Source organism: Hyaena hyaena, unplaced genomic scaffold (assembly GCF_003009895.1).
Source record: "Hyaena hyaena isolate Hyena2069 unplaced genomic scaffold, ASM300989v1 scaffold_976, whole genome shotgun sequence".
Lineage (NCBI taxonomy): Eukaryota > Metazoa > Chordata > Mammalia > Carnivora > Hyaenidae > Hyaena > Hyaena hyaena.
The window spans coordinates 393898-465986 of NW_024081610.1; the positions used below are offsets into that span (position 1 = coordinate 393898).

Genomic DNA, 72089 nt, shown 5'->3' on the forward strand with positions numbered 1-72089 from the left:
ATACCATAATTTATCTAAACATTCCCCCATTGATGGGTATTTATGGAGTTTTTGGTCTTCTCCTATAATAAATATTGTGTATGAACATCTGAATTTTTAAATACTCTGACTTTTGCTGACATGTGTGAATGTCTCTCCTGGACAAATTCCTATAAGTGGTGTCGCTGAATCCAAGACTATTTGAGGCAGCAATTTAATAGCTCTTGGCAAATCCACTCCTGTAGATTTTGAGAGTGCTGATTTCTTCATATCTTCACTGACAGTGTGTGTTAGGGAACTTTAAAACTTGTGCCAAGCTGATGGGTGTAAATATACATTGTTACTGTAATGAATATAGCTGCAAGTGTGGATAAATTTGTGTACACTTTACACGTTGGCCAGCTATGCACATTTCTTTTTCTGTAAATTGTCTGTTTGCATAATTGTCCTTTTGGCTTTAGGGTTTTTTTTCTTACTGATTTATAAGGAATCTTCTAATATACAGAAAATTAATTCTTCTTATGTTAAGCAAAATCTCTTCCCCAGATTCTTTTTATTCTCCCAGCTTTAATGCTAAATATTTTACGTATACTATTTTATCACATAAACTCTACAGAGTTATCATAATTTCCAATTTGAAGTGAAGAAACTGAAGCTTAGAGAGCAAGTTACTCACCCAAAGTTACAGAATTTGTAGATGGTAGAGGTTGAAAAAGCTATCACATCACAAAAGTCAATCTCAAGTGCTGACATATAATAATGGCGTTGTTGCTGGTGATAAAATCAATCCACTAGTATTCTTCCTACATGGAAAAAATGAGCAATGTAGAAATAAAGTACAATAATACACTTTCCTGAAACAAAGCCACATCTTGTCAAATATATAAAATTCACTAAGTGGCAACCGTCAGTACAATAATTACTTCAAGTAAGAATAACTTTGATATTGTAACAATGGATGAATATTTAATGATAAAGAAATTGTATATACAATTCTTTAAAGATGTAAAGTATTTCACATCAATTACATATAAATTGCAAAGTAAAAGAAACAGTAACTTTACAGAGGGTAGATGGGGGAACCACCAATCTTAGGACAAACCAACAAACCTACATGTCTCCTGATAATATGCGCTGACAAGGATGCAACATTACTTCTCTGTTTTCCTGCCAAAGTGCATAATCTCAGTCTCAACAAGGGGCAATATTACTCACATCAAAGTTGAGGGACATTTAATAAAAAGATTAGTTTGTACTTTTAAAAAAATGTTAAAAAAGATATAGGAGTTGAGACAGTGGAGTAGCAGGGGACGCTGGATTTGTCCCTTGCCTGGAACACACCTAGATCAACATCAAATCATTTTTGAACAGCTATGAAATCAACCCATCTGAGAATGAACAGAACAATCTGCATAATTTGAGGGATAGAATGCCACAGGTAAGTGGTGTGAAGAGGTGAAATGGAGGAGAGGAGAGCTGGTGCTGCAGAGGGGAGGGAGCTGTTTTCACAGAGGGGAGAAAGACAGAGTGGGAGAGTAAACTGAGCATCAGCTGTACACAAGAAAGTACTCCCCCTGAAAGCAGCTAGAGAGATAGAATGAAAACATGCACAGGGGACACCCCAAAACCATTGATACGGGAAAAGGAGAATACCGCCAGTTTCTTATAAACAAGAGCACAGTGTGAAGTTTAAGAGGTCATTCCCTCGTGGTGCTCCTGTGAAGAAGAAGGGTGAATCCCAGGGAGTGGGCAGCACAGTCTCAGAATCCCCTGGGTCCCTTGAGGAAAAGCCATTCCCCTGTTGGGAGGGCATTTAGATGTGATAGGGCTTCTCCTTGGACAAAAGACGCAGAAGACACCATTATACTGCCATTATTCCAGCTAAGGGCAGCAAACCTGGGTGTCAGTTGTGTTTGTGATTCACCATTAACTCAGAGTCGCTACCACTGCATGGTGGTGTGACTCTTTTCTGGGACAAGCCAGCCCTGGCCACAGCACAGTGAGAACTTCCCAGAAAAAATCACCGCAGGTCCCAACCACAGGGTCTCTTAAGTGAGGTTTTGAAATACAGCCACAGCTGAGATAAAAATTCTGGAGAAAGGCACTGCCAGGTAGACAGACAGCTTAGACATAGGGAAGGCAGGGAGCTGAAAGAATTGGGGAACATAGGAAATGTTACTAATCAATTATCTGGGAGGTTGCAAACTTTCTGCTTTGGAGACTAGAGAGTGAGATGAAGCCATTTATTTCACCATTAGCTCACCAACGCTGATGGACTTCAGTGAGCTAAGCAGCGCCACCAAGTGGAGGATGGAGCTGTTACACCAAGCCCTGCCCACCTGCACCCTCCAGGCACATCTCCACTATGGCAAATCAGCCTGAGAATCAGAACAGCAGGCCCCAGGGGCGCCTGGGTGGGTCAGTTGATTAAGCGTCCGACTTTGGCTCGGGTCATGATCTTGCAGTTCAGGGGTGCAATCCCCGTGTCGGGCTCTGTGCTGACAGCTAGCTCAGAGCCTGGAGCCTGTCTTCAGATTCTCTGTCTTCCTCTCTCTCTGACACTCCCCCGCTCATGCTGTCTCTGTCTCTCTCTCAAAAATAAAACATTTAAAAAATAATAATAATACAATAATAGTAGGGGACTTTAACACCCCACTTACAGCAGTGGACAGATCACGTAAGCAGAAAATCAATAAGAAAATAATGGCTTTGAGTGACACATTGGACTGGATAGATTAACAGATATATTCAGAACATTTCATCCTAAAGCAGAAGAATACACATTCATATCAAGTACACATGGAACATTCTCTACAATAGATCATATACTGGTTCACAAATAACCTCTCAGCAACTACAAAAACATCATGATCATACCATGCATATTTTTAGATCATACTGCTATGAAACTTGAAGTCAACCACAAGAAAAAAAAAATTGGAAATCCTTAAATACACAGAGGTTAAAGAACATCCTACTAAAGAATGAAAAGTTAGCCAGGAAATTAAAGAAGAAATTTAAAAAAATACATGGATGAAAATGAAAATGAAAACACAACAATCGAAAAATTTTGGGATACAGCAGAGGCAGTGTTAAGAGGGAAGTATATTGTAATTCGGGCCTATCTCAAGGAGCAAGAAAGGTCCTAACTAAACAGTCTAACCTTGCACCTAAAGGAACAAGAAAAGGAACAGCAGATACAGCCTAAAGCCAGGAGAAGAAGGGGTATAATAAAGAGTAGAGCAGAAATAAAGGATATAGAAACAAAAGAATAGTAGAACAAATCAATGAAACTAAAAGCCGGTTCTATGAAAGAATTACAAAATTGATAATCCCCTAGCCAGACTTATCAAAAAGAAAAGAGAAGGGTGCTTGAGTGGCTTAGTCAATTAAGCATCCAATGTTGTCCCAGGTCAAGATCTCACAGTTTGTGAGTTTGAGCCTGATTTGGATCCTTTGTCTTGCTCTCTCGTCCCCAGTCCCCCTCTCCCTCTCCCTCAAAAATAAATAAACATTTAAATAAATAAAAAAAACAAAGGAGAAAGGACACCAATAGAATTATGAATTAAAGAGGAGAGATCACAATCAACAGCACAGAAATTCAAACAATTATAAGAGAATACTATGAAAAATTATATGCCAAAAAATTAGGTCATCTGGAAGAATTGGACAAATTCCTAGAAACTCACCAACTACCAAAACTGAAACAGGAAGAAAAAGAAAATTTGAAAAACTCATAACCAGCAAAGAAACTGAATCAGTAATCAAAACTCTCCCAACGAACAAGGGTCTTGGGAGAGTTGGCTTCCCAGGGGAATTCTACCAGACATTTAAAGAAGAGTTAATACCCATTCTTCTCAAACTTCCAAAAAAATAGAAGGACAACTTCCAAACTCATTCTATGAAGCTAAAATTACCTTGACTCCAAGACCAGACAAAGACCCCACTAAAATGAGGAATTATAGGCCAATATCCCTGATGAACATGGATGTAAAAATTCACAACCAGATATTAGCAAATCAAATTCAAAAGTACATTAAAAGAATTATTCACCATGATCAAGTGGGATTTATTTCTGTGCTACAGGGCTGGTTCAATATTTGCAAATCAGCGTGATACACCATATTAATAAAAATAAGTATAAAAATCATATGATCCTTTCAATAGATGCAGAGAAAGCATTTGACAATATACAGCATCCATTCTTGATAAAAACCCTCAACAAAGTAGGTACAGATAGAACATACAACATACTTCAACATCATAAAGGACATACAGAAGATCCACACCTAATATCCTCAATGTGGAAAAACTGAGAACCTTACCTCTATGTCAGGAACAAAGCAAGAATGTACACTCTCAGCATTACTATTTAACATAGTACTGGAAATTTTAGCTTCAGCAATCAGACAATACAAAGAAATAAAAGGTATCCAAATTGGCAGGAAAGAAGTCAAGCTTTTACTATTTGCAGACAACATGACACTCTATGTAGAAAACCTGAAAGACTCCACCAAAAAAAAAAAAAAAAAAATGCTAGAACTAATACATAAATTGAGCAAAGTCAAAGTATGTAAAATCAATATGCAGGCATCTGTTGTGTTTCTATACACCAATAACAAAACAGCAGAAAGAGAAATCATGGGATCAATTTCATTTGCAATTGTGCTAAAAACAATAAGATTCCCGTAATATACATAACTAAAGAATAAAATATCTATACTCTAAAAACTATAGAAACTTATGGAAGAAATTGAAGATGATACAAAAAAGTGGAAAAGCATTCCATGGTCATGGATTGGAAGAACAAACATGGTTAGAATGTCTATACTACCCAAAGCAATCTACACATTTAATGCAACCTCTCTCAAAATACCATCAGCATCGTTTCACTCAGCTAGAAAAAAACAATCTTAAAATTTGTATGGAACCACAAAAGACCCGAAAGCAATTCTGAAAAAGAAAAACAAAATTGGAGGCATTACAATTTTGCATTTCAAGCTATATGGTGTTGGCACAAAAACCGACACATGGATCAGTGGAACAGAATAGAAAGCCCAGAAATGGATCCACATCTGTATGGTCAATTAATCTTCAACAAAGCAGGAAAGAATATCCAATGGGAAAAAGAGTCTCTTCAACAAATGGTGTTGGGAAAACTGGACAGTGATATGCAGAAGAATAAAACTGGATCACTTTCTTACAGCATACACAAAAGTAAGTTAAAAATGGATGAAAGAATTTAATGCGACTCAGGGAACCATGAGAATCCTAGAGGAGAAATGGGCAGCAACCTCTTTGACATCAGCTGGAGCAACTTCTTACTAGACTTTAGGGAAGGGAAACAAAAGCAAATGTGAACTATTGGGCCTTCCTCTAGATAAAAAAAACTTCTGTACAGCAAAGGAAACAATCAACAAAACTAAAAGGCAGCATACAGAATGGGAGATGATATTTGCAAATGACGTATCTGATAAAGGGTTAGTATCCAAAATCTATAAGAAACCTTCTCAAACTCAACACCCAAAACAAATAACCCAGTTAAGAAATGGGCAGAGACATGAATAGACACTTTTCCAAAGAAGACATCCAGGTGGCTAACAGACACATGAAGTGATATTCAACATCATTTAACATCAGGTAATTACAAATCAGAACTGCAATGAGATACCACCTCACATCTGCCAGAATGGCTAAAATGAACGAAACAAGAAACAACAGGTATTGGCAAGGATAAAGAGAAAGGGGAACCCTCTTGAACTGTTGGTGAGAATGCAAACTGATGCAGCCACTCTGGAGAACAGAATGGAGGTTCCTCAAGGAATTAAAAATAGAACTACCCTACCATCTAACAATTGCACTATTAGGTACTTATCCCAAGGATACAAAAATAAAGATTCAAAGGAACACATGTACCTCAGTGTTCATAGTGTTATCAACAAAAGCCAAAGTATGGAGAGAGCCAAACAATCATCAACTGATGAATGGATAAAGAACATGTGGTATACATATACAGTGGAATCAAAATAATAAAAATAATAAAGGCAAAATAAAAAATGAAAAATCATAAAATCTTGCCATTTGCAATGACATGGATGGAGGTAGAATGTATTTTGCTAAGCAAAATAAGTCAATTAGAGAAGGGGGCAGATACCATATGATTTCATTCATGTGTGAAATTTAAGAAACAAAAGAAATGAATATATGGGAAGGGGGGAGAGAAGAGAGGGAAACAAACCAGAAAAGGCATTTAATGATAGAAAACAAACAATGGGGTGTTGGAAACAGGTGGGTGGGAGATGGGCTAGTTGGATGATGGATGCTAAGGATGGCACTTGTTTTGATGAGCCTGGGTGTTGTATGTACGTGATAAGTTACTGAATTCTACTCCTGAAACCAATATTGCACTATATGTCAACTAATCATAATTTAAATTAAAAAAGGAAAAAAATTAAGAGCCCGCTCCACATACAGCAGACTAATGAAACACAACAACTACTTTTAATGCATAATCCTGGATGGGATTGAAGAAAATAGTTATAATACACATTTTTGCAACAGTGTGTGAAAATTTTATATGGAATATAGTTTAGATACTTTCATTGCAACAATATTAAGTTTTCTGATTTTAATAATTGTACTATGGTTATGTAAAAGAATACCATCATTCTTAAGACACACAATATTTAAGGTAAAGTGATGTAATATGTGCAATATGTTCTTAAATAGTTACAAAAGTATCTATATAGTTAATTTTCTATACATATGTACATACTTGGGTATATTCCCTGTGGCTAACCACCCACTTGATTACATGAGAAATATCTACATTTGTTTATTTAATAATATTATATTTACTGGTTAAAATATATTTACTATGATTATCTCCATAAATATTTTTCTGTTTTCAGTTTCACATAAATATGATAGCCTGCCACCCCCAGATTGGTAATCATCTTTCATGTTAGTATGTTTCTATCTATATTCACATAAAGAATATTTTTTTATATTACTGCATGCATTTTGCTTCAATAGCTTTCTAGAAGATGGGGCTCACTTCATATCTGTATATTTTTTGCCTGGACAATTAAGTGTTTACTATGCATTAGAATCATTTAGGAACTTGTTAAAGTGAAGATTTTGATTGAAAAGATCTGGGTTGGAGCCTAGTGTTTCTCATTTATTCAGAGTGTGCAGGTTATGCCCTTTGTAAAGACCACTCTCTTGAGACATTCATCCCCCTAACAATGAGTTTCATGAGGAAGTATGAGCATAACATAGGCACAACAAGATTTACTTCAGAAAAGATGAACTAGGGAGTAATTTCCATTTGAATATTTTTGATGAGGAAAAAGATTGGATTAGAATGGAAGAGTAAAGTGAAATTGCTGAATAGAATTGTAGCAAAGTTTGAAGAAGCAATTTGACTGCAAAATATAGCAACTGCAGTGATAAAATGTGTGCAGACATTTCTCAGGGAATTTGACCCAGATTGATGCACTCCGGCAGCCAGAATCTTAATTTCTTGCTTAGGAGAGGTTTTTGCAGGATTCCATACCATGAAGAAATGCACACAACGTCCAGCAATTCCTGAGGTTCACCTGCATAGAGCAAGTTCAGGAAGATCTTTTTGTATAAAAATTGCCCTGGTTTTATTTGGTTCTCCTGGTATTTATCAGCTGCACTTACAAGTCTATAGTTATTACTGTTTAAATGCATATGAAACTTTGGTTTGCTTACCTTTCTCTTTATCTCATATTTTTAAAAAGTGAACCCTGAGTTATCTGTGGTTTCTTAACTTGGAAATAACAATAGTGGAATCAGTGCTCTAGCATATAGTGTGAAGAAGATAAAAGGCTGAAGACACAAAAAAAAGACATTTGATCTACTTCATAAATCTGTCTAAAGAAGTTTGTTTTGCATTATGAATGTTTCTGTCAGTCACTTGTGTTAGTTCTATTGAGTTAGAATCTTGTCTCCTTTGTAATATGACTGATGACAGGCTACTCTTAAAACAGAAAAGAATTGAATTCTATTCTGCTTTTCAGGTTTTCTTTTCAAAAATCCTTTGGATATTTATAGGTATGTTATTTACAGCGTAAGTTCATATATTAGTTATTTATGTGCTTCAGATCTCTATCAGACACAAGCAGTATACCACAAAAGCATCTAGATTATATCATGATACATATCATTTGTTAGCTTAGAATGTTTCATCCTTTTTGTTTTGACAAGGTACAGATATTTTATCGTGAATTCTTTTTAATAGTGAAAAGACTTCTAACATGATTCTAGTGAAATTAGAGGTAAATATATGTCTCCCGATACATCTCATAAAATAATGAATAAAATTGCCACTAGGTTCTAAAAGCAGTGTACCGTAACATCCTTATTAAAATGAGGGATTTTTAAGTACTTTTGGGACTATCAAATTGATTGCTGATTTTAGGAGAGTATGTTTTTAAGTCACATAAAATTTAGAAATTAAAAATAGTATGTTTCATAGTATTAAATTTTACCTCACTGATTTATCCCAAAATGTGCAGTTTAATTAAATTAATAGGTGCATGATTACACTTCAGAGAATTTAAACTAATGTTCTACTTAATAAAAAACCTTAATATAATATCTTCTCATCTCAGCTTTTTGTGACATGTATATAATGAGAAGAATAGAAGTTGTTGGGTGTGCTGCTAAGGATATCAAAATGAACCAGAACATAATAATTATAAATTAATGTTAAAGTTAAGAGAGAAAAACAGGCATATTTGACTGTACATTAGGCAAGAAAAGTAAAATAACTTTTTTCTTGACTACCAGTCTATAGGGTTCTTCATACTGCAGTGAGCTTTCTAGAACTCTGGGGAAGTCCCAATTCTGACCCCATCCTGTGCTTTCCCATGCATCCTGTGGTGTGACCTAGGAAAAACAAACATTCATTCATCTTCTCAGAGATTTTTTTCTGATTCATGATAACCCATAAATCAGTTTTTTGTCAGAATATCATGTTGAGTAAAAATTTCCCATGCAAGTTGATAACATAGCCGATACAATTTCAGGGAAGAAAGGGAGAGAGGTATAGAAATGGAAGCAACAAAAAGTAGCAGTGAGATGAGGGAAAAATAGGTAAACTGGAAAGAGATTTAGCTATTACAAATAAATACTTGTTTGGGAAAATAATTTGTTGACCTTTGAGAATAAGTGAATTAAAAGAGAAAAATCATAATGTCATTAGCAAATGAGGGATCTCTTTTGATTCCTTCTGCCGCTACTTACACAATTTTTTTCTTCTCTACAGAAAATCTTTTTTAAAACATTGCAGCATCTTGTGTTCTAGGATTTGAAAACTTTGGTTAAAATTTTGTACATGATATTCAAATATCAAAATATGTAGCATCTTTATTTTCTACAGTTAGTTTGTCCCCTCTACTCCCTTTCCTCCCCCAACACTCTCTTTCACTCTTGACTTTCTTCCTTCCTTCCTTCCTTCCGTCCTTCCCTTTATCCCTCCTTCCTTCCCTCCCTTTCTCTCTCTCTTTCTTTCTTTCAAAATAAAACCTTGCTGAAAGCAGGTTGGTGGAGGAGACTGGAAGGCAGTAAACTTACCATTATTTTAAAGAGTGTCCTTTTGATTAATCGCTTTCTGTTAGAGCTTTTTGGTAAAAATTTGCTGTTACAGACTCCCTTCTCTCTACCATTTTTCTAGCCAAAAGAAATCTTGACAAAGAGAAAATTTTTGTCTATATTCATGTTAATAACTCTTTCAACTATTTCTAAACTACAAACCAAGGTATATTCCTTTGAGAGACTGGATTCTAAGATTCACAAATAGATTTGTAGATTCAGCAATCCTCTAGAAATATTTTCAGAATCTACTAGGATTTCTTTCTAACCCATCTAAGTATTTCTCCAGTCAGTCAGCCACATTCTGAAGATAGTGGGGATGAACAAATACTTGGTTTAAACTCTTTTCATCTCTAATTTCCCTCGTACTTCTTACTGGGTTAGGATTTTAATATTGTCATTGGAAGTAGAGTGTGATGTGTAAAAAGGGATTCCTTGAAACATGGCACTAATTAAACTCTGGTCTTCTGGGTGGTTACAATAAAGTTCTGGTGGAGATGCCCATTTGTGATTATGCTTTTCTTTTGGTAGCCTAAAAGCATGAGATGCGTCTGGCCATAATGTTTATAATCCATGAGAGATTTATAGAGTAGTGTGAGATGAAGTGTGTTTGTATACTCTAATCTCTCCTCCTTAAACAGTAAAATAAAATTATTTAAAAATACCATGGTCTGGGGCACTTGGGTGGCTCAGTTAAGTGTTTGACTCTTGATTTCAGCTCAGGTCATGATCTCACAGTTCCTGGGATCCACTGTGCTGGAGCCTGCTTGTGATTCTTTCCCTCCCTCTCTGCCCTCCCTGGATTGTGCACTTGCACATCGAGCATGCTCTCTTTCACAAAACAAATAAGCAAACATTTAAAGAAATACCATGACTTGTTTGTATACTAAGAAAGAAAATACATTTAATTAAATGCTAAAATTTTAAGAAAATGGCTCACTAAGGCCAATCCTAAATTTTACATATTAAATTTTTGTAAAAAAAAAAGGGGGGGGATGGAGGGAGTTAAGTATTTCAACAGCTTTTTTAACACAAAGTATATTTCCACTTAGAAAAATGGGTTAATAGGATAAATGCTCAATGACTTTATCAAACAGTCAACATGCCCTACAAACAGTACTATCTTTATCATTGGATCGACATGTTTATTTTTGTTTTTATATAACATAAACAGTAAATTTGCCTTTTCTTAAGATTTTAATATACAATTTTCTAAACTAGAAAAATGAATACAACTACAAAATTAAATTTTATTTTTTATCGTTACTTCAATATATTGAGAAACTCTTTTCTCCTTTTTGATGTTTAAGGTGAATTTTGCAAACTACAAATTGATGTATTTACTTAATAATTAAGATATTATTTTTTAAATATTGAGAGAGAGAGAGAGCATGTGTGCATGTGGGGGCGCAGAGAGAGAGAGCCTTAAGCAGGCTCCGACTGAGCAAACCAACTGCCCCTCAAGATACTGTTTTTGAAATTTATCAGTATTTTTATCATTTCATTATTTTAACACCTTTTTTGTTCTGTTTGTCAATTTATATTCATTAAAGTCAATTGTTGAAAGTCCACAATTCAATGATTTTAGTAAATTAACACCCAAAGTACCACGTCCCAGGACACACTTCCATCTGAGGTAAATCCAAGTGGTTGGTTACTCTTAACATTTCAGTCACCCTGAGAGCCGCCTCTTGCCTGTTTATAGTTTATTACTCCCATTATCAGCCACAGAAAATTGCTCCTTGGTATCTGTTTCTGTAAGTTTCTCTTTTCTAATCACTTCATACAAAAGGAAATGTATAGTATATATTCTTTTGTATATACTCAGCTCTTTCACTTAGAATAATATTTTTGAGATTCACCCAGGTTGTAGCATTTATCAGTGCTTTTTAAAAATAAATTATTGAATATTATTGCATTTTGCGGGTGTACTCCCTCTTATTTTTTTCTCTAAATCATCACTTACAGGTTTTTAGATTATTTCCACTTTGGGCTCTTATAAGCAATTAATATATCTGTGAACATTTGCATGAATGTTTTTGTGAACTTTGAAACATTTTTCTTGGATAGGTTCTTAGAAGTATAATTTCTGGGTTTATGATCCTTTCTGAGTTAAGTTTTGTATATGGTGTGCATAAAAGTCTTTTCTCTTTCTCTTCCACCTCCTTTTTTTTTTCCCTTGCAAGTGTACATCCAATTGTCCCAGCACCATTTATAAAATTATCCCTTTTTAAATTGTGTTGGCATCTTTGTTGAAAATAAATGACCTTAAGGTAAGGGTCTGTTTATGAACTCCCAATATGATCCATTGATCTATTAATGCTCTGATTATATACACTGTTTGCATTATTTTAAAGTAGTTAAAATCAAATACTATAATAATCCAGTGTGGTTTTTTTTTTTTTCCAGATGTGTTTTAACTTCTCTAGGTCCTTTGTTTTTCCACATAAATTTTGGAATAAACTTTTCAATTCCTACAAATTAGGATGTTGAGATTTTGATAGAGATTGCATTGAATTTATAGATCAATTTGGTGGTAATTGCTATTGTGACAATACTAAGCCTTCCAATCAGTGAACATAAAATGTCTCTCCCTTTATTTGATCTTAAATTGTCTTCTTAATGTTTTATAATTTTCAATATATATGTCTTAAACTTCTTTTGTTAAATTCACTCCAAAGTAGTTTGTTATTTTTCTGATGCTATTATGAATAGAATGTTTTCTAATTTTATTTGAGATTGTTTGTTGCTAGTATATAGAGGTAAAAAGATTTGGAATATTGAACTTGTATCCTGTGACTTTGTTGAACTCATTTATTAGTTCTAGAGTTATTTTTTCCTCCTTAGGATTTTCTATGTACAGGATCATATCCCCTACAAATGAAAACATTTTACTTTTTCTTTCTGATCTGGATGCCTTCAGTATATTTCTTTCAAAAAAATTTTTTTCCCACCAACTAAGATCTTTAGTACAATGTCTGATAGAAATTGACAACATGGATATTCTTGGTTTGTTACAGAGACTAGTGGGAAAGTAATCCAGTATCTTCTTGCCAACTTTGCCTATTATGGGATTTCAGCCATTTCTTATGCAAGTTCAGCCATTTATCTTATTGATGTTCCCTGAATTGGTCCATTAAATATACATTTTCAAATTTGTTGGCATCATGTTTTTCATGTTTTCACAATGCAAACACTGAATACAGAAATAATTAGCTTGGTGTTGAAAATAAGCAAGTTTAATATAAGATATAATGAATTAACATTCTAAGGGAAAGTATGATATGAGAGAGAAAAAGGATTAATAGAAAAAGTAACAAGCTTAGGACAATAGCATATTAACAAAAGCCAGAGAGATCATAAAAGAAAGCCGAGATAAAAAATAAAATTTAATCCTGAAGGTTGAACATTCAATGATCAGAACAGGACGGGACCTTGGATTTGGTACATTAAGAAAAAGAAAAGTGTTCAGAGAACATATATGCCTTATAATTCCATAGAGATAAAAGTTATTAGGGGCTTGAATAAGAAAGACTATGTGTCTGTGTATAAATTATAAATCAAGTCAAATATAATATTTTTGGGCAAGGGCATAAATTGATAAGAAGTTGTTAAAGTTAAAATGTAATTCTGTTTTAATACATGTTATATCTTATGCATATAAAATATATAACATGTTTCTCATAAGATATATATTACGTCTTTGAGTGTCTAAATGCCTACCATTTGATATTTTCTAAAAGCCAGCATCCAGAAGTATGGCCTAGGACCAACAGCAGCACCCCACCACATGAGCTCTTATTAAAAATGCAGAACCTCAGGTTAGTCTGGGTGGCTGAGTGAGTTAAGTGTCTGACTCTTGATTTGGGCTCAGGTCATGACTTCATGGTTGTGAGATCAGGCCCCACATTTTTAAGAAATGCAGAACCTCAGGGGCACCTGGGTGGTTCAGTTGGTTAAGTGTCTGACTTCGGCTTCGGTCATGATCTCGCAATTTGTGGGTTCAAGCCTCTCATAGAGCTCTGTGCTGACAGCTCGGAGCCTGGAGCCTGCTTCAGATTCTGTGTCTCCCTCTCTCTGTCCCTCCCCTGCTCATACTCTATCTCTCAAAAATAAAGAAACATTAAAAAAGTAAGAAAGAAATGCAGAACCTTAGGCCTAACCATGATAGCAGAATCTGCATTTTAAAAGATCCCTATGTGATCTGTGTTTGCATTAGAGTTTGAGAAGTCCTGATTTAAAATACTCTTTCACCTAGCAACTACAGTATCTTCTTGAGAGGAAGTATTTGCCAGACACTATGCTAGCAATTAAGGGTATTAAATTATCCTTTATGGAAGAGTCTCACAGTCTACTAGGAAAGTCAGGCAGGCACATATAGTGATAGCTGAATTAACAGAGTGCTAAGGAAACACAAAGGGGACATTAGTTGGCTTCTTTGTGACTGTCAGAAAAGATAGATCAACATTTTAACTGAGCCTTCAGAGATGGGGGAGATTCATTTCTTCATCAACAGAGGGTACGTGGGAACTCACAGTCATAGCCGTTGTCTACACAGCATCTGACAAGGTCTTTACCCCTGAGTATTGGGATCCTCGCTGCTTCACACCCCACAAGGACCACACTTTTGCTAAAACGATTTAACTTGATTCTATTAGGATTCAACTCATGATACTTCTGCAGTTGCCACAGAAAGCCTCAGACTTTCTCATACCTCCTGGATGGTCTCCTGCTTGTCATCTAATCCTGAACAAGCCTTTTTCTTTTTCAATCCCCTTCTCACCATCCCCCTTTTGAATGAATGGTCTGTCAGTAGCAAGACCTTGTCAACCTCCTTTTTGACCATTTCCCTTACCATTTTACTCTACACAGAACCTGGATCTCCACTAATGATACTTTCAAAGGGCATTTGTTTTCCTTATACCCCTATATCCACTGGGTTTAAAGGTGGAGTACTTTTTCTTTGTTTCCTCATTGATAGTTTGGTACCTCTCACCTTCTATTTTCTGTCCACAATCTTGATTTTTTTTGCTTTTTTCCCCCCTGTCTTTTGTTTCATCACTGCAATTCTTCTCAGTGTTAAAATTTAGAAATATTTGAGCATTTGTTTCATCTCTCACTGACTTTAAACAATTATTTTATTGTTTCCTCCAAATCTATTTATGTTTCATTATTTGGTGTTTAGAATACATGTGGAGAGGATTCTGCCCTCTCTGGCCTCTCAGTTTCTTTAATCCCCAGTCATTCCTTTGGCTAAACCCTAGAACATGTCAATTCCTAAACCTATAACCATTCCATGATCTCATTTTTATACATCACATTATTGATTATTCCCTCTTCCTTCTAGTTCATTCTTCTAGCATTTTACACCCAACAAATGTTTACCTAACTGTGACCTCTCATCCATGTTGTCTACTAGTCTCATTACTGGAGACTTTACATCAGTCCTGTGCCTTTTCTTCCCTCTCTTTGTACACTCACTCCCTTGGTGATTTCATTACATCTCATGCATTTAAATATTATTTATATGCTGAGGCTCCTGGGTGGGTCACTCAGTTAAGCATCAGACTGTTGGTTTCAGTTCAGGTCAGGATCTCACAATTGTGAGACAGAGCCCCGTGTCAAGCTCCACTCTGAATGTGGAGCCTACTTAAGAATCTCTCTTGGCCCCTACCCGACTCATTCTCTTTCTCAATCAGTCAGTCAATGTTATTTTTATGGTGATGATACCCAAATTCATATCTCCAGCTTACATTTTTCTTTTGAACTCCTAATGTGATTGATGGGAGCGGTTCTTTTTCTTTTTAAAAATTTTTTATGTTTTTTATTTTATTTCTGAGAAAGAAAGAGAGAGACAGCATGAGCAGGAGAGGGTCAGAGAGAGAGGGAGATACAGAATCTGAAACAGGCTCCAGGCTCTGAGCTAGTTGTCAGCACAGAGCCTGAAGCAGGGCTCGAACCCACAAACTGTGAGATCATGACCTGAGCCAAAGTTGGTCGCTCAGCCGAACTGAACCACCCAGGTGCCCCAATGGAGGTGTTTTGTTTTGTTTTGTTTTGTTTTGTTTTTTGCTTTCTATTTGTTGGTTTGTCTACTTCAGTTTTGTGAACAGTTTCTGGAATATGGTAGGCCTTCAATAAATAAATGAATATATTCTTTGCCCCCCAAATTAAAGAAGTAAGAATACATGGTTTAGTGAGATAAATTTGATAGTAGTTTGTGGTTGAAATGAAAAGTGCTTGTGTGCATGTAGGGATGAAGATATTGGTTGAAGCTGATTTTAAGGAGTTTGTATTTTATCATTATCATATACATATTCTAGACCATATCTATATTTTTAACACTAATAAGGGTTCAATAAATAAAAATATTAAGTCTGTAATAAAAGATACTTTGTTATTATAGTATCTTAGTGTTTTATAGAATCACAGAGTCATACATCATCCTTAGCAGAGAATTCATAGCCTGAACATTCATAGCATAATCTGTTATCTCGTATGTCACATCTATTTCTGTATTTTTGTGAATTTAGTAACCAATAACCTGGAAAACTATCACTGTAAAAAGTGTTACAGTACACAACAAATATAGGAAAAGACATAATATATGCATGGACAGATGTATATAAAACGAATATCATCTTTTGATTATCATGAAAATTTTAAATTATTGGCATGAAAAAATTCACACTTATGTGTGCTTCAGTGAAGCACTTCATAAGATTTTAGAAATTATATGATACTTTAAATTATGCAATTTTATTTCAGTGTAAAAATGTTCCTACGGCTCTAATGAATGACCCATTTTGTTAAAAAATAGAGAAGAATGTGAAAAAATTGGACAGACTTCATTGTCAGAACCTCATGTTTTCTGGTTTAGAACATTATTAAGCTTAATATCATCCTGAACTGTCATTTCCCTTACTAACAGTGTATGTGCAGAATAATGATTGGCAATAGGTGGGGATTAATTAATAGGATTTCTTGGATGTGGGCTACAGGTGGAGAGCTGTGCTTCATCAAAGCGGCCATATCTGTCTTTACATGTCCCACCACTTGGTGTACAGTGTTGGTAGAGAAAGCAGCAGAATGATGTTAATCAAATTTCAGTTTTTATCCCGTTCCTCTTAAAAAATGTGTCCAGTTGTCATTAACTACATAGTATCCTTGGAAAAGGTAGTTTATGGTTACATCTGTGAATAAGGAGTTCTTTAGTAGACAAATTTATTTGTGTTTATTACACATGTGTATGTGTTTATTACACGTGTGTACGTGTTCTACTACCCAGACTACTTGAAAACTGCTCCCATACGTTTTTTGTTTTATGTGATTTCAGTTAATGTACTCCATGGGATTAATTATAATTCTTTGGTCTCTGTATAGTTAAAAAAGTACCAATCTTTGAAAATAGAGGTAGAATAAATCCTCATAGTAATACCACCAGTATTATAAAGGGATATTCTCAATTTTTATGCAAAAATATTGACAATTTAGATGAAATGAATAGATATAAATTATTAAAGTTAATCTTCTATCAAGAGCTGGATCTGACTCTACCAGCCCTTAAATCAGGATTGACCATGTGATTTTTTGGGCCAATGGGGCTTTAGGAAAATAGTGGATACAGATGCTTGAAATATATTGGACATTGAGGTTGTTTTGTTATTGTTATTGAAAGTGGAAACCTTAGCCACCAGTTGAATAATATAGGGGCCTGCATGGGGATGAGAGGGCAGCAGAGGGACACCAGCACATGTGGGAACACAGTTCACCAAACACCATCCGTGTGAGTGAGGACTTCATGGATCATCCAGCCTCACCGCCGAGCAGCTGATAACAGAAACGTGAGAAGATGCAATAGAACCTACCCACCCATGATCATCTAGATTATAAAACCGGGGCGCCTGGGTGGCTTAGTCGGTTAAGCGTCCGACTTTCGCTTAGGTCATGATCTCGCGGTTCGTGGGTTCGAGCCCCGCGTTGGGCTCTGTGCTGACTGCCAGCTCAGAGCCTGGAGCCTGTTTCAGTCTGTGACTCCCTCTCTCTCTGACCCTCCCCTGCTCACGCTGTCTCTCTCTCTCTCCTAGAAATAAATAAAACATTAAAAAATTACATTTATAAAACCACTCAGTTAAATGCAGAATTACAAGATAATTTATATGTTATCTTAAGCCACTAAGCTTTGGGGTTATTTGGTATGAAGAAATAGCTAACTGACAAAGTAATGTATTTTTCTTATTTGATACTCTCTTTACTATAAAATAAGCAGAATTAGCAAAAATAACAAAATCTGTCCTTTGCTTATAAATTATGATTTATGTCAGAGCCTGATCAAGTTAATATAATACATACAATGTTGTATCCCCATTTTAGCTGGAAGATGAGAGAGATGAAATAAAGGTGGAAGGAGATCCTAGATTTAGGGGTAAGGATCAAAAGATGAAGCATGTCGAACCACATATTGACTAATTCAGCAAGAAATAAAATGACATCATAGATCTTCATGTACACAATGACTCATTTGGAAGTATGTTTCAGAAAGAGTTTAGGATGAATGTTCATGTGTAGAGAGAGATTAGTGGAGGAGAGAGGAAGGGAGAGAGTACACACAGGGATGTGGCAAAGGGGAAATAACGGCAGGAGGAGGCGTGATAAGGCTCTCACACTGAGGTGAGCAATAACCAAGAGTCTGCATTGTAACCTGTCAATAGAATTAGAAGCCTATGACTAGTTCAAAAAAGGATTGTGTATGAATCTGAAGCTGTGGTATAAAATCTGGTGTTAACAGTGCTGAGCGAAATGAAGTAAACTTTTTTTCTGAAAGAAACAAGATGAAAGCTTAAATCTTCTAGAAAAAGAAAATCTTTATTTTTTTTTTAATTTTTTTTTTAATGTTTTATTTATTTCTAGGAGAGAGAGAGAAACAGCGTGAGCAGGGGAGGGTCAGAGAGAGAGGGAGTCACAGACTGAAACAGGCTCCAGGCTCTGAGCTGGCAGTCAGCACAGAGCCCGACGCGGGGCTCGAACCCACGAACCGCGAGATCATGACCTAAGCGAAAGTCGGACGCTTAACCGACTAAGCCACCCAGGCGCCCCTAGAAAAAGAAAATCTTTAGTACATATTAAAAGACCTAACTGTCCACTATATTTTAGTTTATATTATTTATATAATGTTAAAACTCCATTAAAATCATGCTTTGAAATAGTTTTAAAAGTATTTCTATCTTCTCAATCTATTTTTTTCTTTACTTCTTGGATCTCCTGTCACTCCTCTGCCTCTCCTACACTTTTTCTCCACCTCCTTAATTTTATTTGGCATAATTTTTGGTTCTAATGTGAATTTATTCACTGTAACCTCTGTTTGCAGTAAGCTATGGGATATTGTGTATGTGGTGGCAAAAAAATAGACAGTGTTTATGCCTACATCCTAGCACCTATGAATTTGGTAAACTTAGGCATGTGACTGCAGTTTTCTGTAGCTGTTTTCTTATTCACATAAGCAGAGTAATAATGGAGCTCACCTTGCTATGTTATATTAATATTAAGTAAGTTAATATATTTAAAGCGTTACATTTAAAGTTTTTAAGATAGTAATCACTCCATAAATACTACTGGTTAATTGTTTCTATCACTATACTTATTAGAAAATGCTGGTGTAACTGATAGAATTTTCATCAGTGTCTGCCAAACAGATATATTCAGAACCATAAAAACATTATTATTTTATATTATTTCATTTTGTAAGCATCATACCAAAAAGATGATTAAAAAAACTAAAATTCACTTAAAATTCTACCATTCTTCTGACTCATCATATACCTACTGTTTTTCTGAATTTCTTTTCATTTTTTCCATATCCGTGCAATTACATATTGTGCTTAATTCCAACTTACTCTAAATTGACTCTATATTTCCAATTAAGTTTTCATGATTATGATTTTAATATCTGAATAGGGTTTATCTGATAGTCATAATTTACTTGACTCCATTTAATTTTTTTCATAATTTTTTATGTGTAAATGAAGATATTTATACTGAACTTTTTCTATTACTATATACTCAGAATTCCTTTTACTAAATTTAGATTTACAATAAGAATTGTCCCACAAAAATTACAAAATGAACAGCAACAAATTTAGATGAACAACTTATATTTGAAATAATAAATTCAAATGGAAATATATGCCAATAATATAATTTTATCATAATTTGTTTTATAAAAGACCTACTACTTAGACTGAAAATGGATGCATCATTAAAATGAAACAATTAAATTTTGAGTATTTGAAATTGGTTAAATATTTTTAAGACAGAGAATGGTAATTCATCACCTAGAATATAATAGAATTATTTCTAATCTAATGCAGTGGTGAACACTAGTACTCACTAACATCTAATTTTCCTCTCCTTCTGGATCTTTAGGGAAGACTATATTTTTCTGATCCTTGATGGTAACCCAGCGATAGATTCTTAATTCTGTCCAATGGGCTGTGAGAAATGATGAGCTTTGCTTCTGGGATAAAGCTTTTACTTAGAGGATTCTTTCTTCTTTGCTGCAATGAACAAGGTGAACTCATGATCCAGATAAAAAATACTAACAAAAGTCAGCATAGCTTCCACTAGCCTGGGTCTCTGTGTGATTGTGAAAGGCAGAGCCACTCAAGACGTGCACTGGAATCAGAAGAGTAAATGCAAAATAAACATTTTTTGCATATTCCTCTGTTATCTGAAATTTTTTGAAACTTTTATAGATTCTGGTCACTCATTAGTTGACCAATACAATACTTAATAAGGCCTCACTTGCTTGCCAATTTAATCAAATAATTCTCTCTCAAAAATTTCCCTATTTTCCTTCAAATATAAATTACCTAATTTGATCCTCTTTGAATTTGTAACCTGTAGTAATATTTCACTTTCTCTTTTCTGATTCTTTTCAAATAGATGATATTTTCTCAGTTCTTTCAGTTTCTTTTTAAACATTTTTAAAAATTTTTTAAGTTTATTCATTTTTGAGAGAGAGAGAATTCCAAGTAGGCTCTGCACTGCCAGCAAGGAGGCTGATGGAGGCTTGAACTCGCAAACCCTGAGATCATGATCTGAGCCAAAACCAAGAGTCAGATGTTTAAGTGACTAAGCCACCCAGGTGCCCCTAGTTTTATTTTGTTTTTTAACATTTTCAGACTAGAAAATGTCAAATATAATAAAAATTTCACAGCTTTATAAAACAAAATCGCGTAAGAGTTCCAATAGTATTAGAGTATTTTGATTTCAGTGCATAATTAGAGAGTATTATGATTTCAGATCGACAGTTAATAATCCCCCTTTTTAAACATTTCTGAATATATATGTTATTTTTAATGTTTATTTATTTTTAAGAGAAAGAGAGAGACAGAGTGCGCGCAGGGGAAGAGTCAAGAGAGAGGGAGACACAGAATCAGAAGTAGGCTCCAGGCTCTGAGCTGTCAACACAGGGCCCAAAGTGAGGCTTGAACTCACCAATGGTGAGATCATGACCTGAGCTGAAGTTAGCCGCTTACCTGCCTGAGCCACCTAGGTGCCCCATCTGAATATTTATATTAATGATATAATAAAAAGGATTGCTTGTATCTATGAGAAAGTGTGATGAAATATTCCATTAGTTTATCCATAAAGTATTTCCCTTTTAGTAAAAATATTTCCTTGCAGCTAAGTAATGGGTTAAAATTGTAACACGCTATGAAGTCTAAAATGAAGGGATTGTTGGAATATGGATTATGAAAATACTTCAGAGCAAGAATATATTCCAACAACTTGATAAAACTTGCAAGTCAATTACCTGCAAAAATAAAAAAAAAACAATTATGTTTGATAATTTAGAAATATAAATGTCAGGAAATATGCAATTGGTTTCAATTTCATCCCTCATAACCATATAGACTCAATTATAGTTTTCCATTATACAAGACTAATTAGTTTCACAAAAACTGGCATCTTTGCAATGCAATGTATTGTAATTGGGATTTCATGTTTCAATTTGTAAATGTGTACCCTTTGATTTACTACCATATGCTTTATTATTTTAGATACATCTTTTGAACAGCTATTTCTGAAATAATCATTTTACTCTTTCCTTTGAACTACATTTGTGTTTAATCAGAAAACAAAGGCTTTCTTTTTTACAAGAACATTTAAAAACTAAAAAAAAGAAAATAATGGAAATCAATCTAAGATCTAGAACAATTAAAAAACTTTCCATCCTGTATGTTTTTGGTCATCTTTGCTGTTTTCTGTCCCTGAAACCTTCCTACTAAGTTATAATTTTCTCCATTTTGAAGAAAGATTATTAGGTAGTAAAACATATAAAACAAGAGAAATGAATGAAATGAAACACACAGCAAAGCAGAATAAGTGAGGAGGAAGATAATATGTTGATGATGTTTCATTAGGCAATATCTTACCTCCCAAATTGCTACATTGCTAAATTGGATATTATTAATGTGAATAAAATGTGTCTAATGGGATGTTAAAGCATACAGGTACTTTCTTGAATTCACACACATTTAAATCTTGATAGAGGATGAGGAGACAAGAAAACAGCTAGTAAATATAAGCAATAACTGGTAAGGCCACAATAAAACTGTAAGGAACAAGTAATCAGTGGAGGGAGAAAAAATAGTGATATGAACTGGGTTAGTCCATGTATTCCCTTTTCCTACAGCTGATAATAAAATCAAACCTTTCATAAATAATTTTAATTATGGATTAAGGTGTCAATATAAATATCCTCTTTATGTCTGATATGTGAACCCAACTGTTTAATGCTCATATAGACATAGAGACTTATGTATGAGAAGAGTTGATATATACACATGGTAAATGGATGATATTTGAATTAAGATAGGTTTACCTTTTTAAACATAGTATAAATCTGAAAATACTCAGTTGTACACTGTAATTAAATCTCTGGGAGTATTCCTTTCTGAATAAATAAAGTAATCAATTCAACTACTTAGATGTAAGCATTGTTAGAATAAATGCCGCCAGAACTTAACTTTTTGCTAATTAAACTAAACTTAGTGTTTGAGTTTTCTTTTCATTTGAACCTCAGAAATTTAAGTTTAGGGGCAAGTATCACATTCTCACAGAGTGAAGATTAAATATCAAAACTAGTAATCTTAACAGTAAGGAAGTAAAGCTCTGAGATTTAAAAGATTGATAGCGAATACTTGAATATTTATAGTTTCTTTGGTTTTTAAAATATTTTAATGTTTATTTATTTTTGAGAGAGAGAGCACAAGTCGTGGAGAGGCAGAGAGAGAGAGTGAGACTGAGAGAGAGAGAGAGAGAGAGAGAGAGAGAAGGAATCTGAAGCAGGCTCCAGGCCCTGGGCTATCAGCATAGAGCCTGACACGAGACTCGAACCCACAAACCGTGAAATTATGACCTGAGTGGAAGTCCGGCACTTAACAGACTGATCCACCCAGGCACCCCAAATATTTATAGTTTTTAATACGTTGGAAGATATATCTTGGATTTTAAATAGTACTCTGCTAAATTCACACTGCAACAGTGGTTTATTTATTTTGAAATTTGTAAATTATAACAGAAATTGGCAAGAAAATAGGCCATTGTTGAGGTCTCCTAGTGCATTGTTTTGTGGAAATTTAATATGACTAAAAGAGATAAAAGTAGATTGAGCTTCTTAACTTTAAAAATGTATAAAATAGGGGCGCCTGGGTGTCTCGGTCGGTTAAATATCTGACTTCGGCTTAGGTCATGACCTCATGGTCGCAAGTTTGAGCCCTGTGTCGGGCTCTGTGGTGACAGCTCAGAGCCTGGACCTTGCTTCAGATTCTGTGTCTCCTACTGTCTGCCCCTCCACTGCTCGCACTCTGTGTGTGTGTTTCTCTCTCTCAAAAATAAGTAAACATTAAGAAAAATGTATAAAATAAAGACATCCCTTTATTTTATAATAAAGGTTTTTAAAGTTCAGCATATATTTATTATTGATTGTCTTTTTAATAAGACTATTTGTTAAACCTGAATACTTCTTTTCACATAGCTGGCTATGTAAAATAATGTTTACTGTTCAAAAGATATATTCTATTTTTTCTATAAAATTTGAAAGAAAATATGAACTTCTCTTTGCTTCTGGCTACTATTTTCAGAACTGCAAAGAAGGTCTTCAAAAGAATGGGGGAAAACTCTGGTCATGTATTTTGATCTGATGAAGATCAGTTCAGTCTGATCACTCAGCCAAATGTGGAAGGAAATCACACCAGATATCTTATTTGATTGACTTGACCATATGATTCTTTAGAAAGGCTTAATCTAGAGATCCCACAAGTAAAAAAGAAAAAAAAAACAAAACAGTATATCTCCATAATAAAATTTTCTTAATCATATATCTGAGTCGACTTGATTCATTTTAGAACTTAAGAGAATTCTTTCAGTTTCCAGTCTTCAGTTGTGAAATTTTCTTCCATTGTTAACCTTCATTAGAAAGTATCCTTCACTTGATTATCTTTCAAAGCAATGAATTAATGAATGTATTTCTAAAGACAGGCAATAAATTTATTCCTATCATAACAGTTAGAAATATATTTTTCCAGTATACTTTTCTTAATTTGGTGAGTAGATCATCATTTCTGTTCTCGATAGTCTTGAACCATGTGTTTTATAAATTATATTATATAAAATAACCTTGGGAAATTAATCTTTCCTTGTTATTATCATGTAGCACTTTGATCAAAAAGGACTTTGATTTCCCCTTTCTTGAGAATTACTGGAAAATGAAATTCCCCCCTAGAACTCTAGCACATTTATAAACATAACCTGCAGTGGAATTTATGGCCAGCAGTCCTTCTGTTTAGGATATCTGTGTACATAAAATTGCAATTGGGTTGCTTTCTTGTGTGTAAAATAAACTGACTGGGAAAGACTACTGTTTTGACATTTTAATTTTAGCACAGTATATTTTTACGAAAAATCAAAACCTCCCTTTTGTTTCCATGATGTAGTGTCACATCTGTCAACTCCTAGGATAAAAGTCACGCAATTGGTAGACCAGTGGAATCCGTGAACTCCCAAGTCCTTCCCAGATCAACAATCTGTGATAATTTATAATTTAAGTTAGTGGAAAATGTCCATAACTTTCCAGCACGCTGTCCTTGTTTTATTTTTTGGAATGCCCTTTTCAGTGCCATGGAAGTTTCTCCAGAACCCGTCCTCCAAAACCAAGCTCAGTTCCCTTCTCCCAGAAAACTTCCTTGTCCTTCAGTGAAAATTAGTTTCTCCAGTCCTTGTACTTTCCTATTCTGTAATTAGAGTTGGCTCTTAGGAAATGTTTACATAGTTGAGTTGTGGAGAGGAGAAACAAGAAATAGATCAAAACCAAAACTTTAATTAAAGTCCTTGTTACTAGAAGGACTTGGAAGTTCCAGTCATAGAAGAGTACAGAAAGAAGGCTTCCACATCCATTAAATTTACTCTTTGCCACAAATCTTGATCACCAAATCTTTCATTAACAGCTGGTCTTCAAAACCTCTGTGTTGGTAGTGAGCTCTGCTTGATGTTATACCATTCATTTCATACTTGTGTGTGTGTGTATGTGTGTGTGTATATTTATTTATTTATTTATTTTTGGTGGTGGTAAAAATACATACATTGTCATTTTAATTTAATACTTCAAGTTTCAGCCCCAGTTAGATAATATTTTAGTCCTCAAAAAGAGAAATAGCAGTTTTCACTGCAGAGAATTCAATGGGTCCCGTTCTGCCTTAAGCCATCAGCTTTGTCAAGAAAACAAATGACCTAGAAATGTAAATTGGAATAAAAATCAGTTCACAACATCGTCTTTTATCTGTTTATTTCTTTTGGCTACTAGATAGCCTTGGACATTTGAACATGCTATAATTCCTTGAGCTTATTTGTCTAAAATCCATCTCATAAAAAGGCCCTGCCTGTAGGAAACTTGCCTATGTACTCTATGATAGGGTAGACAAAAGATGTACGAGGAGAGACCAGAAATACAGTTTTGATTTGGCTGTATTACCGTAAGGAAAGGAAAAATAACTATTAACATAAGGCAACAAAAATAATGTGCATGTATCATGAAACAAGCATGATACCACAGTTACATCTGTCTTAAACAATCACTGTGTTGTAGGATAGTAAGTATCAATACAGTCTGGATATAAGGCTTCCAAATGTTGAGCAGAGAAATGCCAACCTGATTTATCCTTAGGAAGTCTAATGATACCAGTAAGTAAGTAATGGAAATATCCATTTCTTATTACAGAAAAAGCAATATATATTGCATTCACAGGCTTACATTATTTTATAGATTTGTCAAGATTCAAAGAGAAATGGTTTTGTTCAGGGAAGAGAATTAAATGTTTGAAAATAAAACCTCTCTAAATTATTCTTCCACGCATGCTGAAACAAACAAGAAATGTCTGACTCTCATTCACATCACATAAAAAATAAACTTACTACAAAACTTAAACCTATAAAAACCTATAACAAAATATAGAAACAAATCTTGTGACGCTGGATTATCAAGACTCCTCAAGTACAATTCCAAAAGCACAATTCATAAAGAAAAACTTCATAAACTGAACTATAGCAAAATTAAAAACTTTTGTTCTTGAAAAGACACTGTAAAAACAAGTAAAGACAAGGGAGAAAAAATAGTTGCGAAACACGTATCTAGTCAAGGACGTGTTTTCAGAATAGAACACTAAACAAAGACTCTCCAGAAGCTCTCACAATGCAGTCATAAACAGAACACCAAATCAAAACTGGGCAAAAAAATTTGACACATGATAACAAAGAATTTTTAATTTGCATCTTCTTTATGCCTAGTGATGTGGAACACCTTTTCACGTGCTTATTATTCATCTGTATATCCTCTTCGGTGAAACATCTGTTCACATCTTTTGCTCATTTTCTAATTGAATTGATTGGTTTTTAAATGTGTTTTGAGAGTTCTTGATAGACCCCAGATGCTAGTTCTTTGTAGGATATGTGGTTTATAAACTTTTTCTACCAGTTTGCAGCTTGTCTTTTCATCTTCTTCAGAGTTCTTTGTCAAGCTAACATTTTAACGTTTTTAAGTCCATTTTATTATTATTATTTTTCCATTAATGGACTGTGGTTTTTTTTTTTGCCTGGTCCTAGATCTTAAAGATTTTCTTTTGTCAGAGACAGGGGCTATTGACATTTGGCTGGAGTAGGGTAGGTATTGACAAAAAGATTGTTTTGTTTTTTTGGTTTGAGGGAACAGGATTTTCCTGGGACCTTTCTTTCCATACCTGCTAACTGTTCCACATTGGGTGTTATGCAAATGCTCTGTCTGGCACATATGAGAGGCAATAAGAAAAGCGAAGGAATTCAGTGCCACCAAGTCTTTCCTTAAGTCCGGTAAACCTTAGGCAGCCTACCTCCTTCTTCCCATCTTTGAGGGACTTTCTATGGTATTCACTGAGTCCTATATGAGTCCTTATATGACATCTTTCTGAAGCAGTCTTTGGTCATTCTATTGGTAAGTCTGGATCTAAAACTTCCCCCTTAATCTCAATAGACTTATAATAGTAGTGTAATTTGTATTCTCTTTAAAGCATCATGTGTTGAAGATCTGTGAGTATGTAATATATGGGTTTCAGTATTTCAAGGGTGGATTGATGCCAGATACACCATAACATAGCTCAGGCTGTCAAATTGTATTTTTCACATAACGTCACAAGAGAAATGGGTATTTGATTTCTGAAACTACTGGTTGAAGGAAATCATGATTACCTCCGCTCACTCCTTGATTAATATATCTCAGCCAGGTTTCCTTTCAAACTCTCCCTTTAGTCTCCTTATTAGTTTTATTGTTATTCCAAACTCCCTTCAGTTTGTCTCTGACCTAATGTACAGACATACTCAAATAATAATCTAATACACCTTAATTGCACTTGGCAGGATAGGACACCTTTTACAATGCTCTGTAGAGAAGACATGCCAGGCGCCTCACAATTCAAGGTTCTCAGAGAGCACCCAAACATGCCTTACTAGGACAGCATTAAACACAATAAAGCACCATTTACTGATTATATACAATGATGCAATTAATAGAGCAATGACTAAACACACTTGGAGTATTTCTTGAATGTTAAAAAAGGTAACAAGTGATAGATCATTTTAAAATAAGTATCAAAGGCTAGGACTTTTGGCTATGACCAAGTGATGAATACTCACTCAGTAAATACTCTCTGTAAAAGCAGCTATCAGCCTATACCAAGTGGACGGGAACCATTATTTCAGCACGCTGGAATTTGACCAAAGGCATAGAAAAGCCTGAGAAGTATTTATCTTTAAAAATAGGCTGAACATCAGACAAAGTATAAATAGGGATCCAGTGACAAAGAAGAACTGTGGTTTACAGAGTATGGCAAAACAGGGCAAATTTGTGGCTTAAAGGCAATATCTAAATAACTATATATGTATTGAGCTACCCAAGAATAACAGCTGAAAAGCACAATCCACTTATGCTAACATTGATGGCAAAGGTTTTTCTTCCTCTCAAATTAAGGGGAACCCAGTTGTCTGTGTGTTCATGTGCATTAGGCACAGGGTTAGAAACATGATAGAAATGCAAATGTAGGAAACAAAAAAGGCTCAGAAGAAAGAAGGGTTCATTTTCTCCCTAAGCTTCAAGAACAGGAAGAAACACTTCTTGGACATTATACTGGCAAAAATCCCAAAGTGAAGAAAATGAATGTCTTTGGTAGGAGGTATGAGCTATTTCAAGTAAATGGCTATAAGGGCAAGAGGGAGAGGTATACAAGTATTTGGCATACCCTTCTGTGTAGCATGAGAGGAGGGGAGGTGCAGTGAATTCTAGAGATAGTCTGGCACTAGACCAAGATGGCCTTTTACACCTTGTCACAGAGTTGGAGTTTTCCTTGTAAGGATAGAGATCCATTATTGAAGAGTTGCTTACTGGTCAGTATTGTATCAGGTGTGTGCATTAGAAATGCCAATCTGAGCCCTGGCTGGCTGGGTTAGAATTAGGGCGACCCCTTGAGGACGATGTTGGCATCAAATGATTGATGTAGGAGGAAAGTATAGATTCTTAAAGCAACTCTTCTTAAAAGCTCTTTGGTTTTGGAGCACCTGGGCGGCTCAGTCGGTTGGTTTTGGCTCAGGTCATGATCTCACAGCTCGTGAGTTCAAGCCCCATGCTGGGCTCTGTGCTGACAGTGCAGAGCCTGCTTGGGATTCTCTCTTCCCTCTCTTTCTGTCCCTACCCTACTCATGCACTCTTGCTCTCTTTCTCTCTCAAAAATAAATAAACTGTAAAAAAAATTTTTTTTTAAAGCTGTTTAGTCTTGAGCCCCATTACACTATTAAAAATAATTGTAAAGAACTTTTGCTTTTTTCCCCTTAAAATTTGCCATAGTGGAAATTAATACAGATTTTAAATTATTAATTTTAATTATTGATTACAAAACCATTTATGGAAATGTCATATTTTTATGAAAACATAAAGCATTATGAAATAATATTTCCAAATTAAAAACTAATGCAAAGAGTGGCATTATTTGATAATTTTGTAAATCTCTTTAATGTCTGACTTAAGTCAGCTGGCTCCTCATATCTGTTTCTGTATTTAGAACAATCTTGTTTTAGTTGGTAGATGTGAAAAAAATCTGGTCTTACACAGATATGAGTTGGAAAAGGAAGGAATGCTTTAATGACTCTTTAAAATAACTTTGGATAGTCATCTTTAATACTCCACTAAAACTTAGGGGTAGTTTACTAAATTTTAGCTCCAATGTGAAATTGAAAACTGTGTCAGTAAATTTACACATGTTGTTACATTAAAATCCACTGGTCATTTTGTGCTTTTAATGGATCTTCTCCCCACACAGGATTTTATTTTTGGAAAATACTGATGTGCATGACATTTTTATCAACTTTCAAATATTGATACATTTTATTATGTGATATTTTTGGCAATTTTACTTATTATCTCTGATCTCATATGAATATCCTTTAAGTATGTAGAAGCAATTGAGCTAATATTAGGAAATTTTAGTTTTTCAAAATTCTAATTTTCACTTGAAAGAATGCTCAAATGTTATCAGTGGCAGTATATATTCTCAGTTGTTTTACTTGAAGACACAAGCTCACAGAGTTTATTTTTAAGAAAATGATTGACAAGTACCCAAGTCTGAATAACTATAGTTTTCTGTCATTCGTCAAAGAAACATGATGTTGTATGAAAAGCGACCTACAAACTCACACAGTGGTTTTCTTCCAGATTACCATTGTACTGCAGTGTACAACAGAAATGATTCATGTGTACTTCCCATTTCTCTCATACACACTATTGAAAAAAAGAAGTACCCATTGTTAAGATTTAATTAAATTTGAATGTTTCATCAAGGACATTCGTAAGTAAAACTGGCTTTTTCTTTTTTCTGTGAATGCAGGAAAGTGAAGAATAAGATGACTTCCTATGTACTTTGGTGCAACCAACTTCACTGCTCATAAGCAGCCAGCATTTTCTCTACCACTGCTTTTGCACCATTAGTTACAAATACCAGTATGGTAGGAAAAGCAAATAACATCATTGAATTCATAAGAAAATTATTTTGAACTCCATAATCCCTGGAAACGTATCAGAGATTCCTAGCAGACTATAGACCATACTTTGAAAACCACTGACTTAAACAAAAAGCAGAAAAGAATCAGGGAAGGAGAGAGGTAAGAGATTTGGAAATATAATGTTTATAAGAATTGTCTTTTTAAAAACTCTCTCTCGAGATGCCTACACAGGTGTATTAAATAACACAGTGTAGCCTTTTATTGTATGTGGTTTTGTCTTCTTTTCAAATGACTTCTATCATGTGCCTAACTGATCTACCTAAAGGCTTGTGAAACCATCGCTATGTTTTTCTGTACTCACCCAGAATCTCCTGCAGTATTGACCATGTCATAATTAAACACATAATCAATAAGACTCAATTAGTTCATAGCTCTTGAAACAGACTAAAAAAAAAAAAAAGATGGTAGATTTGCACTCTTATGTAATCTAACATTATTAAGCACAACTTACATTATTTTTTAAATTACTCTGAAAGTGAGACACATTCAGGTATTAAAATTAAAGCTATTGGCATGCTAATTACTTTTCCCATTTAATTATAATAGCACAGAACAAATTGTAGGGTTTGCACAGTAAACAAAAGCCTGGAAGGATAATATCTGCTGGTTAGTTATTAGTTTAAACATGTGTCTCTCTCTTTTTGACATATTAGGGTTGTAAGCTTTGCATATTCTTATGTTTTGAGCCAAGTTTGAATATGGTAAGAATATAATGAAAAATACAATTATTGATACACATAGGGCTTTATGTTACCACAAATTATTAAAAAAAAAAAAGAAAAGGCCACTTACCTCTATTTTAGGTACAGTTTTGTTCTAATCTCAAGTCAATGACCTTGGACACACATCATTTAGTTTCTATGTACTTTAACTGACTCATCTATAAAAAAAGAGGTAAAACTAAATGAGTTGTCAATTTCAGTCTTTTTTATTTTTAAATAAGCTATAATCATCAACCCATGACCATAGTGACCAAAATAATTATCACACATTAAAAGTCTGTGATCTATTACAAAGTGGATAAATGAGCCAGTGTGGTCACTGTGGTGCAATGCGATGGTGATTTTTTAAATCTTTTCTGAGCAGATTTTTAATATGTGTAATTCATTCATACCAATAATTATTACATGTATCTAGTTTTACCTTTTCTTAGCAAATGTAAATATTCACACCACATTTCTTTATCCATAGTAGAAAATGGTGGCTTAATTTCTACACTTTTCCCCATTTCACTATTAATTTGGCTGTGTAAATCCAAAATTGATTTCATAAGGGAATAAACTAAGTTTATTGAGTCAATATATGTTTTGGAACCCCCGAATGTTCTCCAAACTGAATTCTTCAGTTTCTAAGTATACAGTGTTGACTAACATTTAGAATTGGGGGCGTCTAAGTGGTTCAGTCTGTTAAGTGCCCAACTTCAGATGGGGTCGTGATCTCATGGGTTCATGGGTTGGAGACCCACCTCAGGCTCTGTGCTGACAGCTCAGAGCCTGAAGCCTGCTTCAGATTCTGTGTCTCCCTCTTTCTCTGCCCCTCAGCTGCTCGCACTGTGTCTGTCTCTAAATAAGTATTTTTAAAAAATCAAATAAATTAAAAAATAAAATTTAGAGCTGGAATATAAGAAGAAAATGACAAAGGTAACTACTAATAACTAACAACATAAAAAGTAAAATAATGTCTGTATAAGGAAAGGTCTACTTTAGTAGTTCTGGGTAATAATTAGATAAATTAAGTCTAATTCTCTCAAAGTGGTAAAGTGTTTTAAGAAATCACATCTTATGGGAGCATTGAGAATAACTTTTAAAATAGGATGGCAGACCTGCTGTGAGTTACTTGACAGTTTCATTCTGTCTTATAATCTCTTTATTAAGCACATAACACATGACCAAAAAACCATGAGAATGATGAGCATAGAGGAGGTGTCTCTTTCTCTCTTTTGTCTCTTCTCCTGCTTCCCCATGTCACCCACCTTCTTCTACCTGTCCTTCAACATTTGGCTTCCAATTTAATAGGCAGCTGTGCGTGCTTGGGTAAAAATTGGGCCCTCTTTCAACTTAAAGCAAAACAATGCTAAAGGCTTTCAAAATTGGCATTTCTCACCCTGATCAAAATGGAACATGCGAACTACTCTGTTATCCCTGCACGTAAACAATAAAACTTACTGTGCACTTGCTTCTAGAGTTACCCTATGACATCACTTTATCACTAATAGCATTGGAATTTAATGTATACAGTTTTTGAAATAGCACCTAGTAGTTACTGTTTCCCTTTGTCATGCAAAGAAATCCTGATTTTATTTTAAAGGAACCACCCTCCCCTCTGAGTCCAGTGTCCCTGGCAGAGTTGACATTCTACCCAGCATCAGTGTGTGACTGCCACTAGAACTAAGCCAACCAGCACATCTTCTAGGAGGAGTGTTTCAAAGAAACCTTCTGACCTACTTTGGGCCAGCTTCCCCCAAAGCTCTACTTTTATTGATATTTTTTGTGAAGACAGCATCTCTCTCTTCTGCTGTGTTTATAAATGAGTAAGATAACCCTACAGCTATACAGCAGACATCTTTTCCTATAAGAGGAGAAAGTTTATAATCTCTGATGGGGGTGTGAACGGTATAAAATAGTTCAGTCATAACTGAACTCACAATGAAAAGTAAAATTTTCCATAAGCCACTTTAAGTAGGGCATCTTACTTTATATTTGAAATTTCCACTCTAATAAATGTAACATCACCACAAACTCTTTGCTTTATTTACCCTCATATCTCATTTGTATATTATCTTAATGGGATTAATTGTTTACTCTGTTAAAATTTGTCCATTGTCTCTATGAATTGAGAACACACACATAAAATATTTATATACATAAAACATATTATAAAAAAATAATTGTGGATTTCTCAGACAACTCATTTAGTTGTGAACACAGCCAAAAGAAATCTAGTAGTTTACTTTTAGTCATTGTTAGAAACATGGTTTCTTAGAGGATTTTAGTTGTACGTCATCAAATTCAAAATTTTAATATTCAGTTCCAAGGAGTTTTCTGTATGCAATTATTTTTGAATATTTTCTACTCTAAATGAAGTACTTTTTAAAAAGTGAGTACAAAATAAATGGTAAAGATGTAATATGCACATAGAAGTCTCATGAAGAGAAGTGAATTTGGTCTTTTTTCCTGTCTTGAAAAATTATTTTTAATTATAATAAATGTAGTTTATGTGAAGTTAGAGCTAATTATTACAAAAATTTTTTAATGTTTGTTTATTTTGAGAGAGAGAGAAAGAAGGCACAAATGAGGGAGTGGCAGAGAGACGGGGGGAGAGAATCCCAAGCAGACTTCGGGCTATCAGCTCAGAATCTGACATGGGGCTCAATCCCAGAAACCCTGAGATTATCACCTGAGCTGAAATCAAGAGTCAGATGCTCAGTTGACTGAGGCACCCAGGTACTCCATGTTACAGCTAATTATAGCAAAACCTCTAGCTATGTAGAACCTTTGTTTATAACTGACCTTGAAATAGTTTTCCTGGGTTTTGCCAAGAGAAGAGCTATCCATACTTAAAATACTGTAGCTTTCTCAACCTTGAAGAAAATACATCCTCTGAAATGTCCATTATGGTATTTTCCTTGGGATGGAGCAATATTTTCTGACAGAATAATTGAAGTTGTAGCTATATGATGATACTGAATAGCCTGAGGCTTAAAAGTCAGTGCTAGACAAATTCTTCTTATTTGCACCCACCAAAAATAGGTATGACAGAGAAAAATTAATCATATGCCTCATTTCAGGAAGATGAAGGAAGCAAAACTGAGGAAGTGAAGCTCCTCATTTCAGATTTTTGAACAAAAGTTAAAGCCTTTCCATCATGTCAATAAGCTTGACATTACAAAAGTAGGAAAATAATGCACGGAGAAAAAGTATATGTCTCTAAAATATAAGACTGGCTAATAATCATATGAGTATATAATACCATGATACTTTTCTTCATTTAGACAAGCATTTCTCAGTGTGTTTCTCACACTGGTTACACCAGAATCACCTGAGGTGCTTGTTAAAAATACTGTTTCTTGAGCTATTTTCAAGCTGTTGATTCAGATTATCTTGGTTGGCCCTGAGGGGTCTGAATTTTTAATAGGAACTTCCAGGGGATTCAATAAATGTTGAAGTTTGAAAACTGCTGACTGAGAGCTTGGGAATGACTGGGCCACAGTTACCTTTTTAGCGTGATGGGAGGTACATTCCCCCACTTAAGTTGGAATTTTATACAGTTTAGAGTTGCATACACTGATTCTACAAAACTTCCCTTGTACACCAGACTAGGACTTCTGTATGTCAGTTGATGAAATAGATTAAAAGCAATTGTATGATAGAATTGTCTTCCAGCTGAGGCTCCTGGGTGCCTCAGTCGGTTGCTTAAGTGTCTGACTCTTGATTTCAGTTTAGGTCATGATCTCAGGATTCATGAGATTGAGCCCCACATCAGGCTCTGTGCTGACAGCATGGAACCAGCTTGTGATTCTCTCTCTCCCTCTTTCTCTGCTCCCCTCTCTCTCTATCTCTCTCAAAAATAAATAAATAAACTTAAAAAAAAAAAGAATTGCCTTCTAGCCAACAGTTCTGCTTCACCAGAGTCACTGTATTTGTCTTCACAGCATTGCTGCCATGCTTATGGCAATGCTACTGCCTTTATCCCATATGTAGTAAAAAGAATGTAAAACAAAGTGATTAGAAGTGATGATTCTCAGAGGATTAATGCATGTGAGAAAGAAGAGATTACTACAACTACTTTAAATAATGACTTTTAATATTATCCTGACATAAATGTTATTAAATTTGCAGGACAAAATAAAATAAATAAAATGAAGTATGTATATGACATGTTAGAAACACATTTTTCAAAACAGTGTCATCAAAACATCTTGTAATTAGGAATTTTAAAAACCATTTTTTCCTCTCTGGGATTGGAATCTACCTATCTATCTACACATAATTCCTATATTATCATTCTAACTCCGCATCTCTTCCAGGAATTCATTATGCATGAAATTAAGAGATAGCCTCTGTAAATATTGGGGGTTTTATTCATTCAGCAAATATGTATTGAGCACCTACTACATTGCAGGCAGTATTTTAGAAACAGTATATGTTGTAGGAACAAACCAGAAATAATAAGGCCCAAGGCCTTTTAAGACATTGATTCCAGTGGAGGAGGTGAGATAGTCAACAAATTATCAGTAAATCTCTGTGAAGAAAAATAAAACTGAATAGCATGTTGTATAATGTGAAAATTTCAGGGAAATTTTCTGTGATAACTTAACATCTGAATGGGAACCTGAATGACGTGAAGGAGTTACCCAAAAAGCTGGTCATGGCATTTTTAAAAACTAGATTAAGAGAGGATGATTTTGTAAAACATTCTTGAAAAATAAAATAAAAATCCTATCTATCACTTCCTTGATGTCCACAAAATGTTTTAATTTCCACATGCCATTGTAATCTCACAAAGATGATAGTCATGGTTTATACACAACAAATCACTGAAAACTCAAATATCAAGACAGTAACAGATCTGTGATGTAATTTATGATAGCTTTTCATTATAGTTTGTGGGGCAGACAGATCATAAGTAGTAGTATATTTGTTAATATTGTAAAGTCACATTTTTCTGTTTTAAAGAATCCGTACTCTGGTTTTCCATCTCAGTGTCTGGCCTTCTCATTTTTGTATACTGTTATACAAAGGTTATTATTGTTTTTCCATTCCAAGTTGGAATACTTTGTGAAAAAGTTGTTATATGGATATAAGAAGCTGAAATGAAGTAAACATTAAAATTTTTAAACATGGGTTATTTAAAGGATAAAACACATCTATAAATTCTTAGTACATGTTTTGAAATGTATTGGAAACAGAGGATGGTGAATTTTAGTGATAGCCTACTTAGATACTTCACCATTGTCTAGTAGACTATCACTGATCTGTAGAGATAGTAAGTAGTTCTGTTCCAGTCTAGTATGTAATATTAACATTCTGAGGAGGGTAAATTTAGGTTATGAAATATCTGGATAAAGATGTCATGCACCCTTGAGTTTTCTCCTCATAAACACAGAACAGGAGGGATTTTCAAATTTGGCCTTTAGCATATATAAAAATATGCCTGTGTGCATTCAAAAAATTTCCAGATTTATAAGAATTGCATTTAGGATGGTCAGGCTTTTATGTTTTGCACAGAGGAATAAGAGTTCTCCCTAAGAATACCAAAGTTAGAATTCCTAAATCTTTCTTTGTTAGAGATGGCATTTTTTTGCAAACCCATGCCTCTGAGAGTTGTTGAACACTGAGCATTTCCAAAGCACATGGTATTGATTTCTAGATTAACATCTTAATTGAGGCTTGGGAAAACAGTATAATTAATAAGCTCTTTAATATTGTAGGATTCTTTTAAAAAATGTCCATTTGTTTTTGGTCCCAACATACAGTAAATACTCAATAAATTAATTGAATTGCGTGGAATTTCTTGTGGACAGAGTAGGAATATAATAGTTCAAAAAGCTTCCTGAAAATCTTAGAACCATGAGAATGCACAGTGCACAGTGATATATGTATATGTATATATATATGTATATATATATATAATTGTAGTCATATAAAACACACAATGTTTTTATAATAATTACTAATATACTTTGTATTAATTGGATATTTTTTTCTTTTTCGAATAAAGACATTATGCAATGCTACAATAAAGTAGATAGATATTTTTATGGGAAATAAATGCTATAGTTTCTTTTCTTTTTTCTTTTTTCTTTCTATTTAATTTTTTTTGCTTAATTATGCTTCTATATCACTCTTCAAGATTTACATTCAAAGCTAAATTAGCAATTTTAGCATAAGGCACATAAAATTTTAATGTAATATTAAGACCTTTTACCTGGACATAACTGGGTCATAACTTTTAATGTGGCTTTTGGTAGAGTAATTTTCCCATTACGTTTCTATCTAAGAATCTTGTCTTATCAAGTGAAATTTTTCCATCCCATAGGGCAGGTGATGAAAGCTGTGAAATCAGTGACCTTATCATTTAAGAAACTGGGACAGCATTACTTGATTACCTGGGAAATAGCAAAAAAGTTTTTTTTTAATATATTGTTAGGTATAATTTATATTATTTCACCCAGATAATAAATTCTAAATAGTTATCCCACAATTGTCTTTGCTTTTAAAGTCATGTGTGTCACTTTATATGTTCAGTATCTTCCTTCCCCAAATACTACAGATATAAAAAATGATGACTTCAGGAAATACATCCCCATATATGCTATCATGTTGTTTATTCACTCCAGATATAAATTAATATTGCTAAGGGAGGAGGAAGAATACATTTGGTCTAGGTAGGGATGGAAATGGTGGCGGTACACACACGGCCTCTGGCTGGAGCAGAGTCACCATTAGCCTCAGCTGGTTAAGTGACAAAATGTTCAGAGGACTTGACCACAGCGGCCTGTGGTGTATGTTTCCTTGGTAGAAGGTCACTCAGTCCCTAACTGTGCCCCAGAAGAGAGGAAACACATCCCTATACCATTTCTGGTTTTCTCTTCCTCTCATTCACCCATATACATTCTCTTTTAACTTTTAAGGGTGAACTGCTAAAGCCACTGAAATTTACAAGGATACTAAAAGATGTAAATTCCAATAAATAGTTAAAGTGCCTGCTGGGCACCAATGTAAATGCTTCCTTATCACCTTAAATTATGATAATAGAAGGTGAATCAGGTTAACAAATCTGAAGATATAAATATTTAAAGAAAATGAAAACTCACTTTTTGTTTTTTGTTTTTTAAATTTTTATTTAATTTATTTTTTAATTTACATTCAAGTTAGTTAGCATATAGTGCAACAATGATTTCAGTAGATTCCTTAATGCTCCTTACCCATTTAGCTCATCCCCCATCCCACAGCCTCTCCAGTAACCCTCTGTTCTCCATATTTAAAAATCTCTTGTTTTTGTCCTCCTCCCTGTTTTTATATTATTTTTGCTTCCCTTCTCTTATGTTCATCTGTTTTGTGTCTTAAAGTCCTCATATGAGTGAAGTCATATATTTGTCTTTCTCTGACTGACTAATTTTGCTTAACAGAATACCTTCTAGTTCTATCCATGTAGTTGCAAATGGCAAGATTTCATTCTTTTTTGACTGCTGAGTAATACTCCATTATATATATACATGTATACATTATATATATATACACCACATATTCTTTATCCATTCATCCATCAATGAACATTTGGGCTCTTTCCATACTTTGACTATTGTTGATAGTGCTCCTATGAACATTGGGGTTCATGTGTCCCTTTGAAACAGCATACCTATATCCCTTGGATAAATACCTAGTAGTACAACTGTTGGGTCATAGGGTAGTTCTGTTTTTATTTTCTTGAGGAATCTCCATACTGTTTTCCAGAGGGGCCGCACCAGTTTGCATTCCCATCAGCAATGCAAAAGAGATCCTCTTTCTCCACATCCTCACCAGCATCTGTTGTTGCCTGAGTTGTTAATGTTAGCCATACTGACAGATGTGAGGTGGTATCTTATTGTGATTTTGATTTGTAGCTCCCTAATGATGAGTAACGTTGAGTAATGTTTCGTGTATCTGTTGGCCATCTGGATGTCCTTTCTGGAGAAGTGTCTGTTCATGTCTTTAGCCCATTTCTTCACTGGATTATTTGTTTTCTGACTGTTGAGTTTGATAAGTTCTTTACAGATTTTGGATACTAACCCTATATCTGATACGTCATTTACAAATATATTCTCCCATTCCATCAGTTGACTTTTAGTTTTGCTTATTGTTTCCTTCACTGCACAGAGCGTTTTATTTTGATGAGGTCCCAATAGTTCATTTTGCTTTTGTTTCCCTTGCTTCTGGAGACATGTTCAGTAAGAAGTTGCTGCGGCCAAGGTCAGAGAGGTTCTAGGCTGCTTCCTTCTTGGGAATTTTGATGGATTCCTGTCTTACATTTAGGTCTTTCACCGATTTTAAGTTTATCTTTGTGTATGGTGTAAGAAAGTGTTCCAGATGCATTTTTCTGCATGTTGCTGTCCAGTTCCCCCAGTACCACTTGCTAAAGAGACTGTCTTTTATTCCATTGAATATTCTTTCCTGCTTTGTCATAGGTGGCCATATGTTTGTGGGTCCATTTCTGGGTTGTTCTCTGTTCTGTTCCATTGATGTGGGTGTCTGTTCTGTGCCAGTACCATACTGTCTTGATAATTACAGCTTTGTAATGCAGCTTGAAGTCCAGGATTGAGATGCCTCCTGGTTTGGTTTTCTTTTTCCAGAGTGCTTTGGCTACTCAGGGTCTTTTCTGATTCCATATGAAATTTAGGGTTGCTTATTCTAGCTCTTTAAGGAATGCTGGTGTTCTTTTCATAGGTATTGCATTGAATATATAGATTTGGTAATATTGACATTTTAACAATATTTGTTCTTCCTATCCAGGAGCATGGAATATTTTTCCATTTTTTTGGTGTCTTCTTCAATTTTTTTTCGTAAGCTTTCTAAAGTTTTCAGTGTATAGATGTTTCACCTCTTTGGTTAGATTTATTCCTAGGTATTTCATGGTTTTTGGTGCAATGTAAATGAGGCCGATTCCCTGATTTCTGTTTCTGTTGCTTCATTGTTGGTGTATAGGAATGCAACCAATTTCTGTGCATTGATTTTATATTCTGCCACTTTGCTGAATTTATGGATCAGTTCTAGCAGGGTTTTTTTGGTGGAATCTTTTGGGTTTTCCCTATCCAGTATTATGCCATCTGTGAATAGTGAAAGTATGACCTCTTCCCAGCTGATGTGGATGCCTTTTATTTCTTTGTGTTGTCTGATAGCTGAGGCTAAGACTTCCAATACTCTGTTGAAAAACATTAGTGAGAGTGAACATACCTGTCATGTAACTGACCTTAGGGGGAAAGCCCTCAGTTTTTCCCCAGTGAGGTTGATATTAGGGTTGGGTCTTCCATATATGGCTTTTATAATCTTGAGGTATGATCCTCTATCCCTACTTTTCTTGAGTTGTTTTTTTTTTTTTTAATCAAGAAAGGATGCTGTATTTTGTCAAATTCTTTCTCTGCATCTATTGAGAGAATCATGTGGTTCTTGTCCTTTCTTTTATTGATGTGAAGAATCCCATTGATTGTTTTGTGAATATTGAACAAGATTTACATCCCAGGTTTAAATTCCACTTGGTCGTGGTGAATACTTTTAAAATGTATTGTTGGATCCGGTTGGCTAATATCTTGTTGAGGATTTTTGCATCCATGTTCATCAGGGAAATTGATCTATAGTTTTCCTTTTTAGTGGGATTTTTGTCTGGTTTTGGAATCAAGGTAATGCTGGCTTCATAGAAAGAGTTTGAAGTTTTTCTTTCCATTTCTATTTTTTGGAACAGCTTCAAGAGAATAGGTGTTAACTTTTCCTTAAATGTTTGGTAGAATTCCCCTGGAAAGCCATCTGGCCCTGGACTTGTGTTTTGGGAGATTTTTGATTACTAATTTTATTTCTTTACTGATTATGGGTCTGTTCAAATTTTCTATTTCTTCCTATTTCAGTTTTGGTAGTTTATATGTTTCTAGGAATTTGTCCATGTCTTCCAGATTGCCCACTTTATTGGCATATAATTGCTCATAATATTCTCTTACTGTTGTTTGTATCTCTGCTGTGTTGGTTGTGATCTCTCCTCTTTCATTCTTGATTTCATTTATTTGGGTCCTTTCCTTTTTCTTGTTGATCAAACTGGCTATTGGTTTATCAATTTTGTTAATTCTTTCAAAGAACCAGCTTCTGGGCTCATTGATCTGCTCTTCTTCCTTTTTTTTTTTTTTTTTTAAAGCATTGATTTCTATTCTAATCTTTATTATTTCCTGTCTTCTGCTGGTTTGGGGTTTTATTTGCTGTTCTTTTCCCAGTTCTTTAATGTATAAGGTTAGGTTGTGTATCTGAGACCTTTCTTCCTTCTTTAAGAAGGCCTGGATTGCTATGTACTTCCCTCTTATGATTGCCTTTGCTGCATCCAGTGGTTTTGGGCTGTGGTGCTATCATTTTCATTGGCTTCCATGTACTTTTTAGTTTCCTCTTTAACTTCTTGGTTAGCCCATTCATTCTTTAGAAGGATGTTCTTTAGTCTCCAAGTATTATTACCTTTCCAAATTTTTTCTTGTGGTTGATTTCAAGTTTTATAGTGTTATGGTCTGAATATATGCATGGTATGACCTCGATCTTTCTGTACTTATTAAGGACTGATTTGTGTCCCAGTATGTGATCTATTCTGGAGAACGTTCCATGTGTACTGGAGAAGAATGTATATTCTGCTGCTGTAGGATAAAATGTTCTGAGTATATCTGTTAAGTCCATTCGGTCCAGTGTGTCATTCAAAGCCATTGTTTCCTTGTTGATTTTCTGATTAGATGATCTGTCCATTGCTGTAAGGGGGTGTTGAACTCTCCTGCTATTCTGGTATTATTATCAATGAGTTTCTTTATGTTTGTGATTAATTGATTTATTTTTGGGTACTTTCACATTTGGAGCATAAATGTTTACAATTGTTAGGTCTCCTTGGTGGATAGACCCTTTATGATATAATGCCCTTCTTCATCTGATGTTACAGTCTTTATTTTAAAGTCTAGATTCTCTAGCTTTCTTTTGTTGACCATTATCATAATAGATGGTTTTCAGTCCCCTTACTTTCAGTCTAAGTTGTCTTTAGGTCTAAATCGGGTCTCTTGTAAACAGCATATAGATACATCTTGTTTACTTATCCATTCTGTTACCCTGTGTCTTTTGATTAGAGCATTTAGTCCATTGATGTTTAGAGTGAGCACTGAAAGATATGAGTTTATTGCCATTATGTTTTTTGTAGAGTTGGAGTTTCTGGTGGTGTGCTCTGGTCTTTTATAGTCTTTGATGATTTTGGTCTTTTTTTTTGTTTTTTTTTTTTTTTTTTTTTTTTTTTTTTTGTCTTTTCTCCCCTCAGAGAGTCCCCCTTAAAATTTCTTGCAAGGCTGGTCATGAACTCCTTTCATTTTTGTTTGTCTGGGAAACTTTTAACCTCTCCTTCTAGTTTCAATGACAGCCTTGCTGGATAAAGAATTCTTGGCTGCATATTTTTCTGATTCAGTACACTGAATATATCCTGCCACTCCTTTGCCAAGTTTCTGTGGATAAGTCAGCTGAAAACCTGATCTGTCTTCCCTCCTAGGTTAAGGACATTTTTCCCTTGTAGCTTCCATGATTCTTTACTTGCCTGAGTTATTTTGTGAATTTGACTATGACATGCATTGTTGATGGTTGGTTTTTGTTGAATCTTGTGGGAGTCCTCTGTGCTTCCTGGATGTTGATGTCTGTGTCTTTCCCCAGATTAGGAAAGTTTTCTGTTATGATTTGCTCACATATCCTTCTACCCCTTTTTCTCTCTCTTCATCTTCTAGGACCCCTGTGATTCTGATGTTGTTCCTTTTTAATGAGTCACTACTTTTGCTTATTCTTAAATTATGCTCTTTTGCCTTAGTCTCCCTCTTTTTTTCTGCTTCATTATTCTCCATTCATTTGTCCTCTATATCCCTGATTCCCTGCTCTGCTCATCCATCCTAGCTGCTGTGGCATCCATTTGAGATTGCAGTTCAATTATAGCATTTTTTATTTCATCTTGACTAGCTTTTGCTTCTTTTATCTCCATAGAGAGGGAGTCTAATCTATTTTCGACCCCAGTTAGTATTCTTATTATTGTGATTCTAAGTTGTGGTTCAGACATTTTACTTGTATCTGTGTTGATTAAGTCCCTGGGTATCATTTCTTCCTGCTCTTTCTTTCGGGGTGAATTCTTTTGTTTTGTCATTTTGAAGGAGAAAAGGATTCCTAAGGTAAAACGATTAAAATTAAAAAATTATAAACAACACAGAGACACACAAAAAATCAAATAAATGATGCTAGATCCTAGGTGTGTTTGGTTCAGTTTATTGAAAGGAGCTATAGAAAAAAGGGAAAAGCGGGGTGCCTGGGTGGCTTAGTCGGTTAAGCATCTGACTTTCGCTTAGGTCATGATCTCGCGGTTCATGGGTTCGAGCCCCGCGTCGGGCTCTGTGCTGCCTGCCAGCTCAGAGCCTGGAGCCTGTTTCAGTCTGTGACTCCCTTTCTCTCTGACCCTCCCCTGCTCATGCTGTCTCTCTCTCTCTCCTAGAAATAAATAAAACATTAAAAAAAATTTAAAAAGAAAAGAAAAAAGGAAAAAGAAAAAAGAGGAAAAAAAAACAGGAAAAAAGAAACGTTTAAACATTTGAGAAAATGAATACAATGAAAAAGAATAAATTGAAATGATAGAAGTAAAATAGAATTTGAAACGTTTACAAAAAAGTAAAAAATTTAGTAGAAAAAATATTTTTAATAAAAATTGAAAAATAAATTTTTTCTCTTTCTGTATTCAAATAAAAGAAACGAAAAAAGAAAAATAAAGGAAACTGAATAGATGGACCAGCTAACAGACCGAAATACGTTTGAAATTACATCATTATCCCCTAGAATTCAAACTATGAAGCACTTTATCATCTGTAAATTAAACAGGTGGCGAGATTTGTGGTGTTTCTGAAGAGCGAGGGTGGCCCTGAATAGCGAGGTTGGCCCAGTTGGGCTGGGCTTAGTGTAAGGGGTCCGTTCTCCACTAGATGGCGCTGCTTAGCTTACAGGGTGGATTATTGTGGAGCCTGTAAATTCGTATGCGCATGCGCGGACACGATGAAAATGGCATCACCCAGCAACAGACTCTAGCGTAGGAACTCTGCTCTCCAGGGCCAGAAATCCCGGTCCTTTGTCTCCGGTTTCTGTCCACTCCCTGCTTTTACACTGTCCATGACCAAGCCATCAGGGGGCCAGGCGGCACCTCCCTCCTGAGTTTTATCTCAGATGTGGCTGTGTTTTCCACCTCCTCAATTCTGAGCGACTGTGGCTTTGACCTGCTCAGATCCTCTGGAGGACGGTCTCACTGAGCAATGGCTGGGTGCCCGCCGCTCCCAGGAACGGACCTTGCTCTTTGCTCCTGAGGATTCGCCCTTCCCACCAGAGCACCGCCAGGTAAAGAGCTGCGGAGTTTCAGGCTCTGCACTCCCCCTGTTTATAGAATCTTAATGGAATTTAAACCCTCTCCTTTCTCCCTTTTAGTTCAGTCCCTGCGGCTGTTTCCACTTTTCTGCTTTATCTCCAGCTGCTTTTGTGAGGAGTTCTTTTCCCTACTCTCCCCCTGTCTCCGCCCTCTCTCCGCAAGCAAAAATAGCTCCCTGCCCTCCGGGGCTTCTCTCTCCCCCAGTTCACCGCTCTGCACCCCGTACCTGCTGAGTTCTGTGGTTCAGGTTGTGCAGATTGTTGTGTTAGTCCTCAAATCAGTTTTCTAGGTGTGCAAGATCGTTGACTAGTGTTGATCTGGCTGTATTTCATGGACACGAGACAGAAAAAAACTTCCATGTTCTTCTGCCATATTTCCTACACCCCGTTTCATTTTGGTGTAAGCAGTTCATTTTAAACCTTCATTTACAGCGTCAGAAATCTTTGTAGCTGTGAATTCCTTGTGGAAATTAGTAAGTGTCACACAGTGGGGCACGTAGGGGGACCCACCCAACACTCTCCTTTCTTTATGAGGCTATTTTGTGTGTGGATAGTGCCCAAGGACTCTACTACACAATTTAAAAAACATTAGCTTATAACGCTAAAATTTTAATAAGTATCAGTTTTGACGATGCCAGTGATGATGATTCAATCTTTATAATACAAGTAACAATTTTGTTTAGTTAAATTTAACAGATGTTACTGATTGCTTACCATGTTTTAGTCCTGTTGCTGTGGGCATAAGAGTATCCTTCTTTAGTTTTACCATATTTCTACAAAAGTGTTAAATTTTATGGAGTTTTTCTGCTAAAAAAGCTTTTAATTACACTCTTTGGTTTATTCCTCGAGAGTAATTAATTAATTAATTACAGTTAGTTGTTTCATCTCTTATTTTTCTTGTAATTTTTGTGTGGGCTTGTAAATGAGATGACAATACTCTTAGCTCAGGCTACTGTAACAAATTACCAGACACTGGGTGTCTTAAGCAACAAATTTTTATTTCTCACAGTTCTGGAAGCTTGAAGTCTGAGATCATGGGGCCAGCCTAGTTGGGTTCTTGGTGAGTGCCCTGTTCCTGGTTTACAGCTGGCTATCTTAATTGCTGTGTCCTCAGGTGGTAGAAAGAGAACTAGCTAGCCCTTTGACCTCTTCTTTATGAGAGCCCTAATCCCATTCAGGGAGATTCCACCTCATGACCTCTCAAAGGTCCTGCCTCCAAATAAATGCCATTTATGTATCACTTTGGGATTAGGGTTTTAATGTATGAATTGTGGCAGGACACAAACATTCAATCCACTGCAGTAATATTTTGTGTACCTTGAATAAACTGAGTGATTAACTGGATGCAGGCAGGAAGAAAAGTAAAGGTATACACAACATTGATGTGTGCAAAAATTCCCCAAATTTACATAAATATGGAAACATAATCTCTTCCATGGTCTGTTAGCCAGTGGTGTGAACTCTGGGTAAGATTAAGAGTTCAGGTCTCTGCTATAAGATGTACTTTGAATCCCTAAGCTTACTTTCTTCCTAGTCTTCACAACTCAGTAGGCACACCCATCTACCCAGTTGCTCAGGCCCCAATTTCCAGCAGCATTTTTTTTTAAATGTTTTATTTATTTCCAGGAGAGAGAGAGAGACAGCGTGAGCAGGGGAGGGTCAGAGAGAAAGGGAGTCACAGACTGAAACAGGCTCCAGGCTCTNGGAGTCACAGACTGAAACAGGCTCCAGGCTCTGAGCTGGCAGTCAGCACAGAGCCCGACGCGGGGCTCGAACCCACGAACCGCGAGATCATGACCCAAGCGAAAGTCGGATGCTTAACCGACTAAGCCACCCAGGCACCCCATCCAGCAGCATTCTTAATTTTTTTCCTTGTACTCCCCACTCCATGTGCCATCCTTCTGGCTCTGAGTCCAAAGCATATCTTCATTTCCCACCTTCATTTCTGCCACTGTCATCCAAGATTTGAGCACACTTCTCTGAGGGTCTTTTTTGTTTTTGCATTTGCACCCTTGCTCTTGTACTATCTGATCTCTATAATGCAGTGATTTTTTAAAGTTTATTTATTTACATTTTATTTTGAGACAGAGCTCATGCATGAGCAGGGGAGGGGCAGAGAGAGATGGAGAGAGAATCCTAACCACACAGGGCCTGACCTGGGGCTCAGACTCACAAACTGTGAGATCTTGACCTGACTGAAATTAAGAGTCAAATGCTTAACAGATTGAGACACCCAGGTGTCACTGTAATTCATTGATTTTTAAAAATCATGTGTCACAACCGCTCTGTAGGGTCCCTTAACTTTTATAGTTCACAAGAAATTTGAGCCTTTACTTCAATGAGTGGTTTGTCTGTTGCTCTGTCCTTTGCCTGCCTGTCTTCCTTTCTCCTACTCCAGCCAAATTGGCCTTTCTTCCCTCCCTTAAAGGTATTACAACAGTCCCGCCTCACAGCCTTTTCACTTATCTTTTTTTGCCTCCCAGCCTTTTCATTTGCTCTTTTCTCCCTCCTAAGTGCAATTTCTCTTCATCTCCACAGGTCTTACTGTTTCTAGTCAATCACTTACCAGTTAAAAGGCCACTTTCTCAAAGCAATCTCACTCTTTGGTCAATTAGGTTAATTGCATATTTTCATTCTTTGTATAGTACTTGTACTATGTCTATGTTCAATTAACCTTGTTAAGTAGATCCCCAGGGTGCCAGAGGGGGAGGCCACAGTTCAACAAAAGACCACAAAAGACATTGTGATAGAGAGGTTTATTACTCACAAGTCCTGGAGGAAATCACCATGCAGAGAGGTCAAGGCAAAGTGCAGGTAGAGAGAGGCAGGTCCTGGGGCATATGTCTTTATTAGGGTCCTGGATGCAATGTTTTGCGGGTCCTCTGCTAAGGCCAAATGGGTCAATTCACACCAAAAGAGTAGGATTTTGGTAAGATCTGTGAGGGTCTTACCAAAGGGGTCCACAAGTGGAAGGCCCTGGGAGGCAAGGACTTCTTATCACAAAGGCCATTGTGGAAGTCATATTAGAAATTTATATTTATTTGTGACTATGGTCTCTTATCTAGGACAAGTGCTTGCATAAGGGGGCTAGTGTTTGTTTAAAGATATTAGAGGCCAAAAGAAATGGATGTTGAGCAATAGTACCATGGAGTAGCTTAGCTCAGCTCTCTACAACTTGTCTTTGTTGTTATTTCATTTCTTGGGTTACATATTTGCTATTTATAGTTTGGTCTTCCTTACTAAAAACTAAGCTCCATGTAAGAAAGTTATACATCTTCATCACTGCAAATTCTCTAGTCCTCTAAAATGAGCACATAGTCATCGCTCAATTATTATTTACTGTGAAAAGAAAGACATCTTCACATATAAAAGGCCATCATAATATACTTACACTTTGAGGGATCTTGTTAGTATTATATGATAGCCATATAGAATTTAGCAAAACCTGGCAAACCTTAGGAGCTCAGGAAATGTTAGCATTGTTATTGTGTTATTATTCAATATATCAAGAGAGTTAGGGCTAGTTAGCTCCTGACCACAACCAGTTTTCACTAGGTTAGTTCTTTCCCAAATGGCCTGATGGCTACATAGAATTACCATTTATCATTCTAATGCTCTGAAAAAGCAGGTTCTGTACATCATTTACATCTTTAACAAAGATCTTCATCTCAATGGTCTCTCAAATTTCAGTGGAAATTTCGTAGTATTTTGTAAGATTTCCAAGGGATTGTGCTTCTATTACTTTACTTGATCTTGTTTCACAACCCCCCAATTCCATTTCTAAAGACGATGAAGAAATAGATGGCCAAAAGTTTAAAGTGATTTGCTTTAGTATCCGGTTTTCTTCTCAGTATTTAAAATTTATTTTCCTAGGACTGGTTCTTGAGGTCACGACACTTTGAATTCCATCACTCTTGATCAGTGGAGCTATTTTTTTTTGACTGCATTTTGAGTTAATGGCCTTAGGAGATAGTTGTTGAGTAGTCTATGATGTATGCCTGCTAATCATTTTACTGAACGATAAGCACAGTTCATAATGTTAGTACTTTTTTTAAACTAATTTTTAAAAAATGTTTTATTTATTTCTGAGAGAGAGAGAGAGAGAGAGACAGCATGAGCAAGGGAGAGTCAGAGAGAGGGAGTCACAGAATCTGAAACAGGTTCCAGGCTCTGAGCTAGCTGTCCACACAGAGCCCAGCGCAGGGCTCGAACCAAACCCACAAACCGTGAGATCATGACCTGAGCTGAAGTCGGATGCTTAACTGACTGAGCTACACAGGGACCCCACATAATGTTAGTACTTTTAAGGATATGGAGTTAGTGAGTGTGGCCATAATTTAGCAAAGAAATATAAAACTGAGTCCTTGTTCTTAAGCTGAAATGAATTAGCGTAAACAAGGCTGATATCCACAAGGAATTAAACACTGTGAAATCAAGGAACATCTCTGCAGGGTTCATTGAGCTTCAAAAGGAGCATAATTTCGTGATGTCTGTGCAAATGTCGAGTCATCAGGCACCTTCGTAAAGTGAAGCAGTGCCAAATTTCACGTTCATGTTCCTATTAGAAAGCTTTACTGAAAATGTCTCATACTGAACATTTTGTTCATCATGTTTGGTTCTCCAAATGCTGGTGAGATGATGGCTATTGGATCCAGAGTCCAATCCTTTATGACAGATAACCATATTTTTAAACTATGAAAAGCACATTTTAATTACAAATCTCTCAAATATGCATTTTTACATGCACACAAAACAGATTCTGTTATTGAAATTTCTAAAATGTGTATGTCATAACTGGAATGTTGCATCCTCCCCAAAGCTCATTTTTTATTGGAAATTGAGCAGGAGTATGGATTATTTGAATTTGAAATAAAACCACTAGATGGTGCTCTGTATCACAAATATCAGACAAACGTCTGGCTCTCAAAGAACAGATATCTTGAACCGAGTGTCACCAAGGCAACCTGAGTAGCTTTTCCTCATGCTCCTTCCCCCCACCGTCTAGTGCCTCTATCCAAAGAACTGCTTTTCCTTTTTTATGCACATGGTTTACCTTATGTCTATGGCAGCGGGATGGGGGATGGGGGAAAAAAATACCATTTTGGAGTAACCACTATGTGCTAGTTATTTTGCGGGTAAAACAATGAAAGTTTTGTGCATGGTCTGAAGTAGCTTATAAGCTCATTTAGGATAGAAATCATAAAGGAAAAACTATTACAGAACCATGAAATACCCTGTTTAGTACTACATATGAGCTATTCTTGTAAGCACAGTTTGACCAAATAGGGACTTTGTCATGAGTTAGAAGATAATCTGGATGGGCCACTAATAAATGGGTTACAGAGGACAGTTTATTTAATCTCTTTAGTGTTAATTTTCTCAGATGTTTGAGTTAAACTAAGAGATCCCAGTGAGTCCCTCCAATGTAATATGATAGTTCTCATCTCTGGAATTCTAGGGATTGGATGAAAGGTTATGTTAGGCCACAGTAGTCAGAGAAGCTTGTAAATGAATAGAAAATTGTAATGCATCTTTGAAAAGGCAAAGTCTGAAGAGGAGAATTAAGAGAGGAATCTGATATTGACTACCACCCAGACATGTACAGACCTGAAGTCTGTCTGTTTCAGGTGCTCACATAGGAAATTCACTGTGTACACTTAGAGATTTATGCTTCCTCCCAAATACTTGAAGAGGAACCATGGCCTTAAGGATTACAGTAATAAAATAAAAACATAAAGGTTTAGATTGACTCTCCACCAAGTCCTGTAAAATTGTGGTGCCTGCTAAACTAAAATGGCAAAAGAATAACTATGGCATATATTCATGTGAAACAATAGTGTAACTCATTTTTATCAATGTCGCTTCTGAGAATACCTGCATCAGAATCACCTGTGGTTTGTTAAACTGTATCTTCTTGGGTTATACTCAAAACCCACTAAATTAGAATCTCTTGGTGAGTTTTGAAAATTTTCCTTTTTGAAAAGGTCCTTAGAAGATTCTGAGGGGCAACATAAGTTGAGAATACCTGCTATTACCTATAAAAAGGCATTAACCATTTGTTAAATAATGTATAATGGACAGTAGAAGTGTCTGAAAACAATATTCTGTCTCTAAAGAGAGAGAACCCGGAAAAGACTATCCACTGAGACAGTGTGACAAAGGACTCATGGTTCATTTGTTCCTCTAGGCCATTAAGTTTCAAAAAAAGTAGCACTGTTTTAAAGTTTATTTATTTATTTTGGATGAGAGGGAGAACGAGTGTGCATGTAAGCACATGAGCAGGGGAAGGTTAAAGAGAAAGAGAGAGAATCCCAAGCAGGCTCCACAATGTCATTACAGAGCCTGATGCAGGGCTTGATCTCACAAACCATGAGATCATGACCTGAACCCAAATCAAGAGTCACATGCTTCACTGCTTCACTGATTGAACCATGTAGGTGCCCCCAAAGTAGCATTTGATTAAATTGCCATCCTATTGTATGTGGCCTAAATCAATATTGCATCCTATGCAGGATACTAGTTAATAGATATTTAAATAAATTATTGAAGGAGGAAAAATGTACTGCATAGGATTTATAACAAAAAAGAAGGGAACCTCATGGGATGCCATTAGAATTGCTCACTTCTTGTTTTAACTCAAATGTCACATTTTTAGATATTAACTTCCTTAACCAATCTATCTTAATTATTACACTTCACCTTTCTCTCATATATCTGTTACTTTATTATAGAACTTACCACATTATGAATTTATTATATTTTATGTGTTTACTTATTTATTGACTCTCTGTTACTTTCAGGTTCCTGGGAGAAAGCCAATTTCTTTTTTTTCTTAGTTATCACGGTATCAACAGAGCCAACAGGGTGCCATTGGAATGTTGAGTAAAGGAAAATATAATAAGTATCTTAATTGGTTTATAAATAAATCACATTTTATTAAAAGAACATGAAAGACCCAAAATACTGTTTTCTATCTATTCTTGATGCAAAATCTTTCACTTCTAGGACTTTATCACACTGTTGTTGGTTTGGAAAAACTTATCTATTATAACCGTTAATGCCGTAATGTGTACTTAAGTTTTTTTTTTCTTAATGGTGTCTAATGGACAAAATATTTGATTGCATGTACAGGGTATAGGGAGAGAAAGACATAAGGATTATGGAACACTCCTTGAAAGAACTAATCAGAATCAAAGGCACCACCCTGAGTACATGGGATAGTTCATGCGCTGTGTCTTCTACTTTCTCTGTGCATATCCCTGGATCAAGGCCTTTAACAAGTGTTTCTAGCAAGACACCAATAACTTTTAACAGAAACATGGTTAGTACAGCATCTTTCAAGATATTTTGTAGGAAACTTTTAGAGATTGACCTATGAAGTTTTTCCTGTCCTATTGGAATTTGAATTTCAATAAATTGAGTTTTAAAAGTACAAAAGGCATTAATTCAGAGCTTTGCCTTGACTCAACTCTGAGTTTCCTATCACACTCACAATAGACCTCACCATGGAATCACCAGTAATGGGCCCTCGTTTGAAAACATCTTGGAGAGTTTTTTTAAATTTAAGTTTTTGTTCTGTGTAGTTCTGTAATAGTATGATGCTCTTATCAATTTATATGTAATTAACTATTAAAAACAAAGTGTAATTACTAGATAATGAAAAAAAATAAAATTTCTGGAGAAATGTTATTATATAGTAAGGGAGATATAACTGGCCGAATATTTGGAAAAGTGCAATTTTCACCCTGATGATAATTGAAAATATTCTTCTTAGGGAGGTAGATTTGTGACTATATGTTTCTTAAATCCTGATGGAATTGGTGGTTGTAACCCTTTTTAAACTTGGGCCTGATAATTGACTACCAGTATTTTGGTAGTCACTATTAGAGAGATATTTTCCAAATTATTCCTTGAGGCCAACATTACTTTGATACCAAAACCTGTCAGAGATATTAGGAGAATACTGTACTAAATCCATGAACACAGATTCAAAAGTTCTAATAGAATTTTATCAAATCAAACAAAAGATAAAAAAGATTAATACTTGGAGGCCAGTGGGACTTATCCTGGGAAAGCAAGGTTGTTGTAACACTTGAAAGATCAATGTAAATTACTATGTCAAAATACCAAAAAAGAAAAATCACAGGATTAACTCAGTAGAATTAAAAAGCACTTGACCAAATAAAACACACATTCTTAACTAAAATTGTGAGCAAATTAGGGTTAAAAGGAAACCATTCCATCTTGATAAAGAACATCTACAAAAATTCTAGAACCAATATCTCACTTAATTAGTAAAAACCTGAATGCTTTCTTCCAAGATCAGAAAAGAGACAAAGATGTCTGATTGCACCACTTATTTTAAACACTATGGTTTTTGTCCAATGCAATCAATAAGGTAAGGGGGGAAAAGGGATCAATTTTGGAAAGCAAGACACAAAGCTATGTTTTTTTCTCCCATATATTAATCTATATATAAAAACAATGTAAAAAAAAAAAACCCTAAAACTGTTCAGTAAGTTTCTTAGCAAGTTTTCAATATCAATATACAAAAATCAAATATGTTTCTGTATGCTAGCAAGGAATAGTGAGAAAATGAAACAAAAAACATTTAAAATAGCATCAGAAAATAAAATAGATCTAAATCTACAAAAAATTAAAAACAAACAACTGTATCCTAAATACTATAAAAATTGCTGAAAGAATTAGAGATCATAACTGATGGAATGATACACCATTTTCATAGGTCAGAAGACTTCCACCGGATCCATCTCTGGAGATGTAGTATACAGCAGTATAACTACAGCTAATCATACTGTACTGTGAACTTCGTTTTTAAATAAGCTTTGATTTTAGAACAGATTTAAAATGGTTATAAAAAATGAGAAGATAATACCAACTTATATCCTACACTCAGATATCCTTCTTGTTAACATGTTATTAATATACATGTCAGACCTAATGAACCAGTACTGATAAATTATTACTAACTAAAATCCATACATTTTTCAGGTTTCATTAGTTTTTACCTAATAACCATTTTAAATGAGAATTCCATCTACAATGTCACATTGTCTTTAGTAGTTATATCTGTCTTCTTGGTCTTTAGACTGTTACAGTTTTCAGACTTTGCTTGTTTTTGATGACATTGGGAGTTTTGTAGAGTATGGCCGGGTATTGTAGAATGGCCTTCATTTGGAATTAATTTATGTTTTTCTATGATTAGGCCAAGGTTATGTGTTTTTATGAGAAAGACCACAGAGTGAAAGTGCCAGTTTCAATCATATCATAAGAAAGTACATAATAATAACATGCTTTATCACTGTTGATGTTAGTATTACCTGGCTGAGATAATGTATACCTTGTTTCTCTAATGTAAATTTACTCAGCTCCTGCCTCTTTACTGTAATCTTCAAAAGTGTCCAGCCTACACGTAAGGAATAATGAGTTATGTTTTACCTTGTTCAGGGGTGAGTATCTGCATAAATTATTTAGAATTCTCTGCAAAGTTCTCTTCTCCCCACTTATTTGTTTATCCAATCATTTATACCTTTTAGACTCATGGATATCATGGATATATATTCTATACACTGGGTTATAATGTGATCCTACTTTATTAATTTGGTTACTCAAGTGTGTTTGTTTGTTTGTTGGCATTGGCTTTGGCTTTGGCTACTGGAAGCTTTTCATTTGTCTGCTGCCTCCTTTGACACACCCCCATTATTGCAGTGTTTGTTTTGACACTTCCATATTTTATGCTATTATGTTACAAGATGTTCAGGCTTTATCTTATATATTTCCTGTCCCATCCTAGACTGAGCAAATAACTTCGGTTTCTTTTATTGGAGAATAGCATTCAAAACCATATGAGCGTTAGATATGCTTAGTGCTACTTGTGTATCATTGCTTCCATGCCTTTCAGCTCACAGAGCAAAGAAATATGTGCATATATGAGCCTGTGTGCATCTGTATTTCTACATGCACTCATTTGTATCTACATTAAGCTAAATATGAGTTCATACTGATGTTTCCAACTCTACCAGTACCATATGGACCATGCTTTTCCTTTTTCCCTTACATGTCTTTAACCTCTCATTCCAGTGGGAACCTGGCTCCTGCCATCCTCTTAAAAATTAATTTTCAATTCATATACATGTATAATGCTTTCCAAATTGTTAAACCATAATGCAAGGGAAACATCTTCACAAATTGGAGGACACTGTTTTTATACAGTTCTTTTGCCTTTGGTCTTGCAGTCTATTTATAGATTTGTCATATTGTTAGATTGTGTTGTCACAGTTTGAATTTCATCCTGAGATTCTCCAAATTCCTGAATGATTTTTAAAATTGCATAATTAAGGTTCATTTTTTTATGTGGTAAATGTCCATGGGATTTCGCAAATGCATAGTGTCATGTATCCATCATTAGAGTAGCATAAAGAATCGTTTTGCCACTCTAAACTGTCTCCTTTCATCCACTCAACCTTATCTTTCTCAAAAACCCTGTAAAAAATTATTTACTCTCACTACAGTTTTACCTCTTCTAGGATATCAAAGTGGAATTTTACAATATATAGTCCTTTTTTTTTTTTTTTTACAAATAGTTTATTGTCAAATTAGTTTCCACATAACACTCAGTGCTCATCCCCACAAGTGCCCTCCTCCATGACCATCCCCCCTCCCCCCCCCATCCATCAGTCCTCAGTTTTTGTCAGCATTCAAGAGTCTCTCATGGTTTGCCTCTCTCCCTTTCCCCCACCATTTCCGCCCTTCTTCTCCCCCTTGGTCCTCCGTCAAGTTCCTCCTAATCCTCCTATACGTGCAAACATATGATATTTGTCCTTCTCTGCCTGACTTATTTCGCTCAGCATAACACCCTCAAGGTCCATCCATGTTGCGACACATGGCCAGATTTCATTGTTTCTCATTGCCATGTAGTAGTCCATGGTATAGATAAACCACATCTTCTTGATCCATTCATCTGTTGATGGACACTTAGGCTCTTTCCATGTTTTAGCTATTGTGGAGAGTGCTGCTATGAACATTGGGGTACATGTACAATATATAGTCTTTAACTTCATTCACTTACCAGTATGCATTTAGGATTTATCTATGTTTCTGCATACCTTGATAGTTCATTAACTTTAATGCTAAATAATACTTCATTGTTTATTTTTTCATTCACCTATTGTATGACATCTTGGTTGTTCCTAATTTAGGGTGATTATGAATAAGTTATATATGTTTTTATAATGCATATTTTTCTGTAGAATTAAATTTTCAAAAAGTTGGATAAATATCTGGGAGTGTAATTGTTGGATTATATGTTAAGATTATGTTTATCCTTGTAAGAAACTGCCAAACTGTTTTCAAGAATGGACATGCCATTTTGTATTTCAATTAGCAATGAATGAGAATTCCCATTGCTCATTGGTACTTGCTATAGTTCTTTTTTTTTTTGGATTTTAAGTCACACTAATAGGTATGTACTGGTGTTCCTAATATTTTTAATTTGAAATTTCCTAATGAAAAAGAATGGGGGACACCTTTTAATTTTTTTTTCTTTTTTTCCTATTTTTTTTTAAACTTTAAAACACAATTTATTTTGGGTCTGCTAACAGTAGGAATTAGGATTGGGGTGAGTGCCATGCTTAACTGGTTCTTTTCTCATATGCCTCTCTTTATCTTAACTTATGTCACATTATTCTATACTTTATTTATATTTACAGAAGTAGAATTCAGTAATTCGTCACTTACATACAACACCCTGTGCTCATCATAACAAGTGCCCTTCTTAATACCATCACCCATTTAGCCCATCCCCCATCTCCCTCCCTCAGTTTGTTCTCCTCATCGAAGGTCTCTTATGATTTGCTTCCCTCTTCTCTCTCTCTCTTTTTCTTTTTTCCTTCCCATATGTTCTTCTGAGGGGAACGTCTTTTCTTTCTTTTTTTTTTTTTTAAAGCATTTCTTTTATTTTTTTTTTTAATGTTTTATTTATTTCTAGGAGAGAGACAGAGAGAGAGACAGCGTGAGCAGGGGAGGGCCAGAGAGAGAGGGAGTCACAGACTGAAACAGGCTCCAGGCTCTGAGCTGGCAGTCAGCACAGAGCCCGACGCGGGGCTCGAACCCACGAACCGCGAGATCATGACCTAAGCGAAAGTCGGACGCTTAACCGACTAAGCCACCCAGGCGCCCCAGGAACGTCTTTTCATATACTTACTTGACATCTCTAAATCTTTTTTGTTGAAGTGTCTTTTCAGATCTCCTGCTCATTTTTTTTTAGTTAGGTTTTTTTGTTACTGTTGAACTTCAAGAATTCTTTGCATATTTTGGATACAAATCATTACTCTAATATGTGATTTGTACATATTATTCCTAGCTTGCGGCTTGTCTTCATTCTCTTAACAGTGTCTTTTGTATAATAATTTCTTCTTAAAATTTTCATAAAGTCCAGTTGTCAATTTTTTTTCTTTCATGGACAAGATCTGGCTAGGAGTCAGGCTGTATTTAATGTTCATTTTACTTCTAGATACCAGAGTCTTCAAATTGCTTGAATATCCTTGCAATTCCCCTGTCTTTGAGACTTAGCTATGTACTGTTACTGAAAGAGAGTACAAATCCTGCAACTTTTTCATTTGTAATGTACTATTATTATACTGGAGGCTTGTTGCCACAGTGGTAGGATGTGAGTGAGGTTGAACGTTCTAAAGTATTCTGATTTAGTCTCTGATTTAGTGCCTTTGTCTTGGGGCTTTAGCCTTTACAAGTGTTTTTGTTACTCCTCTAGTGATATATAACTTTTTTCTCATGCCATATCCCACTTTATTTTTATTTTTACTTTTGTTTATTTATTTTTACCCTCTTAAGTAAAACAGGAAGTCTGGTGGGGGCTGGAGAGTGGAGGAATTACCATCCTATGTCTGGGATAATGTTTCAGAATTGTGTTCTAATATATCTTTTTGTTATGGATATAACTGCTTGTGTTTCACAGTAGTTACTCTTCCTCTACCCCAGCCTGGGCCAAGGGGATACTTCTCAAATCCTTATTGTGAAAACTATGGTGAGGTCCTAAAAGGAAAGCCTAGGTTATGTGTGAACAACTCTCTTTCACCCCTAATAAAAAATGCAGCCCCTAGAAATGTTTTACTCTCATTGAGCTTCTGGTAACTTGCCAAAATTATCATTTAAATGGCTCTGCCAGTGTATGGCTTCAGTGGCTTCTTTTGAGCAGTCTTGGTTGAACATACATCACTCTGGACGTGCACTGTCACTCTAGACAGGGGTGACATTATGCTTTGTGATCTCAGTTTTCTGATGGAACCACAAAAATTACTGATTCTCAATTTCTGCACCTTTCTCTTGATTTAAGGATGGACTCTAACTGTTTACAGTTGGAGGTGAAACCAGACTTTTGTTTTTAATTCATTTTTCAACAAATATTAGTTGAGAACCTATTTTGTGCATATAACTCTAAGCACTAAGGATACAAAAGTAAACAACTGCACCCTTATGGGCCTCAGTATAAAAAAGACATTAAGTAAACACAGACATATATAATCAGTCTTTATTTTTATAAAAATAAATAATAAAAGATAAATATAATGAAGGGAATAAAGAGATACTATGAGAATGCATGTTAAGGTGATCTGCACAATGGATATACTATAGTATCAAGAAATTCAATAAAATTAACTTAATGAATTGCCAATAATGTAAGATACCTACATGAATCTACAGAATGTTTGGTCAGCAATCAATTAGGTGAGAGAGGAGAGAATTTGTTTTCGGCATTTATTCAGGGTCATTTTTTTTAATGAGTATTTGGCTCATTGCAATTTTTGGAATATGAAATAATATATGAGTAAAATGTTAAAATGATTTACTATAAACTGTATGTTAGCCAATTCCTTTTGAGGAATCAAAATGAACCTTTTAGGGCTGAGACCTGCTAATGGAGATCAAGTAAAATGTATGTTTCTAGTTGAACATCAGATTTCTTGGACAAAGCTGTATTATGGAAACAATTTTTTTTTTTTTTACAAATAGTTTATTGTTAAATTGGTTTCCATATAACACCCAGTGCTCATCCCCACAAGTGCCCTCCTCCATGCCCANCCCCCCCCCCCCCGCCATTCATCAGTCGTCAGTTTTTGTCAGCATTCAAGAATCTCTCATGGTTTGCCTTATGGAAACAATTTTTAGCAGTAACTTTTTAAAAGCCTGTTATCCACTAGAAAAGTAAATTGCATTATTTGAAAATGTTAAGCATTTCCCAGAACACTGAGCACAAAACCATTTACCAACAATTTCTTCTACAATTATTCATAAAAATAGATTTTAATACATGGCAAGATTCTTGGGTAGGTCCACATATAGAATGTTCTATTTAATGATTAAACTGGAGTTTTTTTTTAAATGTTAATCTTTTTATTTTAATTTTGAGAGCGAGAGAGACAGAGCATGAGCAGGAGAGGGGCAGAGATAGAGGGAGACAAAGAATCTGAGGCAGGCTAGAGGCTCTGAATTGTCAGCACAGAGCCTGATGTGGGGTCCAACCGACAAACTGTGAGATCATGACCTAAGCCGAAGTTGGTCGCCTAACCTACTGAGCCACCAGATGGCCCCTAGAATTTTTTTTTTTTAATTTTCCTAATGTTTATATTTTGAGAGAGAGAGAGAGTGCAAGTGGGACAGGGACAGAAAGTGGGGGAAAGAAGATCCAAAGTAGGCTCAGCACTAACAGCAGTGAGCCCAGTGTAGTGTTCCAAACCGCGAACTGTGAGACCATGGCCTGAGCTGAAGTCAGATGCTTCACCGACTGAGTGACCCAGGTTCCCCAAACTGAAATTTTTAAAGTAGCATCTGGTCCTGGACTATTAAATTCCAGGTAATGGAGCCAGTTTTTCTTCACCAACTTTACAGCTATCAAATGAACAGGATTTACTGAGTTCTCATAATACACTTAGCCTTATGGTAGTCATTTGGTGTATATTAGAAAACCAGGTTATGGTTCTTATAGTCTAATAAAACACAGTATTTGAAGAAAATATGTACAATTCAGGAAATTCAGTAATAAATGCTTAATTGTTAAATTGAGATAATAAGTTTGAAATGAGTTTAGAGAATGAATAATAGAAGGAGTCTTCATGATTAGAATTGTCAAAAAGGTTTGATTGAGGAGTGAAGACCTGTGCCAATTTGACTTCAGCTGTGCTTAGATCACCAGAAAGGAGGAAAGGATATATTATTCAAGGCAAGGATCCAGTCTGTATGGAGATGGAGATAAGATAAATGATCTCTGAAACCATTAGGCCTCAACCTGGGAGGGTCTGCATCATGTAGCAGGGAATCACTCCTAGTTTATTTTGCTTCCCAGACTAGAAACTACTCAGAGAAGACACATGCAGACTCACTGATCATTTTGACTTCAGCAGATAATTTTAATCTAAAATATTGCCAAAAATAATGACCTGGCTGATTGATGGCATTTACTCAGGTGATTGATTTAGTTTCTTATGCTCAAGTAAAATAGAACATTTCAGTAAATAAAATTTTGTAATCTCAAAGGCACAGCATCTTTATCTCATCTTTAACAAGATCAGTAGCCTCATTTTTTACTTATTTGATGGTTCTTAAAAATGGAGTATCAAAACAAGTGATTGACAGTGCATTTTATTGTGAAAAATAAGAAAGGGCACTGGTTCTCATAGATCGCACAGGTGAATTATTGGCAAATAATTTGTAAAATATTTAGTATAAGTTAGCCTTTAATGTGTGCTAAATGTACTAAAGATATTTAGTATATAGCTAGCTAGAGAACTGGGGGGTTTTGGTGGATTATGTGAAGTAAGAGACTGTTTTTATTCCCTCCAGAGTGCTACAGATCTTTGACCTTTAAGCACACTATATGTTAACAACAAAATAACTAATTTACCTACAGAAATACAATTTAGTTTTGAAAACTAACACAAATATCCAGCCAAAATTCTCCAGTTGAGACCTTTTCTGGTTTTTGATACAAAGTGTCTGAGTACAGAATGAAACAGAAAACCATGCTGAGAGAGGGACAGGAAGATCAAGCTGTCAACAGAAAAAGATATTTGAGTGCTTCGTGGAAGAGAGAAGATTAAAACTACAACTTTCTCACAGGTGACAGGGAGGAAAGATTGCTGCATCACCCACTGCTTAGTGTTGTTTGGAGGATGATAACAAGGCAGAATAAAGCCAACATAAAAAGGTCTTTTCTCTAAGTTGCTCACAAAACGAACTGTGACTAAAGAACACCATGAAGGGTCAGCGGAGCTGTACCGTTTGGAGCTTGTTTCCTTTTGTTGGTCTTCTGTGAAAATTGTTGTCAGCTGGCCAAACTTTTGACCTTTGACCCTGCAAGCAATCCATTGAACACACAGGAATCAGGATGGACCTTAATCTTAGCCATAATTTTCATGTCCTCACCAGAGGTGACATAAAAATACAACATAACTCTTCTAGAGGCCTCATATTAATTAACAGAATTGACATAACACATTAATCACATTTTCCTGGTATTACTTCATTCCCTGCAAATTTGTATGTAGGATTCTATTTTAAAATCATGATTCATGTGTGAAATCCATATAATTGACAAGGTATTTTAAAGGCATTTAAATGAAGTGGCTCTCTTTATACTGGATATAGTAATATTTTTTAAGGTATATTAAGTAAACTAAGATACTCATAGTGATGTAGGCAGGCCAGGTCCGAGGACTCAGAGGAGGATCCCAAAGGACCAGCCAAGAGGGTCCTTGGCTTCGTGCAGGATGGAAATCAAACGTGAGCCAGCAGGAGGTGAGAGCAGAGTTGATAGAAGATATATACAGAGAGATGCAGAGTATCCTGGAGACTCAGAAAGGAAAGGACATGCATTTTGTCTTTATTTGAGATCCGGGGGGTTTTATTGAGGAAGATGGTCTTGTGTATGTGTCCCCTCAAGCATCCAGGAACTGCTTAGAGCAAAGATGAGGGCACAGGTGTTATTCCTTGGAGGCAGAAGGCCTTGGTCTAGAGTACTGTGTGATAGCTTCCTCAGGACATTCTGGCATGGTCCTTCCTTAGATGCTCCCTAGAGAAATCATTAACCCCTTATCCCTTACAAGGAAGACATTCTATTTGCATTACAAGGCCTGTGTAAAGTGAGGTAGGGGTACAGCTCCTAGCAAGAATAGAAGCCGGAAAAGGAGCAGAAAGAGAAATTTTAGGGAGCCCTTCAGGTTCCCTGTCTCAACAGTAAAGAATATTTGTGTAGTAAAGTGATATATAATTATGCACATATATTATCTGTCTCTGGAAGGATAAGAAAGAATATTTTCCTCCACCATGTTATGGTGCAGGCAGACAGAGGGACTGAGTGTGTGGTAGAAACCTTCCACTTACAGTTCTATGAGTCCCAACTTTGAACAATGGTATAAAGACTTTATATATAAATTTCTTAAATGATTAAAATTATTTTCAAATATGATGTATACATATGTGAAAATTTCAGAGACTACCAAAGGTGTATAGTACAAATAGTAATGTTTAGATATTTATTATTGAAATTTCAAATTTGGAGGCTGATTTTTCTATCTATATTTATAAAATGTTGCCATATTCTACATTATGTTATAATCATCATGAAGTTTCAAGAAAACCAAGCATGATGTTATTGAAATTTCATGTATATTATACGAATTGACATTACTTGTGCAGTAGTTGATTGACTTAAATATATGCAAGATAGAAAAATGGTAACTACAGAAAATGAATATTTAGTGTTAGGTGGCTATCCATGGCTGTAGGTTTTTTTGTTTGTTTTTTGACTTCTGTCATCTGTAATCGCTCCTTATACTCTCCTCCCCTTTTAAACTCCATCTTTTATTTAAAAAAAAAAAAAAAGGAAGTTATGAGTATGGTTAATACTAATCATTTGTACTTCTCTACTGCTGATAGTTAAATCAAAAGTCATATTTAATAATAGGCTAATATTTCATGATCATTGACTACTACTTAATAATAGCAAATATCTGTACCTTCAGGTCATAACTGTTTTGTTTCCTCTTGCTGCTTTTGAAATTCTCTTTATCACGATGTTTTGCTATTTTAATAACTATGTGTCTTGGTGTGGACCTCATCACATTGATTTTGTTGGGGGTTTCTCTCCCTCTTAGATCTAGATTTGTTTCCTTTTTCAGATTAGAGAAATATTTAGCTCTTATTTCTTCAAATAAATTTTCTGCCCCCTTTTCTCTCTCTTCTTCTGAAATTTCTATAACGTGAATGTTATTAGGCTTGATGGTATTGCTGAGTTCCCTTACTTTGTACTCATTTTTTTGTTACTGTTTGTCTTATTTTTCTACTGTTGTTCCATTTACTTCATTTCATTCCATTCCAGGTCACTGATCCATTCTTCTGCTTCTTCTAGTCTACTATGGGTTACCTATAGTCTGTTTTTTATTTCAGTTACTGACTTCTTTATCTCTGCTTAGTTCTTTTATTTTTTCCCTTTAAGGTCTGAGGCCCCACACTTTTTTCTCAAGTCCAGTGAGTATCTTTACGACCTTTACTTTATATTCAGGCATATTGCTTGTATGTTTCATTTAGCTCTCTTGCTGTGATTTTGTTCTGTTCTTTGCTTTGGGACATGTTCTCTTCTTTAGAAAAGTCAACTGTGTTTCCTGCTCTTGAAAGTAGTGACCTTAGGGTGCTTGGGCAGCTCAGTTGGTTAAGCATCCAACTCTTGATTTTAGCTCAAGTCATGATCTCACAGGTTCACAAGAATGAGTCCCAAGTCAGGCTCTTTGCTGACAGCTCAGAAACTGCTTGGGATTCCCTCTCTCCCTCTCTCTCTGTCTCTACTCTGCTTACACTTCCACATGTATGCTCTCTCTGTGTCTCAAAACAAATTAATTAAAAAAAAAAAAGTAGTGACGTTATGAAGAAGAGGTCCTGTGTTGCCTTGCAGTGTAGTGTTCCCTGTTCTCCAGAACCTGGCACTTCAGGGGAGTCTCCCACGCGTATTTTGTGTATCCTCCTATTGTGGCTAAGCCACTCTTCACTTCTGCTCCGTCATCTTTGATGACTCTTTTTGCCTGTTGTGAACAGGGTTTGGTCCCTGTATTGTAAATGGCATAGTCTGGGGCTGCCTTGGTCTTGAATTGGAACAGATCAGGCATTTGTCAGAGCTGGTGTAACACTGAACCATGGGCACTCTCCCTGTGTTGTCTCCTGAGTGGCTTTTTTGGTGAGTGGGTCCTGCAGTTGCACTAGATGTCTGTCCATAGCTCACTGCTGGGGCTGCAGGGGAGCTGGTGTGTGTGGTAATCTTCCCCTCTCCCCAGTCCGTTTGAAGTCCTGCAGGCCTCTTTCAGGCTGCTTACAAGATGTCAAACTTGTAATGCTGTGTGGATGTGCTCCTGCTGAGGGTGTGTTGCAGGGTGCAGGTCCCCATGAGACCAGGGGTGGGACACATGGTGCTATTAACATTTGTGCTAGTCTGCAGTGGGAGGGGACCTGTAGCTGTTTTGGGGAACTTTCATGGAGGCCTGGTTGGAGGCGCTGGATCTGCGGGAGGCTGTGGGGGAAGGGCACACTGTTAGCAAGCTGGGTAGAGAGTGTTCTTGCTGGTTCCTACAGGGTCTGGGTACATAGGCTGGGGGTGCAGAAGGGAAATGGTGCATGCCAGCTCTTTTGTTCTTGGAGAAGTCCCCTGAAGATCCCTGCCCCTCCAGCACATATGGAGATTAGTAAGTACATCTCCTTCCTGTATGCCTCAGTTATTTTTCAAACTACTGAATCTTTGCTGTTTCTCAGCCACGTTCTTTGTTCTGCTTCCTTTTTAAGGACCGGGACTCAGTCTCCTACTGCCTGTAGGGTTTCCCAGAGCTGAGTCACCACCTTAAAAATTCCAGGTGTTAAGCCTTGCTGATCATAAAAACTTGCAAAATTAAGATGCTTTGGTTTTCAAAGCCAAATGTCATGGGTATTCATCTTCTTGTTGCTGGTCCCCCAGTCCTGAGATGCCTGAGGTAGGGTCTGCCCCTTTACTTTTCCCATGCCTGCAGTGACCCTCTCTTCCAGGGACAGTCTTACGGGCTGGGTTGTTTTCCTGCTGGCATTTCTGTTTTTCTTATCATTCAGTGTGGCCTCTTCTCTGCATTTAGTTGTGGATAGTCAGTTTTGTCAGTCTTCGGTTGTTTTTTGGATTGTTTACACTGATGAGAGTGTTACCTAGTTGGGGCCATGGGAAGAAGTGAGCTTAGCATCCTTCTACTCTGCCATCTACCCCAGAAGTCCAGAGATGAAATATTTATCAGGATTCTTAACGTTTGGCCTTTGTTAAGAAAAATGCTTTATAAATGAATTATATTTATCTGCACTATGCTTCTATTCCATAAGCATCCATACTTATTGAATTGACTATGCATGAAATATGAGGAAAAAAGTATGTTCTTGGAGTCTGTAGTTTGCCTTTATTGTTTTTGTTTAAAATTAGTTTTGTTACACTATGTATTGAAATTTAAAAAAATGTGTTTTGGTTTGTTGCTTAAACCAGATCATGCGCTATAGCCATAAGCTTATTACTTGACAAAATAGTCTTGTGATACAAGAGGTAACTTTTGCTACTTTTTAAATAAGAGGGCAGTATAATTAACGCTGAAGTGTTTTTACTTGAATTTGTTTGCCTTACTAAAAAGTAATAACTTTTAAAAAGAGAAAACAGTTTTGAGTTTATCTTTGCTATATCTGTATTTATCTTTGATCTTTCATGTTAATCATATGTAAAACATTGTAAAGAGAAAGTAACTATTGGCTTTAATGAGCCTAAGATATACTGTACATATTAAAGTGACAAATATATGAATATAAATGTAATTTTTAAGAACATTTATGGTTTTGGCTAGATTAATATTTTAATAAAATCTGGTTGGACTGATACTTCTTTTCTCCATATTATTGTTGGGTTTCTGTATTAGTGCTTTCAGTACACAAAAGACCAATTAAAAGAAAATAAAACACTTGACTTTAAGACCAAGACTAAATTAAAGGAAACAGGAACTACCCTAGAGCTTTTAAATAGAAACAGCATAGGGAGAATTTATGTCTTACAGAATTATTGAAGAAGCTATAGGCATGGCTCTGGACACCAGGAAGGTCTTTTTGAACAAGATCACTGAATGGGTGCTTAGGTAAAATGCTGCTTCGGGTAAGGTGGAGATTCAGGATGTTGCTTTGTAAATTGTTAGATTCAAGAACTCACTGTCCTAGTTTCAATCTAGGATAGAAAATCTCAACTTCCCACACTGCCCCCTCCATCGCATCTGCCTCTTGAAACTCATAATGTCAACATATAGAAAATTAACATGTCATTACAATCCACTGTATTGCCTCTATAATGTCACTTGAGAACAGCAATCAACAAATGGAGAAAGATGGTTTCTGCTTCAATTTCTACCTTTGAAAAGTAGCTGCAAGGGAGTGTCAATGATTGTTTTTAGCCTTAGATATTCTTTAGTGCAGTAAATACACTGTAGGAAACTCAAACAGATGTTGAATGCCCTGCCATATCCACTACATTCATATTTGCCAGTCTCTACTAACATTTTAATATGTTATGGTCTCAAAGAACATAGTACTCAAATTAAATTCTTATTTAATAATAATTAAAATACAGTTTTCATTTTCTTTGGATGTACATTCAGAAGTGGAATTGCCACATCATATGGTAGACATATTTTTAAGTTTTTGAAGAACCTGCTTATGGTTTTCCACAGTGTTTAGATCAACTTAAATCTCTGTCAACAGTGTAGAAGGGTGCTTTTTACCATGTCTTTGCTGACACCTGCTCCTCTTGACCTCTTGATGATAGATACTCTAACTGGGGTGAGGGGAAAATCTCATTGTGGTTTTGATAGGCATTTCCCTGATGATTAGTGATGTTGAGTATTGGTTCATGAGCCTGTTGACCTTTTTTGTTGCCCTCTTTGGAAAAATGTTTTGGTTTTTTGGCCAATTTTAAATCAGATTTTTAAAATTAAGTTCTGTGAGTTTGCCATATATCTGGGCATTAACCCCTTTTCAGTGTATTGTTTGTGAAAGTTTTCTTTTATTCTGTACATTGTCTTTTCGCTTTAATTGTTTCTTTCACTGTGCAGAAGGTTTTGAGTCTGATGTATTCCTTTTCATTGATTTTTGCTTTTGTTGTTTGTGCTTTTGGTGTCACATCCAAAAAAAAAAGAAAAATCATTGCCAAGACCAATATTGATGAGCTTGTTTCTTATGTTTTTTCCTAGGAGTTTATGGTATTGGTTCTTATGTTTAGGATTTTGATCCATTTAAAGTAAATTTTTGTGAGTGGTGTGAGATGGAGGTCCAGTTTCATTGTTCCACCTATGTTTCTCTAATTTTCTCATCACCATTTGTTGAAGAGACTATCCTCTCCCCATTGGCTCCCTTATCACATAATAGTTGACCATATATGCTAGAATTTAATCCTGGGCTTTCTTTTCTGTCCCATTAAACTGTGTGTCTGTTTTTGTGCCATTACCTTACTGTTTTTACTACTAGGACTTTGAAATATAGTTTGAAATTAGGATGTGTGATACCTTCAGCTTTGTTCTTTTTTCTTAGAATTGTATCAATTCCTCAGGGTCTTCCGTGGTTCCACACAAATTTTAGATTTGTTTCTTCTGTTTCTGTGAGGAATACATTTTATATTTTGATAAAATTTTGTTGAATCTGTAGAGCACTTTGGGTAGTATAGCCATTTTTACAATATTCATTCTTCTTGTCCATGAACAAGGGATGCAAAAATATGGAATTCTTCACAAATTTGTATGTCATTCTTAGGGACTATACTAATCTCTCTGAATCATTCCAATTTTGTGTACATGCTGCCAGTCAAGCACTGGGGATCTTTTATAGAAGCAGATTTCTTATAGCATGCCCAGTAATGGAGGCCCTAAAACATAGGGCTGTCATTAGTCCATAAGGAATTTAACCAAGCTCATGGACAAGGCCCAAAGCCAAGGTGCCTTGTTCTGCATGTGGAATATGAGCTGGGTTTTACCTTGATATACCCAATTTTTTCCAGGTAGGTTAGTAGAGTCCACAACCTAAAAAACTCAGGATATAATTCTGCTAATTCTTCTATTTTTATTTAATTTTATGCCACTTAGAAGAGGTTGGCAATATAATTTACAGAATAGGAGACAGATAAACTCTTGTGGTATTTTCTCAGAATCTTGCTTTTTTTAAAACTCATGGCTGGTATGCAAAAAGAAAAATAATTCATAGGAAAGTTATATCCTTTGTTGTAATCTGTACACCTTTAAAAGCAATAAAAAAATAAACTGCTATGAAATAGGACAAACAGAAGCTCTAAGAGAAATATTTAGGCTCTTGTACATTCCTTACATACCTGCTTAATAATTACCATGTTGAATTGGAATTATATGTATATTTTTTTGCTACTCTCCTTAAAGGCAAGGAGAATGTGCTTCATATTTGAATTCCAGGCAAAGAGCACAGTACCATATAGTAGACATGTAATGAATACACAATACTCATTTTTTTTTTTTACTCTTTTACTTCCTTAAGGATTACTAGTGGAAAGCATCTGAGATATAAATTTTGAAATAGGAACATGTAGATTCTTTTTAATGAGACAAACATAGAAAGATTGTTTTCTATATTCACCCATTTCTTTCTAAGACTACTACAGCTTGGCAGTACACTTTTATAAAAATTATATCTTACAATAATGTTAATTAATATTATAACTAATAGTTAAGTTTTTAATGCCACGCCTTTAACTTTACTTTCTTTTTCTGTTTTACTCCCAAACTTTGAATGAGGCAATAATATCAAGTCCTGCATCAGTCATTATTAATTACAGTTCATACTGGAACTGTAGGTTAGAGGAACTGATGCCCTGTGGAGTGGAAAATTTATCTATAACTCTTGACTCCTCAAAAACTTAACTATGAACACCCTAGTGTTGACAAGAACCCTTACCAGTAACATAAATTGTTGATTAACATGTATTTTTTTGTGTGTTATATGCATTACATACTGTATTCTTACAATTAGGTAAGTCAGAAAACAGAAAATATTATTAAGAAAATCACAAGGAAGATGGGGTGCCTGGGTGGCTTGGTCGGTTAAGTGTCCGACTTTCGCTTAGGTCATGATCTCGCGGTTCGTGGGTTCGAGCCCCGCATCGGGCTCAGTGCTGACTGCCACTCAGAGCCTGGAGCCTGTTTCAGTCTGTGACTCCCTCTCTCTCTGACCCTCCCCTGCTCACACTGTCTCTGTCTCTCTCCTAGAAATAAATAAAACATTAAAAAAAAAAAAAAGAAAATCACAAGGAAGAGAAGATACATTTAATAGCACTGTATTGCATCAGAAACAATCTGGGTTTGAGTGGATCCATGTAGTTCACACCCATATTGTTCAAAGGTAAACCGTATAGGACATTAAGGGGTTACTTAATGACTCAAGGCTCAGAATTGAATTTCTTTAAGTTAGAAATATATGAGAATAATTTTCACTTGCATTTGAGTTGCATTCATTGAACATGTACACACATGCAACATATAATTATTGTTGTATTAATATTCACTAAACACCCACTGATAATATAGCTCTTTGATAAAATATAATAACCTGACAAATTGTAGCTTTGCTTTGAAATAGAAAAATGGGTTTGAATTAGAAATTGCCTAGAATAGAAGTAACCATTGAAGGAAACAACAGAGTACATTCAAAGTGTGATTGTATTTAGCCCAAGATTAACATACATGCAGTTCATCCAGTGTTGCATTTACTGTTTACGTAATGCATGTTGTGTTCGCTTTTGTTCTTCTGATCTCATGAAAAGTATTCTCATGTGAAGGGCCTTAAAGAATTTTTATTTTTAAACTACTGTATAGTAAAAATAGACTTTAAAACATTTGATCTTATTCTGTCCCAGAAGTACCATGATATCAAGGCAACGATTTGTAGCAATCCAATAAAATGAAACTCTTTCCTCCTCTTCTATCTGGGTTTAGGGCCTACGATGGGAGGGCACCTTTTGTAGCATTGCCCCTGCAAGTTACCAGGTTTAGATTCTTCCCATGTGCAAAAAAGCTTCATTGTTGGTGATAAAGAATCAAGTAGAAAATTGGAGGCTTGGATAAGAAACTCTCCCTGTTGACTTAGCACAAGTGAACATTTTTGTCTGGGGACTGAAACTCCTATCACTTTTAAAGAAACGCTTATAGTGTAAATAGGTCATTCATGATTCTTCAAACGTGAGCTTTGCAAAATAAAATTGGAAGTGGTGTATATTTAAGTCTAAAAAGAACTCATGATGAAATGATGCTAACTATGGAGCTTATAATGTTTTATGTCATTTCTAGAGAAAAATATAAAACTGTCCCTGGCTTCCTATGGTAGTTAGTGCATCTTTGATGGTAGCATGAAATGCTCTGATGGTAATGTTGTGTGAAGTCATTTGGGTTTTGCCAACTGCTGAAATTACTTTGGATGTTGTCACTAAAAATAGTGAGGTATATAGGTGTGTCAGGCATTCAAGGTAGAGCCCTTAGGCATATGCCTGCCTGAAAAGGGCTTTCTTTTGAGGTTCAGATTAAAGGCCTGAGTTTGTAGTTTTCATCCCTCTCACTAAGGAAAGGTCATTGACTGCTATTCATCCAGTAGCTTTTATGGAGGTGACAAAGAGAGGGTCTGGAAAAAAAGGAGGTCAGGTTGGAGGAATGAGGGAGGAATTAGAGAGACACTTGAATGTTTTTGTTTATTTTACCTTACTGTTATCTCTTAACAAAGATTAGTCTGATAAGCTTGCTAAATCTGAGGACTGAATTCATCCTTTTAGCTTTTTAAAAGCAAGATAATTCTCAATTCTATTTACACACACACACACACACGCATATATATACACACGTGTGTGTGTGTATAAAAAGGAACAATGCCAGAGGAGAAGAACAAACAAAGCAAGATATAAGAAAGAAAGGAAAGTGAAATAAGAGAGTGAAAAGTTTTCTTCAAGCTTCTGTAGCATTAGAGATGTTAAGGTTCTGTCTGTTCGTTTTCAACTCAATTCATCTGTTATCTTTCTTTTGCTGTCACTGTTCATTCTTGTCTTTGCTCATTTCTATCTTCTCAGCTGCGTTTTTAAACTTTCATCATTACAAAAGCTCTCATGTTACACTTTACAATTATCATCCTAATAATGACTGTTAGAATTTATCCTTTATTTCTGTTTCCGTTTGATGGTTAAGGCTAATGTAGCTTAGCCTTAACCAACACCTTTCTAAATCTGGGCATGGCAGCCTCCCCTCCCCCAAGAAAAAGAGTTTCCTAGAGTTTTGTCTGAGAGTAAATATTGAAGTAGAGCTAAATGTCACATGATGATGGACAGTTAGCTAATCTATTTCTGGAAACACATTATCTTTTTAAATCTTGCCATAATCCCATATTATTCAGGTGGAGAAAGTAGTCCTGATTTTGGAATAAATTCTGAGATTGCTTGCAGTTAGGAGCCAATAAGAGTAAGTTCATAGAAATTAAAATGAATTTAAAAGGAGAACATTTTATTCACTCAGTAAAGACAGTTCTAATTGTTCAACTATTTTTACTTTCTAGGAAGACAGGATGACAACATTCATAAGCCTAATTTAGATTTAGTGTGGGACCATGGGACTGAGCTCTGGTAAATGGGAATGTGAGAGGAAGGGATGTATCACATGTCTAGTTTGAAGCATTAAGAGTTAGTATGTTTCTTCCTCTCCTCTCTCTCTGGCCCTGTCTTGGCAATTCTAGAAACCCTGGAAAGCAGACATCAGGAAATAGAGGAAAATCCCTGACTAGGTGCATTGAGTTTTTCATAAATGAGAAATTTTTATAGTACTAAGTCCCTGGTATATGAGGACTTGTTACTATAGCAAATACAACCTGATTCTGAAAATTACATTTATTACAGTATTGTGGCACATAGTGTCCATTAAATGATAATTATTATTATCATAGTGTTATGTGAACCTAGTGGGAGATGAATAGTTATTCTTCTTTAATTGATAATAAGGGGAACCTGGGTGCCTCAGTCGGTTAAGCATCCAACTCTTGATTTCAGCTCAGGTCATAATCTCACAGTTCTTGAGGTCAAGCCCCATGTTGGGCTCTGTGCGGACAGCACAGAACCTGCTTAGGATTCTCTCTCTCTCTCTCTCTCTCTCTCTCTCAAAAAAAAAAAAAAACCAACCACATGTAAGGAAATTGATAATGATCTGTGAAAACGAAATGAAGATATAATAGCCAAATGTGATGGAATATGCAATTAAGTCTTTTGGTTTACTGGGTGGTATATATTAGGATGAGAGCAATGGAATCATTTTCATTTAAGTATACTGTGCCTTTTTATTTATGCAATCTCATATAAACAGCAATAACTATAGTATAATTTTCTGAACTACAACCAAAAGAGCTAAGAAGGTACTTTCAGAAGAATAGGGACAGAAGTGGATAAAAGAAGAAATAGAAGGAAAAAAAGAGGAAAGATAAAAAATTGTGTAATTATATTACCTCCCTCAGTTGACTACTATAGCACAAGGCATGTTTTCAAAACTACTAAGGAAGCTGAAATCACTGAGTATATATATGAGCCAAATAATAAAGCAGCTCAGTAGTGTGTAT

General features: G+C 35.6%; 1 long non-coding RNA gene and 1 pseudogene across 1 annotated transcript; one reads left to right on the forward strand and one right to left on the reverse strand.

Annotated features, from left to right (window-relative positions):
* Nucleotides 1–6885: 6885 nt before the first annotated feature.
* LOC120223279 lies at nt 6886–30133 on the forward strand. The gene is made up of 3 exons (XR_005526259.1): nt 6886–6942; nt 20026–20170; nt 30066–30133. It is a non-coding gene; the product is annotated as an uncharacterized LOC120223279 (long non-coding RNA).
* Nucleotides 30134–67200: 37067 nt separating this feature from the next.
* On the reverse strand, nt 67201–67300 carry LOC120223281 (annotated as a pseudogene).
* Between the last annotated feature and the right edge of the window lie 4789 nt (nt 67301–72089).